The 72089-nt window shown below is 37.9% G+C and overlaps 1 protein-coding gene across 1 annotated transcript; it reads right to left on the reverse strand.

The window, feature by feature from the left end:
- Positions 1-9293: 9293 nt before the first annotated feature.
- On the reverse strand, positions 9294-47900 carry ATIC (5-aminoimidazole-4-carboxamide ribonucleotide formyltransferase/IMP cyclohydrolase). The gene is made up of 16 exons (XM_036755114.1): positions 47607-47900; positions 46600-46726; positions 40015-40091; positions 38803-38869; positions 33228-33316; positions 32284-32435; positions 32048-32204; positions 28391-28516; positions 27461-27568; positions 25990-26075; positions 21490-21579; positions 19240-19368; positions 16627-16719; positions 14853-15035; positions 13084-13239; positions 9294-11154 (listed from the first exon to the last, which is right to left on the reverse strand). The coding sequence occupies exons 1-16, from the start codon at positions 47623-47625 to the stop codon at positions 11035-11037; spliced, it is 1779 nt and encodes a 592-aa protein (XP_036611009.1). The 5' UTR covers positions 47626-47900; the 3' UTR covers positions 9294-11034.
- Between the last annotated feature and the right edge of the window lie 24189 nt (positions 47901-72089).

Genomic DNA, 72089 nt, shown 5'->3' on the forward strand with positions numbered 1-72089 from the left:
GGTGCTTCTTCCAATATGCCCACTCTTCAAATGAGCATTTTAAGTTGAGTTAGAGAAATATGAAGGGAAATTAATGTTTTCTCTAAAGATGAGCAAGTGATACCTCAAATGTCCTCTGCAGGCATCCAACTCCCAGCTAGAGTATGGAAGTATGCCCAGTGGTGGCTATAGGGCCTACTCTAAACCTAGACTACCAGACCTATAATTACTAAACTTTAACCTAGAGAGTCACTCAAAAGATGATGAAATCTCTTAATCATTTTGTTAAAAATTGGAACAGAGGGCAGAGTGTAAAAGGTACTTCAGCTGCTGACATTCTATCAAGTGTAATGACCAATTACGGTCTGGGACAACACACAATAAAAAAATGCCTCCATCTTACCAGTTGAGAGGCAATGGACGATGAGTTTCAGATGCATTCACTGGGTCTATTGGTTTTACTTAACTGTTCTTTATTACGATGGTGGGCTTAGCGGGGGGAGGGCAGGGAATATCAGGAAATTACTGTGGTTTAAAAACAAAAGGCATCAATATTTTTTTTTAATGAGGCTAGGGAGAGAACAGTGCCAAGAGGAGAAGAGATCCTTGCCCTCATGAGGTTTACTGCTCAAGAAAGGTGATAAAAACATTCATAAGCAATTAACTAAAATAGAAAATGATAAGTAGACGAAAGAGATGCAAAGAAAACATTATATGAGGTCTGAGGGGAGAAGGCTTATTAGTGCCTGGGAGGCAGTTTGGCATAAAGGAAAATCCCCAGGTTCTGGAATCAGAGGACCTGAGTTCAAATTTCACCTCTGACATTTACAACCTATATGACCATGGGCAACTCACTTAATTTTACTGGGTCTCAGTTTTCTGAATTACAAAATAAGGAGGATTGGAAAGATGGCCTCAGAAACTCCCTCCCAGTTCTATGATTCTAACATGAGAGGATCAAGGAGAGTTTCATCAGATCGTGACCTGTCAGTCTTTTATACTTACAAAGAAAGTTTTTTTCTAAAAAGTTGGGTTAGCCTTTGGCATTCAGAAATAGTGAGCAGAAGCAAAGAAGGAAGTTAACAAATTTATAAATTTATATTCTCAGACTGGTGAGACACATTGGTCGGTACACTTCTTTGTATATACTGCTGTGTAACAATGCCTGCCCCCAACCAATACATAGTGATGAAATCTTTGAAGAAGAATAATCAAAGGACAGATAGAGTAACAATTCACATACCGCATGATGGTTACCAGAAGTAGAAATATTCCTTGGGTGGGAAGGGAAGAGTATCTGGCCCTGTGATTTCATCAGTTTAGGAACCTGGTGAGGCCCCTTCCTCCCCCAACGATGCAGACATGTAGTTGTATGGCTCATCTACAACTCTTCATATAGAGAATTACCAAGTAGGTGCCTAGTAGACTTTCTAGGTTCCTAGTGACTTAGTCATAGTCACACAGCAAACATAGCTCAGAGGATGAACCGGAACCAAAGTCTTCATTGACTCCATGACATCACAATACTCTGCTGCCTCTCTGTACTTAACTCTTCCTAACGGTTCACAAATGTTATAATGATTCATAAAAATTACAGAGAACTAATTGGTGTGACCTAAAGCCTTGACTAAAGCTTTAAAACTTGAGGAACACGGCTCAGCTATCTGAAGGAACCCAGGCTCCAATGTTCAATCCTTGTGTGTGTGAGCCAATTAGATTTCTTCTCCTAAACATCCTACTTAAACTCAATCAACAGATTTACAAGCATCTCATTGGTCACAAGGGAGACCAGACTGGCTTCATGCAAACACTTTTTCTTACAACTAGTAAAAACAGTTCAAAGAATGTGCTCTATGATATGGGTGGTGAAGGGTAAGCTGTGTTAACTCCATCTACGAAGAGCAGCCCATTTCCCTTACTGTTGAAGATACACCTCTACTCCACCCAATTTTTTTTTTATTTTTTTTGGACAGACTTAATGAAAGAGCAGCTTTGGATTGAGGCTGTGTTCCTCTCAAACAGCCTTACCACACAGCTAAAAATATCCCTAAAGACTACTTTGGGTAAACCTGGTGGGATTGTAATGAATTAAACAGGATGAGAGACGTCTGCCTCTCTGCAACCCAAACCACAAACTTGTTCCCCATTTCAGAAAACGACACAGGCTGTCTTTCCACAGTGCCAATCTGTTTTCTTTATTTCTTTCCTTCTTTTTTAATGAGTGGAGTACAATTTCAAAATGAATGCTTTTCAATAATAGGTCGGCGACCCCATTTAAATAATTAAAGCTGCAGACCAAATTAAAATGGCCTTTTAGAGGCCCCCACCATAGTAAAATCTGTTTTTACGGACTGGTTCTTAGAGCAATCATTTGGTCAGAAGAACTCTGAACGAATTTCTAAACACCATTTCACATTTCTCCCAGCATGTCTAACTAATGCTTTTTCTGGAAGAGGTTTTCATCAGCAAATCAGCCTAAAAGCAACAGCCCCTCAGTGGCACACAAGACTTTGCCATTGGAATGCTGCTTTAATGTCAGATAAAGAATTATAGAATGTAAAGAAATTTCCAATGCAAAGCAATACTTTCCTGGGCTGGCTACGGTTCTGGGTAAAAAAACAAAAACAAAAAAAAAAACAACCTCATAATTCTAAGGACATTTTTTGCCATAGCACAGGTTTGATTCATGCTGAGGTTTCTCATTTAGGAGGCAGGTACCCATGAGTCTCTCTGCTGCAATGACCCCAGTGAACTGTGTAAATTAATTTCAATAATAATAATATCACTAGAAGCCCATGGTGTACACTTTCAGAGGAAAGTTTAAAAAAAAAAAAGAAAGAAAGAAATGATCAGGTGAAAATTACAAGTATAGGAGATTACTTTTCCATTTAATTATGTTTCCATTGAAAATTCCATTCCACTTCTATTTGTATGAAACTCATTAAAGTGATTAAGAAACATCCCATCAGCACATTTAAGTGCTAAAATTGCTTCTCATTCAGTAAGTTCCCATTACTACGTTGAGGGAAAAAGCAAGCAACAATTATAAAATCCCATTTTCAGGGGATACAAGTGAACCATTAAACACACACACACACACACACACACACACACACACGTACACGCCCACGCACACACTCACTCTTGGGACTTCTCATGTTTGGGAACATTTATAGATTGAGTATAAACATAAAGATGACCTTGACATACTCCAGATTTTTCTCATAAACTCAGAATTCATATATTCTTTGAAAAGTATAAAGAACTCCCCAAATGCAAGAAAGGATTTTCATGTCCATATCCTCTCCCCGTCCTAATTTAAATAAAGTGACTCATTTTGGATTGCCAACAAAAACTATATTCAATACAAACTAATTAGGAGAAGGAAATACTAGAAGGAAGAGGGGTGAAAGAGTATGGGTTTGGGTCCAAAAGGTACAATCAGGAAATGCCTTTGTCAGAGTGTGCTTAGGAAGTAAATATCTGCAGGCATGTTTTTATGCTTGACTAAACTAATTTTTTTCTTTTCTTATTTGTCAAAGGAATGTAACGTTTCCATGTAATGCTTGGACATCATTACTAGACCCCTTGTTTCACTTTCAAAAGACTTATTATGATCCTTTTGGAGTTGTAAGAATTCTCAAAATATTTCAGCGTAGTAACATAGAAAACATTCTATCTGGTGTCTCAGAGGCGGATAGGTAGCACCATGGATAAAGCACTGGACCTGGAATTAGGAAGACCTGAGTTCAAATCTGGCCTCAGACACTTACTAGTTGAATGACCCTGGGCAAGTCACTTAACCCTGTTGGCCTCAGTTTCCTCATCTATAAAATGAGTGGGGAGAAGGAAATGGCAAACCACTCCAATATCTCTGCTAAGTAAATCCTAAATGGGGTCACAAAGAGTAGGACATGACTGAACAACAACAATCTGGTGTCTCATCATGGATGAAAGAAGAAATTTCCTGACTGTTAAAGCTATATCCTTTAGGTACTATCTCTATAATGTCCCCTTTCCATCACACTGTTACTTGGAAGCTCTCCTTTTGGGCCAAAATGAAGCAACGTCTATAACAAAAGCAGGATTAAAACAAAACCTGATTTATATAATTCAACATTTGTAGAAGGAGGGAGGCCAAATCCTTTAGCTGTTCCAAAATATGTCACCTACAGCTCTAAAATCATAGGATCGTAGATGTAGATCTGGATAGGACCTTAGAGATCCCTCTGAGGGAGGCCTCCCTCTAAATGAAATCTCTCATTTGATAGACGAGGAAACTGAGTCTAAGAAAGGTGGTGACTCGGGTCACATAGCTAGTAAGTATGCGATAAAGGATTCAAGCACTGATCTTCCCGACTCTACACCCAGCCCTTAGCCTTTGGGCCGCTTAGCTGCCTTTTGCCCACTAGAGTAAAGTTCTGGGGTAGAAAAAGGGAGAAGAGTTGGGGCAGAAGGAGTTGAAAAAATTTAGTTATTTATAAATCTACCAATTCTAATGAGCATTTTATGCTTAGCACATTCAATTTAACAAATATTTATTACGCAGGTCATTGTGCTACGTGCTGAAAACACAAAGATCAAAAGAGGAAATTGTCCAAGCTTGATTAATCAGACTCTTACAAAAATCCTTTGGCATAAAAAGTGCGAGCATTATTATCCTGGGTTTATAGCTAGGAAAACAGACACGAAGGGTGTTCGGACTATGACTAGCCAGACTCACAGCTAGTTAGTGGCAGACCCCAGACAGGAATCCAGATTGCACTGTATTAACTCTAAGGTCCCTTCCACACCAAAATTCTATGATCCTATGATTTCTAGACTTAAAACAGTGTTCTTTCCATCATATAATAAAATCTAGTCATTTAATTTCTATTTTTTATATGGCTTCTGCAACAACTTTTGATATTCCCTTTCGGGGTTTTAAATGAAATCAACTATATAACATGAGTCTCAATTCTACCACAAAATAATGATTATCATCACAAAACGATATTTTAAAAATCATCATCTACAGCAGGGCTGTCCAACTTTAGGTTTTTATTGAAACAATAGACAATATATTTTGATTTGCCATTTTAGTGAGAGCTCCTCTCGGCTTCGTTTACTAAAGCATTTATGTACATTTCTATGCTTGTAGGCAGGCCGCATACATCACACTGTGGCTGCATTTTGGACAGCCCTGATCTACAGGCTGACCACCTATTTGATGAGAAGTCATTCAATTCAATTTAACAAGCATTTCTTCTACTAATATCGAGCATTGTGCTGGTAGTTGGGATACAAAAGCAAAAAGAATGGCTAGTCTGTACTATTAAGAAGTTTACATTCTATTGGATTGATTAAGAATTAACCACTAGCTTTACTGTCATTGGAAGACGGGGCAAAGACAACCAGTATCTGTGGGATTAAACTCCATTCCCTCAAAAGACTCTATCTTAGCTCCTTGGTGAACCAACTCAACTTTACACTGACCACCCTTAATTCCTTTGCACCCTACCCCTTGTCCCATTACTACTTGGTAAACCCCAACCCTGTATTGCTCCCATCTCCCACTTTTGCTCCTATAGATATATTGCTGAAAAGAGCTAGAGAAAAATATGGAATGTGCCGACAGCCCACTATCACAAATTTATGTTTTGTTGTCTCAACTGGGTCCTTGCTGTTTCAAGGCAGCATTCTATTGCTACCTAAGTGATTTGCCAGCCAACACCCCACAATAGCTGTTCCAAACCTTGTTTTTTCCTCAAGCCTCTCTCCCTCTCAAGGACTCCCTCCCTTCCCCTCACTTCATACTTCACTATAAAACGCAGAGCCTTTGCCAACAACTCCCTCTTCTTCCCTCCTCCTCAGATAACATCACTAAGATGCCTTCCCCCTCTATTTCCTCCTTCTCCCCTGTCTCACATAAATAAGTGGCCCTTCTCCCTGACAAGGCAAAACCTCTTTACATACACGCTTCAGCCCATCCCATCTCATCTTTTCCAGAAGATCACATATCCCCTTCAATCTCTTCCTGTCTACTATTTCCTTCCCTGTTAGTTATGACACATTCATCTCTCCCCAATACTCAAGAAGATTCTCACTCGATCCATCTCTACTCTTGTCCTATATAGCCTCCCTTTCCTGGCTACTCCTTGAGAAAGCAGTCTACAGCTGGTACCTCAACCTTCTCTCCTCTCATTCTCTTCCAAACCCTCCTCAGTCTGGCTTATGACCTCATCATTCAACTGTAACTGCTCTCTCCAAGAAACCCGTGATCTAGTTTGCCAAACTGATGGGAGTTTTCTCAGTCCTTGTCTCCCTTGCTGTCTCTGCAACACATGACACTTTTGATCACCATTTCCTTCTGGATACTCTTCTTGTGGCTTGTGACTCTGATCTCTCTTGTTTCTTCTTTCTCCTATTTTTCCAGCTACACATTCTCAATCTCCTTGTCCCATTAACCATGGATGTCCTCTAAGGCTGTGCTTTGGGGCTCTTCTTTCATTCTATACCATCTCACTTAGTGATTTCACCAGGTCCTCTGGGTTCATTTATCGTTTCCAGTCCTGGTTTCTTTCCTGAGTTCCAATCTCACATCACCAACTACCTTTTAGACATCTCAAATCATATGGCAGTAGGCATATTGAACTCAGTGAGTTCAAAACAGAACTCATTATCTTTCTCCACAGACTCTCACATCTTCTAAATTTCAACATTATTATTGAAGGCGCCTCCATCTTCACAGTAGTTACTCAGGCTTGGAAACTCCCTATATCCAATCCATTGCCAATTCTTGTCATTTCTACCTTCATAGTGCCTCTGGCATACACGCCCCTTTCTTCACTCACATAGCTACCATCCTACTTCAGGCCCTATTCCCTCTCCCCTGTACCAGTCTCTCTTCATTCTGATCTGTCCTCCATTCAGCTGTCAAAGGTGATTTTCTTTCTTCCAATGAGACTGAGTTGTTCTCTCTTAGTTCCACAATCATATGTATATAAAATCCTCTGGTATTTAAAACTCTTAGCCCCTTCCTACCTTTCCAGACTTCTTACACTTTATGCCCACCCCTACATTTAATCTACATACACTGGCCTTTCAGTCACCAACATTCCAATTCCATCTCCATAACTTTCCACCAGGAGTCCCCCTTGTCTGGAATGCTGTCCCTCCCCATATCTGCTTCAGTTTTCTTAACTTCCTTCAGAACCCACAGGAGTGACTGTTGGTTTTCCCAGTCCTCTAGCTGCTGATGCTTTCAGATTACCTTTATCTACTCGTATCTTCTCCTCCTCTTCCTCCTTTTCCACATGGAGAGTCATACCCCTTCATGTGGGTGCTCTGTATAAAGGAATACAAATTCTGATTGCTTATACTTTATAAGATATCTTGGGGCTGGGGGGCTAGATTTTTTTTACTTCCAGATTTAAGTATCCTATCATTGCTTTTTTCCTCCCCAAAACTGGGACAATTAACTCTTTTGTCTCATGTAGTTTTCAATAGAAATACATCTCTGGTAAACCAGGTTTTGATAAAGCCCGCTGATATTCAAATAGAGCTACGTGACAGTGCCTCTAAATCCAAATCACTCTGGCTCTCACAGAGCAGCCAATAATAGGTCCCAACTTGCTCATTGTTTGGGTTTTGATGGCTCAGAGCGAGTGTTTCTATAGTTGTTATCCAAGTTTGCACAGCTAGTATAGTAAGAAGGGGAGTGATGCAAAGTCTGTCCATGTAGAATTATTAAGATGTGGCAACTGATTGGATACTCAGGGTAAGAAAGCCAAGAATGACTTACTATACTAGCTGTGTGATCCTGAGCAGGCCATTTATCCTATTTGCTTATTTTCCTCATCTGTAAAATGGGGATAACAGTACCTGATTCCCAGGGTTGTTTTAAGGACTAAATGAGAGATTTGTAAGGTGCTTTACAAACCCTGAAGAGCTATATAAATTTTTAGTTTATTAATAGAGCCACCTCCCATCACTTCTCTCCTTGCAAATGGCTCCTAATTGCTCTCCAATACACCCTTCATACGGCATCCAGAATAACATCAAATAACAGGTCTAACCGTGTCATTCCTCTAATCAAAAATCTTCAGTAGCCCATACTACGAAACAAACTCAGTCTGGCATTTATAAATTTCCCACAACATGGCTCCCCCTTACCTTTCCAGGTGTTTCATTATTCCTGGTGTTACGCTTTATGTGCCAGCTGATAGGACTACTCACTGTTTCCCAAACTTGATATCCTATTCCTTCTCTCAGTGAATTTGGCACAGGTTGTCCCCAGGCCATGTCTGGAATGCATTCCCTTCATACTTTGGCCTCCTTCAAAAATCAGTGCAGGTGTGACAACCTTCAGGACACCTCTCCTGAGCTCCACTGCTATTAGTGCTCTTTTCATAATTAAGTTACCTTACATTTAATTCATGCTGTATCAACTAAATCTCCTTTCAGCCCTTTGTAACCTGGCTCTCTCTCTCCAACATCACCAGCGATTTATCCATTGCTATATTCAGCGGTCTCTTCCATGTCTTCATCCTTTATAATCTCTGGGTTTTGACAATGTTGACCACTTTCTAGATGTTCTTCTCCCCAGTTCTTACTATATTCTTTCCTGGATTTTTCCTATCTAGGCACTCATTCTGCCTCTTTTCAAGGATCATTCATGCTCCAGCCCCAGCATGCCTATACCCCAGGGCTGCTATCTTGGGCCTGCTCCTCTTGTCCCTAACATCCTTGGTGATCTCACCAAATTTCCATGGATTCAACTACAATTTCTATGACTCCAAAATCTATATATTCAGTCATCTCTTTCCCAATCTCCGTCACTTTAATGTCTACTGAGCTTCACAAAATTAAGTCATTTTCTTACTTCTTAAATTTACCTTCTCTTAACTGCCCTCTGTGAAAGCACCACCTTTCTTTAACCAAGGTTTGCAACTTGGGAATCACTCTCAAGCCTTCCCTCACTCATCCCCTTGCTAAGCTAAGCCCTATCAGATGCTGAGTCTTACTAATTCTACTTCCATAAAATCACTTGCATCAATCTATCCCCTACTCTCCATTCACACGGATACCCCTTGTCACCGTAGTGAAGGCCTTTATGACCCCTTGCCTCAACTATAACAACAGCTATTTCTTTGCATTATCTTTCCCCTCTTCAGCTCATTCTTCACAAAGCTGCCAAACTGATATTCCTAAAAGAGTGGCCTGACTCCCCTGCACAAGCTCTAACACCTCATTATCGTCCCCGGGATAAAACAGAGACTTCTGTTTGCAGTTGGACAGAAATGAGGTATGGACCAACACATCACACCATACACTCAAGGAGCATTTCATTTAATTCAAAATTCACAAATCATACATAAAATGTTGAAAGGAACCACAGAGATAAAGGAATTAAAAGAAGCAAGATTTTAAAATGTGAAAAATATGCTAAAAATTCACACATTCCCTTCACAGAAATAAAAATAGAACTGATCAGAGACCACCAAAGTCTAATTTCATCTCTATTAGGTTAAGTCCAAATTCTTGCTGCAAGGTTCAGTCCAAAGAACAGTATTCACAAATCTCAATGTTAATGTTTGAAAACTGGGAATACAAATAGACCAAGTGAAGGTGGATGATATATATACTTAAACTGTTGAGTATGTTTAAAGGGTACTAAGATAGTTCAACCTCAAGTACATTTGGGCTGAATCAATTTGAAAAAGATACCCACTTCGGTGTAAGTAGAGTTCTTAAAGATAACCATGAGGCAGCATTTATTAAATGCATGCTAGCCCTGCAGGTGGTGAGAGGGCCTCCAAGTTACAGATAGTGATTCAAGTCCCACTTCTAACACACTGGGTACATGATCCTGATAAAGTCACTTGTCTTTTCAGTACTTCAGAAATGTTCTAACACCAAGTTGCAGGACAGTTGCCATTCTGCATTGGCAGAATGTTCTCACCAGTCTTCAACCCGAGTTTTCTACACCAATGAAATCAAAGGTCTACATTTAAAAAGAAACGCACAAAACTAAAATATTGCTAATTCCTTTACTCTCAGGTGGTCATCTTTTTGCCTGTACTCCTAAGATTCACTTTAAGCAAAATATTTGTGTAAATACAAGCCACTGAAAAAATACAGAACCAGAAACATCGGTTATCACCGATTTATAGGTATATCTCAGCACAAAGTCTAGGCAGAGGGCCCAAAAGGGTTAACCTGGGAGATCCAGGTGAAGAGAAAACTATTACAAGGAAAGGCCAGCCTGAGCCCAAGCCTGAAACAGCACTGGGACTACTGAGACCCACTTTTCCTTTAAACACACAACTATCATATCACTCTTTAGCTACTACTGCTTCCACTTTATTTGGGAGCGAATATACAATCACTCTCCAGGGAAAATTCAATTTCATACTGGTGGTTGTTCCGTCAAATGGTAAGCTTAGGCAATATTTTTCTGACTTAAAAAAAGGGGGTCAGAGGGTACAAAGATAGTAATTGTATTCCAATAAACAGGAACTGACTGCCAAAATGGTAATTTTTCTTTCAGTGGGAAGCTGACCTACCTCTCTATAGTTGATTGTAATTTGCTTTTTCAAATTTCCTGGGAGCCTGAAATGGAAATGACTAAATCCGTTAGATTTTAGAACTGTTAGTATCTGTACATGAAAGCACATAATCTGTTTGGATATAAAGAATAAGTTCTGAGTAAGTGCCTGAAGGAAAAACAGTTTTCTGACCTATCTTTTTGCTGCTCAGTCCTTGGCCGTGTTCAGGTAAGTATACTTAGCTTTCCAAATAGCTGGGATGTACTGTATTCTTACATAAAGATGTATAGTAGAGATCATATAGAGCAGCTGCTCAGTCCTCAAAGATGAAATCATATGACTCACTCCCATCATTTAATTTCTTTGATAAACTTTTCTTAATATAATCTTCAGTTTCAAAAACCAAAAAATGATATAGGATTAAAATGTCTTTTCAAAAGACAGCCATTAAAATTTCACACATTATCATTGTTCACAATTATTCATGATATATTTTTGCAAATAATCCATAAAGTACGTAACAGAATCAATGATGAAACAGTCGAAGGTTTGTATGAACGAGTATTATTCCAAGCTCATCACAGGCCTCAATCACATTCTGGTCAGCAGCTGAACCTGAGGGGGCCACGATGAACTCTACACCACTCTAAAAGATAAAAAAAAAAAATTGTTACAAGATATCTACTGAATTGTCAAATAATTCAGATTAGTCATTGACCCTACAACAAAATCCTATAAATATATATTTTCTTACCAATTCAATCAAAAAAAGTCACCTATACATACAACTTAAGAAAACCATAGTAATTTTGGAAAACACCCACATTCTTTTTTTTTCTCATATAAATTAGTTTTCAATACTCACTTCCTTAAGTTTTAAATTTTCTCCACCTCTCTTCCCCCTCCTCCACCCAAGAAGGCGTGCAATTCAGTATCAGCTCTACAAATATATTCTTATTAAACACATTTTCACATTAGTCATGTTGTATAGAATAATTAGATGAATGGGAGGAACCAGGAGAAAGAAAAAACAAAGCAAGAGCAAATAGTATGCTTCAATCTGCATTCAGACTCCCTATTGCTTTCTATGGATGTGAATGGCATTTTCCATCATGAGTCTTTTGGAATTGTTTTAGGTCTTTACATTGCTTAGAAGAGCTAAGTCCTAATAAACTCAATCATTGCCCAATGTGGCTGTTACTGTGTACAATGTTCTCCTGCTTCTGCTCACTTCACTCAGCATCAGTTCATAGAATTCTTTCCAGGTTTTTCTGAAGTCTGCCTGCTCATCATTTCTTACAGCATAATAGTATTCCATTACATTCATATCCTACAACTTGTTCAGCCGTTCCCCAATTGATGGGCTTACCCTCAATTTCCAATTCTTTGCCACCACAAAAACAGCTGCTATAAATGTTTTTGTACATGTGGGTCCTTTTCCCATTTTTAGGATCTCTTTGAGAGAGAACTCTAGAAGTGGTATTGCTGGATCAAAGGGTATGTACAGATTGGTTGCCCTTCAGGCACAGTTCTAAATTGCTCTCCAGAACGGTTGGCTCAGTTCACAATTCCAACAATGTATCAGTGTTCTAATTTTCCTACATCTTCTCCAACATTTATCATTTTCCTGTTATGTTGGCCAATCTGATAGATCTGAGGTGGTACCCTCAGAGTTGTTTTGATTTGCATTTCTCTAATCAATAGTGATTTAGAGCATTTTTTCATATGACTGTAGATGGCTTTATTTCTTCATCTGAAAACTGCCTGTTCATATCCTTTGACCATTTTTCAACTGGAGAATGACTTGTAGTCTTATAAGTTTGACTCAATATATTTGTGTAATTTGACAAAATTTGACTCTATTATTTTAAAAATGAGGCCTTTATCAGAGACCTTGGCTATAAAAATTGTTTCCCAGCTTTCTGCTTCCCTTCTAATCTTGGTTACATTGGCTTCGTTTGTGCAAAAACTTTTCAATTACCTTGTTTGGTCATAAATTCCTCCATTCTCCATAAATCTGACAGGCAAACTATTCCTTCCTCTCCTAATTTGCTTATAGTATCACCCTTTATAATCTAAATCGTGTGCCCATTTGGACTTTATTCTGGTATACGGTATAAGATGTTGATCTATGCCCAGTTTCCGCCATACTATTTTCCAGTTTTCCCAGCAGTTTTTTGTCAAATAGTGAGTTCTTATCCCAGAAGCTAAGGTTTTTGTGTTTATCCCAACAGTAGATTACTACAGTCATTAATGACTATGTCTTGCGTATCTAATCTATGCCACTGACACACAGTTCTATTTCTTAGCTAGTACCAAGTAGTTTTGATGACTGCTGCTTTATAACACATTTTAATATCTGGTATGGCTAGGCCACCTTCCCTAGCATTTCTTTTTATTAATCTCCTTGATATTCTGGACCTTTTGTTCTTCCAGATGAATTTTATTATTTTTTCTAGCTCTATGAAATAATTTTTTGGTAGTTTGATTGGCATGGCACTGAATAAACAAATTAATTTAGGTAGAATAAAAATACCTACATTCTCAAAATGTTCCCTCATTCACCAAAACTTACCCTCTTAGCCCTGTCTATATTATCCCTAAAAGGGAAAAAGGCATCGGAGCTGAGAGATACTTGTTTGAATGAATCAATCCATTCCTTCTTTTCTACCTCAGTTAAAAGTTTAGGAACTTCCTCAAACATTGCTTCCCATTTGGCCAAATCATCATCCTATAAAAAGAAAAAAGAAAAGTTTATCTACCAATTTACACTCTCATTCTAAATTGAAGAGGTGAGAATTTGAGACTCGCCCAGGATCACACCACCAGTATGACACAGGCAGGATGTGGATGTAGGCAGGTCTTCCTAACACCAGAGTGTCAGCCCTCTATCCATAATCCCATCCTGCTTCATTCCTAATAGGAACAAGAACATTTTTTCACAACCCAATTTCTACATTCTATAGTCCTTTCTTATCTGATATCAAGTTTTTATGTGGAAAAATTATTCATTTAAAAATGGAATTCCAGGTCATTATCAAATATAGTCATAACATCATTTCTAATCCACATATTACTCACAAATTTTTTTCCTTTAATCCCTGCTTGTTTAGGTGATTTAGACATACTGTAGGTACATAAGCCAGAATTTAAAACTATACAGAATTTTCAAGGGTTATCAGAATTGATAAGCAGGAATTCTAACTACAATTCATTTTCATGAACTATAATTATATACCCATTTCTTAAGTAAACAGCTTCAAGATGTGAATCATATGGTGATTCACAGTATTTACAGTATTTTTACTTAATAAAAGTCCATGTTTTGGACAATGGTTTTTAACTTTAAAAGACATGATTAATTAAGCTAGAGTTTCTGACACAGAAGAAAGGTCAGTAAGCCGCCAGCAATCTGATCAATTGGGTTTGCTATGGGTGAAATCAAGGAACAAGCAAAATGCCTAGAGTTTAAAAAAACAAATTCAACTTCGAAGATTTTCATTGGCAGTTGTAGTGAACTATGTAATATATGACAAGAGGGCATCGTCATTCTCTAACCTCATGTAATGACAGTTATGCAGATTGTCCTTATTAAACAGGAATAGAGGAGAAATGCTGAGCTCAAGAGTGTAACTCTGAATGAGTTACTCAGGAGGTCACCGAGTGCCTGTAACAGACATTTGCTTCCTTTCTTTTTTTCTTTGTTCATTTGGCATTTCAATGACTACTAATACTTCAGAAGGACAGAAGGCATTCAAGTAGTAGAAATGTAAATCACAGGATCTCATGACTACTTTAGTAGCAGATTTTGTCAGGAGACAGGCTGAAACTAAAGACTATAATGAAATTTATATTACTTCATCTAATTTAACACAATATCCCGATAACACAATCAATTCCTGGTTAAGACCAAGAAGGAAAGAAAAAAAGTCTCATAATTATTACCAATTATTAGGTGCACTTCCTTATGAGTGATCCATGGAAGTTCAACAAAAGAATGAAAAAACGACAACATATTGATAGTGTTCCATTTAAGAAAAACTTTGCTGGCAAAATGCTTATTTCCTTTTCACTTTTCTACCCATCTGTTTTCACAGTTGTTCAGTCATTTCAGTCATGTCGAACTTTCTTGGCAGAGATATTGAAGTGGTTTGTCATTTCCTTTTCCAGTTCATTTTACAGATGAGGAAACTGAGGCAAACAGGGTTAAGTGACTCACCAGATGAGGCCAGATTTGAACTCAGGTCTTTCTGACCTCTATCCACTGCCCCACCCCACTGTTTATACCAAAGCAGTATCTAGAAACATAGCAAAGAATCCCATGGAGAGATGCCCTATACATACCTCACCAATGGTGCCAGTCACATATTGATCAATAGCATTAGAGATTTCTGCTCTCTTTATTCCAGCTTTAAATTTCATTGAAAGCACCCTGGGGTGATGTCTAAGCCACCAATTATTTGCCTTCTCTCCTGCAAGGCGTGTACAGTGTATTCTGGATTGCTGACCTGCTCCAATACCAATTACCTGAAATATGTAAGTTGGTTAAAATCATCAACACTTTTTCACAAAACAGTGATTTTCTTTCATAACCTTAAATCCAAATAATTTTCAAAGTAATTTTAATACTATACAAATTAGAAATACATCAAATACAAACATAAAAATAAATTATAAAGATTGGGTTTAAAGTGATGAAAGTCTAAAGAATAGTAAGTTCTATAACTACAAAAATAAATCTTTCTTCATTATTTACTACTTACAACTTTTTAAAAAAAGTATTTATTACTCAGATTTATTAACTTCAGCACTGAGCACAGCAAAATGTCAGATTTTTCAAGTAAGCTATTGAGCAACAGATGTTAAAAACACCAACTGGGAAAATAACAACATAGAATCACTTGGCATCTCATTTATTAAGTTTCACCTTATAGCACAATCAAACGAAATGCAGCATGTCCCTTAATTAAATGAAAGACTATTATTATGTCCACAACTATGTTCAATTTAGAATTAGGAAAAAATTAATTTTCCTCTTGTTTTATGAAGACAAAGACCAGCGAATTCCATTTTAAAAACCGACTAAGTTTATTTACACACACATATATGTGCATGAACACTGACACATAAGCCAGGAGAATTCTGACAATACATTTTTTCATTCTCTGAACAGTGAGGAAACTGCCATTTTTTTGGTCGGGTTTTTTTTTTTTTGGAAGGGAAAGGCAGGGCAAATGGTTAAGTGACTTGCCCAAAGTCACATAGCTAGTAGTTGTGTTTGGGGCTGGATTTGAATTCAGGTCCTCCTGACTTCAGGGCTGGTGCTCTAATCATTGGGCCACCTAGCTGCCCCTACTGCCATGTTTCCAAACAATCCCAGTATTAGTATCAACTAGAGGTTTCAAGTCTTCACTGTAACAGTTACAGGAACTGTTTTGTCACAAAACAAATGATTACATGCCAGGAACAGTAGAATATTCTGTTTTAAAAAACATGTGCATTAAAAATAATATTTAAAAGTCTCTGATTATAAACTAAGCAGCCCTCTATCTACCATCTGTCTCAGCTCTTTGAATCATTGTGATATCTGACATACTTTATAGGCAAATTAAGAATTACAAAATATTGAAGGCTAGTTATAATGCTGTGAAAGGAAGATATAAGTATGTAAATGTGCCACTATTTCATGGATTTGGGCATTAAAATACTAAGGAAGCAAAGAGCTTCTAGGACTCAATAGCTTTTCACACATTTGTAGTACACAAAAAAGTTCCACTTTTGAAAATTTAAGAAGGGTGTGCCATATCTACTTCAGAATGAAGTCTATGTGAGATCAGAAAGCAATCCCAAATACACTGAGCCTGAGGTTTCACAGAGGTCACTGAATCATTTAAGGTAATGGGATGTTAAACCCCTGCTGTAAGGACAAGGAAAGCTGGCACAGTGCTACTTATTTAAAAGATTCATTATTTCATAAACAAACACTGATAGCTAGGTAAAACAAGGTACAAAATAAATCTTGTCTAGTTAGGAAGAAAACTGATTTTTACACACTGTCCCCCCAAAAGAGCTGTGACACAATAGCAAACATATGTATGCCATTCTTTAAGCAATTTACCTGACCATTCTTAGCATAACACACTGAATTGGACTGAGTATACTTGACAGCAATCGTAGCTACGATGAGGTCCCTGACAGCAAACTCAGGCAACTGAAAAAAAAATTGTAATTTTACACTTCACAAATGCATTAAAGCTCTTCATTGTATCTTATTCCTTTCATGCAACAAATAAAAGTAAATGAAATCAATGGTACACATTAATAGTTTTGTTGTTTTTGCTGTTGAAGCAGTAGAATGCTATTAGATTACTTGCAGCAAGCCCTTATCTATTCAGGTATCAGTGAATTACTTTAATTGATCTGAAAAAATATACACCGTGGCTTAAGAAAATACATTGTTTTAGGAATTAAATAAATGTGCCTTAATATAGAGAACCTGTTTGCAAACCTTAAAGCACTCACAATCTATGTCATACTGTGATGTCCTTATACAACATCATATTGTGCACATTTATTTTATAATTCACACCAAAAAACAAACTCTTCTTGGCATTTTGCCACATCCCAACTTCAGAGAGATCATTTTCTATATATTTTGCACACCAAGTCACATCTTTTCTCAAGCTGGGCCAAAGTAACAGGGGTGCTGGAGAGCAAAAAGTCAGACAGACCACCAATCTATCTCTAATTTTAAAAAATGATCACCAGTGTAATGAATACCTTTATCATGGACTCACAGAAGCAGTTAAGAGAACCTTTAACTTATTATCATGGCAAGCAGTAGTTCAGCTCATTTTGTTTTACAAAACATGAAGCATAAACAATTTCAGGGAGTTGTCAAGTCACCTAAAAAGTCAAAGAAGCAAAAACTTGCCTTTTCCTTATCCCATAGTCACTGGAAATAGTAAGACCATCTATAACTGAAAATGTACACTATGAAAACCCTGTACATGGCAGAACTTTTTATTCGACTGTGCCTGAAAATGTTATGGCATTATCATCAAGACTATAGACTAGAATCATGTTGGCTTTGCTGTTAAGGTGTTTTTTATACTACAAAGGGAATTAAAAAAAAGTAGAAAGTTCTTGATTTTTTGGTGGTGAAAGAATAAACATAAATTTAACTTCTGACACTCTAAACGTGCAACTTTTGACCAATGATAAGCAAATTCATTCACTGCATTTGTATTCTCAGACTTATCATAATAAGTACTTGGCACATATTAGATGCTTGATAAATGAAGGTTACGTGATTGAAATTACATACTTTTGAAGAAACTAAAAATATCAATAGTGACATTCTAGCAATAAGTGAAATTAGAAGACATAAAGAAACTGCAAGTAAGTGGCTAACAAGCTGACAGAACTGGTTTAATCATGCACCCAAAGGAAATAAGAAACACGTGAGGTACATTTGGTCACTGGGCCTTTTAGTGTTCATAATGACAATAATATTAATAAAAGTTTAAAATATCCCTTGCGTAGTGATTTAAAGGTTTACAAAGCACAGATGTCATCTCATTTAACCTTCACAGCTCTACAAGGCAGACACCATCATGATTCCCATTTCACAGATGAGCCAACAGAGCTAGGCCAGTGTCTAAAGGATCTGACCTTAGATCTTCCTGACTTCAAGTCAGGCACTTTGTATACTGCACCACCTAGCTTCCCCTTAATGAGGAAAAACAGATAAAAACACTACAAAACAAGTATTTCAAAGGATGAGAATGAGAAATCCTACTAAGTCCATAAAAAATAACCCCAAACAAGTCAACACATATATAAAGAGTTAATGACTTCATATCTGATGGAAGGCATAGGGTTAGGACTGCAAAAAATATCATTCAGGATAAAGAAATTAAAGAAGCTTCTCAGATGATTCTCAGGTTATTCCTGCATCCTTTCACGAATATTTACACTTGTAAAGCAATGGATACAGCAAACACTGAATAATATCACAAAAAATACAGGACCCACTTCTGAACGAAACGTTTTTGTGAAGACAGAGGATCAAGTTAAAGCAAAGTTCAAAATAATTTCCCCTCTACACTTTAAATGAAAAGAGAAAAAGGGGAAAACCTTCATGTTGGTGTTCCCCTTTGTTACTAAAGCACTCTAAGCCTATGACAAAACGCTATAGCGGAGACTATATTTGTTGGTGGGCCAATCAATGCCTGGGACCTATAGAAGAAAATAAATGAGGCAATAGGAAGTTGGCCAGCCTGAAATCTGTCCCTGAAGAGTTTTATTACAGAAGGTGCCTTACATTTAATACGTGTCTCCATTTGATTGCTGTGTCTTACCACCTCTACCTATGCCTCAAAGCCACAAGAAGCTACTTTCAATGGCTTGGAACTGAAGAAGCTCCTGATGTCATGATGTAGGTAGCTAGTGAGAGGGGAGATTTGCTCCTGCATTCTTAAAGTTTCAACACTAAGGACTTTTTTCTAATGAAAGCACTGCTACAGACATTAGATTCTGTAGTACTCTTCATGCTTCTGGAGTGTGGCCTGAGAACCTAAACATCACATATGGAACACAAAAACCAAGAACATGCTCTTTTTCACAGAAACAAGTAACTGACCATTTGGAACACATTTTTTTTTCATAGACTAGAAGCTGGTTTTTGTGTAAAAAATGTTAATACAACAAAAATAAATTATAAACTTACATCTTTATGCTTTGTAACAACATTGCTAAACAATGACTTGTCCACAACACCATTATTCCTCTTCTGACTTAGATGTAATCCAAAAAGAGTTCGAATCTCATCCTCATCCGGTTTATAACATGGGTCCATCTAAAAACAATAAAAATTTACAATTTTCTTCTTGTATGATTTTATGTGATTGTTTATGTAGTATGAAATATGTAGTTCTCAAAGCAATTCTTTCTTAGAAGGATAAATTCAATAATGTAAAATTTCTGGCATACCTATCACAACGGGGGGACTTGTCAAGTCATTTTAGCCGGAGTATAATGCAAAATGGATGGGTCCTATTACTTAAGATAATGTTAATGCATTTTATATTTCTTCAAATTTTATGTCTTTTAAGACATAAAGGAAAAGATAAACACAACAGCCAACAGATATCTCTGCTTGCCAAGCATTAGGAGAAAACTGAAAATATGTAATTGTAAGAGAAAGTGAACAGGGAAGACTTGTCGGCAGCCAAAATTAGATGACATAAAAAGTAACCAAATTTCTTCCCTTCTAATCACACAAAATGTCTATGAAACATTTGATGACGACTTAGTTATCTGTGCCTTAACAATCTGGGATGCAAAATTTAATTCTTTTAGGATGTGCTCTCATTTTACTCACTGTTAATATCAGATAAAGCTGAAATGGACAGACTCAAAACACACATACTGTGTGTGTATTAAATACATCAAATTCAACAGGGAAATAATTGAGGAATAAGATGAGATGGGTAAGAGGGAATAGAATACCAGGGAGGAAATAGTCATAAACAAAATGTATTTCCTGATTCTGAAAGAGGGACTGAAAAGGGAAAAGTGGGGGTGGGAGGGAGATAGAAGCCAAAAAATGAGAATCTAAGGGCATATCTCTTTAGATTACTGGCAAATGGTTAAACAAATTGTGGAATGTGAATGTGGTGGAATGTTGCTTGAAGATAAAAAATGACAGAAGATTTTCCGAGAATCCTGGGTAGTATGAACTGACAAAAAGTGAAATGAGTATAATCACAAAAACCATTTATTGAAAGACTTTAATATTATAAAGAAAAATTAACTCTCCAAGACTTAAGAATTCTAATTGATGCCAATAACCAACCATGTCTCCAGGGGACCTATGAAGTATGTTGCTTCCTCCCTAAGAGATGACAGCAATAAGGAGTCAAAAGAGATACTCATTTTGTGATGTGGCCACTCTGGATTCCTTCTGCTTGACAATGCTCACTTGTTACAAGGTTTTTCCTCACTTTATTCTTAATTTTCAATTGGGGTAGGGGAAGAGAGGTTAGCACCAATGATATCCAAAAAAAGGCCATTGTAACATTTTAAAAGAAGCATGGAATAGTTTCATGCAGAATCCTTTGTTTTCTGCTGTTTATGGAAAGTCTCTTTTTTGGGACATTTAAGAATTTTTAAAATATTTTTAAACAGAATAAAAACAACCAGATGGATTAAAACTAAGAGGAAGAGGCAATAGGGTTGTCTTTTATTTTTTAAAAGAAAGCAGAGTAATACCCCAAGGGACATAGATACAAAGGGAAAATTCATTCATAAAGGAGTGTGGAAGTATGGGGAGTAGGTTGGAGTTTAGTGAGAGAGGGGAAGGGAATATGCTAGGAAAAAAAAATACGTCTGATGGAGTGGTGGGACCTAGACCCCAAAAGGCAGAGAACATGCCTCTGGAAGCATCCTAGCCCCCTCTTCAAGAAAATTCCCTCCTTGTTACAGGCACAGAGGTGATCCTGTAATTCATTTGGTAAAAGGCTACGAGACAGGAATACTGACCCCAAGGACTCTCTCTTTGGCACCAGATCCCCAAGGACTAGCCTCTGGCAGCTAAATTAGAAGCCTGTCTTTTCTCCCTCAATGTCTCATAAAAAAGATATCTCTGGGGACTCCCTTTATTTTCCCCTCCATAGACCACAGAAGCCTTCTTTCAAAGCACCTGGACTACTTGCATATGCTGACCACTCCACCCTTCCTACCTAATTAGCATACTCAGGCATCCTCTCACTGTCCCTTTTCCATATTAGCTTTAAAATCACTCCTATAAGGTTGCAACCACTTCTACTGGTATCACAATAAGCTTTGCCACTTGACTGGAGGATGGTTTGAGTATGTGAATCCATTCTAGGCAACTCTGCCTTGAACCCTGACACTTTGGGGTCCTAGCACCCCTAAACCACGTCAGCACCCCCCAAACCTCATCATCTGCACTAACCTGAAGTACACAGTAATTCCCATTTTTCTTTTTGGAGAGGATCTTCAAGGCTTCCTCTTCATATCCAGGTGCAATAATACCATCAGATACCTGTAAAGATAAAAAAAAAAAGGAATTGCTTTGCCTAGAAAAATAAGTTAGTTACCACATGGCTTAATTACTTTGTGTATATAGATAAATTGTAAATCTTAAAATAAGGAAAACAAGTCTATCCTGCATCTGTCTCCTGCCATGGATCTATTCTTTTCCATCTTGGTACCAGAGTCAAGAATCTCTCTCATTTGAACATCTCCTCCTCCTCTTTTTTTCTAGTTTAAATGCTCATTCTTATTCAGAGAACTACTGAATTGATAAACCTAATTCCAACCACTCATCTAAACTCCTATGCTATGTTTCCAACTGCTAATTAGACATTTATCTTTAGAAATGGCTACCATTTCTTTTCAACACCACTCTCCTTTAAAAACCCCTGCCTTGCCTCATAATACTTCTGTATCTCTACTGATGCTCCAAGTCAGAGTGCAATAAATTTAGAGGTAGAAGAGACTGGACCTTAAGGTCATCTAGACCAGTTCCCTTATTTTGGAGCTGAGAAATTGAGGCCTAGAGAGATTAAGTGACTTGCCGACAGTTTTAATGCCTGTAAATCCTGGCAGAACCAGGATTCAAACTGAAGTCCTCTGCCTCTAAATCATTTGCTTTCCGCTAGACAACATTATCTCTTGAAGCGTGTCTTTCCTCTCCACCCCCCTTCTGTTGCCAAATCTGACTGATCCTAACACCAGAATGTATTTTGATCTGTGTTCTCCTTTCAACACACACTGACACCACCCTACTTCCATCCATATTGCTTCTTGGCTTAACTTCTACAAAAACCCTTCTCCACTCTCAAATCCATCCTTCACAGAGTTAATAAATCTTCTGACCTGTGGACTCCTTCAGTTGCTCTCCTCTCTACAGGATAAAATAAAGACACTAATTTAGCACTCAGGCCCTTCTATCATGTTTCTGAACTATCCTTCCAGCCCTATTTCACAATTCTCCCCTCATCATAAATTCTATTCCAAACAAAGTAGGCTACAAATCATTCTTCAAAGTCTTACACTTCCTTGTCCCAGTAAATTCTAACAAGAATTAATGTGTGGAAAAAAAAATTCACTAAGCACGTATGTGCAAAGTGCTGTACTAAGAACTAGAACCTCTCCTCTCCACAGTGAAACCTGTTGAAATCCTCCTCTTCTGTCCCAGTCCAACTCAGTTAAATCCATGAAGTCCACAGAGTCTCCAAAGAAAGTGTCTTTACATTTGCGTTTCCCATTTATACTCTTAATGCTGTTCATGGAATCCTATACATACATGGAACTTAATCAAGTTTTAAAATTAAATTAAGTATATAAATGAAACCCTACTCTCTCCACTCTATTTCCAGTTAATACAGATAAGAAGTTAAAGAACTATTTGATATTCCTTCTAAAAAGACATTCACATCACCCGCCCCCCCCAAACACAAAGCCTGATAATGCTACAATTTTATACTTAAATGAGCCCTATAATATTTAAATTAGCATCAAAATAATGTTAATTACAAAAGTTGACCAATAACTTGAAGCCTAATATTTTGATTATCTCATGTCAAAAATATTCTTGATGTGCATTTAGAATCTGTTGTATATTCAAACCGGCTGCTAGATAAATAAATGGCACCTTTGCTTAAAGGGCAAAGATTAAATTCTAGTCAAATCTCAATTTGCGTACTATCTACATAAAATCAATTGATTCTAAATTAGGTATAATACCCCTCAAAGCAATAAAAGCCAAAGCCTATGTTCCACTTCTTAAATAGCTAATTTCTGTTTAGTTCCTATGAAAGCCCAAATGTGACCCTGCAAGAAAGATGTAGAGTATTCTTAATACTTATTAAAAAACTAGTGTGTCTGAACTGATTAAAACTTAAATTTGGCATGGATGATATTTTCTAGTAAGTATCTTAGGAATTCAAAATAGTTTTCCTACTCTTCTTTCTGAAATCCTATTGAATTTTAAATGGATTTGAAAATGTCCAATAAAATTAAATAAAAGTCCATGCTGGAGGTGACAATTTTAAAGGTACACAAGAATCAATTTAACATCTCAAAAAAGATTCTGAAAAGAATGAAAATGATCAGTCAGTATTACCACCGAAAAAAGAAAAAATATTGACCAAGATAGGAACTACCAACCCACTGTATTGTCGGTTGATACAAAAGAAAAAGCCCAATCAAAAATACAAAAATGTGAAATGATTTACAATCCTCTGAATAGGAAGATCAAGCAAGGGACAAAACATTTTGACACAGGTTAACCAAAAGGTAGCTCATGAGTTGCATGAGGAATGTCCTGTGAAATATCCAAATAGTACGCTTATAGACATTCGTTATTCAAATGTTTGTGAATGACATTTTACTAGTTGAATTTATCTCAAGAAAACTAAAGGGCCATCTTAATAAGGTATGTCTACAAAAGTCTTTAGGTATCCACACAGGGAAACCCAAGTGGATGAAGAATACTTATTACCTACATTACAATATGAAATTGAATGGATATCCCAAGGAACTAATGCATCTTCTATGTAGTGACCTTGGACAGTTCCTGCAGATGGACAGGAACTTGGGCTCAGAACTGAATAGGAGGAGAAGATTAGGCATTACTACTTTAGGGACAAAACACTGCACTCTTAGTGACTGCAAGCTGCTCCCTACTACCAAAGACAACCAATCAACACCAGGGGGCAATCAATGGAAAGAATTATGTAGGTTTAAATATATATTATGTTATCAATGATGAATTGCACAGAAAAAGACAGCATTAAAGACATTTAAGATCAGCAAAAGGAGGGGGAAATATGTATTAAAGAGAAAAGGGAAAACAGACATTCAGAATGATGCGCTAGGTTGCATAAAAGCCCAATGTGTGCAGCATAGACATTTTATGGAACATTTATTGATGGGGATATAAAACAGTCATTCAGAATAAGATGGCATAGATTAATTTCTATCTTCACCAGTGGAAGAAGTATTAATGGAAATATGATCACAGTTTCACTGAAGCATTGAGTATATTGCTAAAAATCATTCTAAGCCTGCAGGATCTGGGTCTCTTCACAAACTATACCCCAAAGTACTGAGTGCTCTATGCCAAGCCTAATGAAAAAAGCCTTTAGAGCTGAAACTTTTTTAGGAGCGTGAGGGTGAAAGTACAAGAACCACTCGTGGGTATTATCCCACTACTGATTGGCACTAAGGCTATTTCCAACCTGAGTTGTTCCTCCCCTCCTTAGGCAGCCCGGTGGCCTAGCCTTCCCCATCCATATTGATATTGGATGCAGATGCTTGAACCACTTAGCCCACTATGAATTAGAACACCCAAGCAATCCACCAGCCTTGGCCTCCCCAGCAGCAGCAATTACAGGAGAGCACTAACATACCCAGCTAACTACCCCTTTCCAATAAAGCATCAAGAACAGGATAATTAAATTTTTTGATATATTGGGGCTATTATTACAAACATCAATTATTTTAATGGTAGCTGCTGGATCATTAATGTACTAGGCTGTAACTCAGTAAAGTACCCAAGGACTTTTGAGATATCTAAATCTGTTTGTTGCCTCAGCTATGTTCTAGCCCTCACTTTTTAGTTTCTAGTAGCCCCACCCCTTTATAGCTGATAACTGGCAGATACAACTTTGGTTTTTCTATAAAACATTAAAGCCCCTGGCCCAAAAATTGTTCTAGGTCTCCTGTGAGGGAGAATGTAAGAGGCCTATAACAGCTCTTTTGTGCAGTAGAAGAATTAGTAGAAACTATAGGAATTAGTCTGTGATACTGAACTACTCTCAGTCACCCAGGCTTAAATTTCAATGTTATCTCTGACTCCTCACTTTCATTCACCCCATCTATCCCATCCAATGACAAATTTTGTTTTACCTCCACAACATCTCTAACATATGCACCCATGTCTCCATTCATAGTCACCACTGAATTTAGGTCCTAATCACATCTGGTAAGGATTATTAAATTTAATAAAACATATATTAAGTGCCTACTATGTTCCAGGCACTGTACAGCAACAGCTTTCTAACTGATCATCTTTCTCAAGTCTATCCCCATTCCAATTCATCCTCTACTCAGCTGCTGCAATGATTTTTTTCCTATATTGTAGATCTGATCACGTCCCTCTCCTACTCTATAAATTCCGATCACCTCCTACCACCTCCAAAATAAAATAAACTCCTCTGTTTGGAATTTGAAGCTCTTAATAATCTGAATAACAAATTCCATAATCTAGTTTTGGTAACTGTGAAAAATATTAAATGACAAAACATATCATTGATTTGCAAATGGTAGAAGAGTTAGTGTGTCTATTTGTTCTCTGAGTTAAATTTCTAGGAGACAGTTTTGAATATTTTATTTTTAAAAAGATTTGCCAATATTATTGAAGAACTAGCTGAAATCTTTTACTAACCTCTCTGGAGATGATTTTAGCAGTAGTGACATCACAAGCATCAGATATAGCAATAAAGTCACCAAATGATGACATTCTATCAGCTCCTGGAAATAAAATACAAAATTATGTAATTTCAAAATACTAAAAGCTATGCTAAAAAAGCTATGCTAAAAGCTATCCTATGCTGTTTTGGTGCAAAGTCTGTAGGTAACATGAAAACCACAAGTTCTTGGAATCAAAATAAGAATTATATAAAATATCATTTGGGGAAGAAAAACTTTCCTTAACTGTAATGAACAAATTCAAAGTTCATATTCATAATATAAATCCCTAAACCTGACCCTCTTCTTACTAACCGATGGCAACACCACAATCTTAGTCACCACGATTTCAAACTGCAGTCATCTATAATTTCTAGATCTGGATCCAGATTCTGCCACTTACATGTCTTTGTGACCTTGACGAAGTCAAGTAATCTTGCTAGGCCTGTTTCCCCAAGTATAAAGTGTGTGCTCCTGTGATCTACTAGTGGCTATGTCTGTGATTCTACCTCCACAATACTGCTTACACCCATTCTTCCCTTTCTACCCTTTCTTCCCTTTCTACCAGAGCTTTCCACTGGTCTCCCTTGAAGCTCTTCTCTACTCTATCCTTCTAGCCTACAGTACAAAATACAAACTTTCTGCTCCAGGGCCCTTTACAACATGGCTACCTTTCCATTCTTTTATGTTCTTTGAGTTCTTCTTAGTATTCCCTTGGCTAATCTTATTCCTTTCAACCTCTATTCATTTGTTCCCACCATCTTATTTCCTTCTAGTCGTTTAAAGCAGACTTCATGTAACACAAATCATTGCTGAAGCAACAAATTCGCCTACCCAACCCCCATAAAAGATTGTTTTTCAAATTACTCAAAACCCTCAAAAGTACTCCACAAAAAGTACTTCTAAGTTACTAAAATGGAATATCAAGGCATTCCCCACCTAACATCAATTTATTCTATAAAGAGAACATTAAATTAACCACTACAAGGGACCATAAGCTTCCTTAAGATTGAGATTATAAATGGGTGATCAACCAAATGATAAGCTAGTTTCAATACCACTTAAGAACAGTTATTTAGATTTATAAACAGATATTTAGATCCAGACTAGAAAACATCTAGTCCAACTCCTCTCCTTTTTAACAGCTGAAGAAAGTAAAGCCCAGAAAGGTCAGTACCTTGCCCAATGTCACACGGACAGTAAAGTCCTCTGACTCCGCAGTCCATAGACAACAATTTTTCTGTTGTACCATGCTGCTTCATCAAGATCTTAACATTAGGCTTGGAAATAAATTTACAAATGACATTCAACTAAACAATATATTTAGATATGCCTGAAAAACTTAAAACATGCTGAAATAACATTTTCTAAGGAAGCGCCATTAATTTCTTATCACACTACTATTCAAGATAAATAGTACTTGTCCTTTCCATTTACTATCCTCCTACCTCTTGCTCTTGCATATGCAGTTGACAATGGAGTAAGGCTCTTGTAGAGATCATGAACCATGCAAACTTTAGCCTCTTCCTCACTAAGTGGTATTCCAACAGCAGCACCTGGTGGACAAAACCATAAAACCATTCCAAATTTCACCTTAAGAGTTACAACATTCGTATGCAGGCCTACAGCTGACCAATATGTGAATAGGAAGGGAGAATGGCAGTTTTGATGGGTTTAGGCTGGGCGCTGAAGAAATGATTAGCTGTAGTCCCTGGGTTATAGGGACTGCCAAATATTCTCAGTTAGTAGTATATAATCATCTCTCATTTAGGCACCTCCCCTTCCTAATCTCTAAGGAACACAGTACTCCCATTAGACTCTAGCTATGTTGTGCCTAATAAGGTGAGGTCACCTCCTTCCACCATGTCTTTATTTTTGACAAGCTGGCTCTGAGCAGTGAGAAGGAAACCTGTGTGAAATACAGGCCATGGGTTCCTTTTTAGTCCATCTTGGTTCCACATTTATCCTACTGTAGGTCAGGTTTTCCTTCTCTATCATATTCTTAATCATTTGTTTTATGACATGTTAATTTTCAGTCGTTCTAAAAATACAAAAATTTGGCTTCCAAAAAACTGCTATGACCTCAGTTTCTCAATTTCCTATCTTGGATTCTGATCTGTAAGATAGTTATGTCACCTGCCCCTTCTATGTCATACAGGCACTTTAGCAGTAAATCTGATAAAATGTGAAATGTTTTTTACAGCTCAGGACAAAATCATCACACAAACTGATAACTAGTAACAACATGGCAAAGATGGCTTCAGGCATCAGAGATTTTAATAGCAGCTCGAGATGTTAAAGATGGAAACTAAAGTAAGAATGAGACATTTTGAGCATCTCCGGGGTAAAATATTTTGGCTAAAAATAAGATGTATTACCTGCTGGACTGACATGCTTGAAGGAGGTAGCTGCTGGAATGCCTAGAGCTTCTCTGAGTTCTCTCACTAGCTGCCAGGCATTCAAGGCATCACATAGGTTTATAAACCCAGGGGATCCATTCAGAACTGCATATGAGACATATAGATACATTTTAAACATCAAACCACAAATTTCGAATGAAGAGCATATTTCATTTAATGTCCTCCTCCTTGCTGCGTGTAGACACACGTGCACACACACACACACACACACACACAAACACAATTTTGTTGTAGAAGTTAAAGCTATACTAAAAGATCACCTAGTTGTTACTTTAACAAGAAAACATATTACTGATCTTACAAATAAACTGCAGGTCATTTTGCCTAATTAAAAATAACAAAGGATAAATGGGGAGAAAATTTGTAATTCAAACTATTGTGAAAATCAATGCTGAAAACTAAATATGTCAAATAAATAAATTTAAATTAAAAAAAAAACAAAAAAAAAAACAACAAAGGATGCCTAATATGCAAAACCAACAAGGGACAAGATACTCACTCACATAATAATACTCTTTCTTTTCAAAACTATTTTACTACTAAATGGAGAGGTTGGGAAGAAATGTGTAATACTGCCCAAAAAGATTGCAGAGTTAATATTCCTAGACTATCCCTTAGCTAATGAGAATTTAAATTGTCACAGACCACCATTTAAAGGGTAGTAAGAATAATGAGGTATTCAAGGTTGTTTAATTCTCAAATCACTGCCAAACTAGAAAAGATTTTTATTCTTACTGAGACAAAAACAAGACCTAATTCTCTACCCCCGCCCCCGAAAAATCTCTTTAAGTACATAATATAAATAAAAGGCTGGATATTACTGAAGAACTAAATGACACTTTCTGTTGATTTTTCTAAATACAGAGAGATAAGCAAATTTATAATAAAGACCAATAGAACTATGATAAATGCTTTCCTTTTTCACTTTAAAAAAAAAGCAACAACTGCAAAATACAAACATGTTCCCCAGATAACACTGGTGGAAGCAAAAGAATAAAAAATTTTCAACTAAAATCACTACTTATAGAAACGTTTGGACAAATTAAACACAAAACAGAACTTGTAGGTTACGTAAGAGGTTATGAGTTTGTATTTGGTTTCTTCTAAATTACTACGTTCAAATACTGAAGGACTTGAGATACATTTTTCTTCCAACTAATGACATAACATCTGCCAAGGCAAATTTCCAAGTCTTGTAGAAATACCCTTAACTCCAACACCCAAGAGTTAGTGAGGAAAAAATATTGAAAATATAAAACATGGACAGAAAAACTGATTTCCTCAATTTACCTTTCCAATCTTCCACTCAAATCCTACTCCAGGGATTCATCATCCATGGAAGCATTCTGCATTCTCAGTCTGTATCAGTACAATATAACCCAAGTGATGGCACAACCTACCAAGCAGCTGGAAAGCCTCTGACTATGTCAGTGACATATCATGTATATGTATAAAAGTTTCTGCTATCTGAGGACCGGCCTACCTAAAATTGGAGAAATTCATCATCATTAGTGTGATGAACTATTTTGTCCATGGCAGCTATGGGCCATCTACTGAAGTACACCTGAATTCCAATCCACATGAAGTGGAGGGAGTGACTAAAACGAAATCCCAGATTTTTGAAAGATATAGTGATTATAAGCATAATAAATCTGACAATCTGAATTAGACCAAATACAACTACAAATAATTTGGGGGTGGGGTGAGAGGAAGAGATCTACAGTATGTTAGAATTTAATTTGGGGAAGCAGGGGAAGAGAGTATCACCTACTAGTAAATTTAGTTTTTCATTAAATGCACTCTGGATTATATGTAGTACACTAGGAGCAACACTACCAGGTCACAGAAATATTAAATGAGGATGACAATCTGTTGTACAGTTGTAGATAATTGGAAATAAACTGTTTTCTACTCAATTTTTCATTGATTTAACACAAACCCATGAATTCCAAATTTACAATTTATTAAGAAAGTTGTATTTCCAAATCCTATCATCATGAACTGAAAACAGACATTTTTCTTTTCAAGAATACCCTGCCTTCTTTTTTGTTGGTGAAGTACACCCCAAGTGGACTGATTTCTAGTCACGGCACAATTAGCTTGCTTTTCCTTGGAATGGAATTCTGTATTTGATATTTTAAATTATTTTTTGGTTATGTACTCATATACTAAGTACTTTTTAGTAAGGAAAATGGGGGGTATATTTATATATGGAGACAGGGAAGGAAGAGGGGGGCTCTAAATGAGTCAACATACTAAACAAAAAAACTGAAGAATCTTACTTTAACTAAATTCTACACTTGTCTCTGACTGAATCATGAAAACAGCAAAGTCAGAAGGAAACAAAATAATGCTATCGTAACTAGGAAAATACCCCAAATAGGTAAGAAAGAGAAAAAAGATCTCATATACACGAAAAAACTTAGAAAGGTATCTTCTCAAATAGCAAAGAACTGGAAAAGCTGAGTATCCACTGACTAGGAATGGCTGAAAAAATTGTGGTATATCAATGTAATGGAATATTACTGCATTATAAGAAATTACAACTACTGAGAATTCAGAGAAACTAGGAAAGATTCAAAGGAACTGACACAAAATGAAATAAAAATTTATGCATGACTACAATGGTGTAAAAGAAAATAGTTAAACGTTTAGATCTCTGATCAAGATAGCAGCCAGCTGGGACATCAGAGAACTAAAAGTGAATGATGCCTCTGAGCGGTACACTACAAATGTGGAACCAAGCACAAGCTTTCAAACACAGCCAATCTATTTTGTTTGGATTGACTTTTTTAATACTGGATGGCTCTGCTAAGGAAAAATGGAAAAGACAGTGATATGAGAAATAATTTTAAATATTTAAAAAGAAAAAATAAAACTACAAATTCACTATTTTTGAAAGCTTTTTATTCATCAAAGGGGAAAACGGAGCCACAAAAACAGAGACTAGGAGAAAAACAGTCATTTGGCCCATTTAAGTGTAATGTTGATATTTCTAATTCTTTGGAAACAAGTAGATGGCCCATGTATTTGGGGAATGGCTAAATAAATTGTAGTACATGAATTTAATGGAATATTACTATGCCATGAGAAATCACACATGCGATGAATACAGAGAAGCATGGAAAGATCTACATGAACTGATACAGAGTGAAGTAAGTAAAGTCAAGAAAACAAGAGACCTAATACCACCAAAAAAATCCAAAAGTGAATGTTGCGAAATTACAAAGAACAACCATGTAGCTTGAAAGAAGGGATCTGAAGATACTTCCACTCTTCCCCTTTGTTGACGGGAAGAGGGTCGCAAATATTGTACGTTGTACAAATTTTTAGTTTTTCAATATATTAATAAATTTCAGTTTTTGGACTTTATAAAATACTATTTGTTCCCTCTGGAAGGGAAAGTGATGCTGGGAGACATAGTGACTTAAAAAAACAAAGACATTAACAAAATCTTACTTTAAAAAAAACTCATCATGAATGAAAAATCCTTGGGCTTCTCATAAAAGACTATAAAACCAAAACATTATCTTACTTAAAAAAGTAAAATGACTTCAAGTATTTCTGTATACATGGAAACAACTACACTGGACAAACACAAAATTAGAACTTTACCTGTAAGAGGAAGTCTGGGCTTCACTGTATATAACTGTGCAGGGGTCTGGTGAGGGTTCATTCCGTATCTTAAAGGAATCTGAGATATTCCTTTACTATATTCCTTCCTGAAATAATCTGATATTGCTTGATCATACTCAGCAGTATGAGTAAAGGCCTACAAACAAGACAACAGACATTTATATAATAATACAACCACATTATTTTTCAAAAAGCTTTTTCAAGTGCTTTCATACCTTTAATGCTAGCTGCCGTCTAGTCTCCATAGTAGTATCTTTAGCTTCAGAGTTTAGCATCTCAGTTGATACCACTTCATAATCTCCTGGTTCACATACTACTGTCACTCGAGCATGGTTTTTTGCAGCAGCTCTAAGTAAGGTTACTCCACCTGCAACAGAGCATCAAATCAATTTCACTTATCTATAAAATTATCTTCTTTTCAAAACAAATAAAATCTCAAATAAAATCTTCAATTTCATCTCTTGGGATGAAGACTAGACACTATTAAAAAAAATTCACTAAAAAATAAAGAATTAGGACACTCTTTACAAGAATAGACTAAGATGGGTAGAAAACAGTTAACTCTATTCAATAATAACGAAAGCCAAAATCAAATCTCAAAACTGTCCTCATTAGCGGAGCAGAGCCAGGAGAACATTATACACAACCACAGATATATGGATTCCGTGAGGACCAACCCTGACAGACTTCGCTCTTCTCAGCAACACAAAGTACAAAGACAACTCCAAAGGACTCACTATGGAGAATGTTATCTACATCCAGAGAAAGAACTACGAAGTATGAATGCAGATTGAGGCACATTTCATGCTCGCCTTCCCCTCCCCTTTTTTTTCTTTTTCTCTCTTTTGTTCTTGTTTGTGGGTTGGTTTTTTTTTTGGTCCTGTTTCTTCTTTCGCATGATTCATTTCATTGATCACAGCTCTTCTCCATAACTTGACTAGTGTGTAAATTAATTCAATGAGAAGTTATACGTGGAAGCTATATGGGATTCCATGCTGTCTTAGGGAGGGAGGGGGGGGGAGGGAAGGAAGAAAATCTGGAACTCAGAATTATGTAGAACTGACTGTTGTAAACTAAAAATAAAAAAAAATGCTATAATAAAAAAAACAATAAAAACTGTCCTCATTATATGCTCTACCAAAAATCCTCCCCAACTTACCAATATCAATTTGTTCAACAGCTTCATCAACAGTTACATTTGGAGAAGCCACAGTCTTCACAAAGGGATATAGATTACAAACAACAACTCTGAAGATGGAAAAAAATTAGAATTCACTGAAATGTAAATTATCAAATTTCGTAACCTAAAAAAAGCAATACAATCTAAAAAATGAAAATAATCAACATAAATAGATTGAATAGACTAAAATCAGCATTAAAATCAGAAATACTAAAGTATTTAGTGCATTTTGCCATGAGTTCTACCTTTTTCAGACTCTAAATTCAGTGTGCATAAATCACCGTTATTAATACATGCCTTCTTAGGCCTGATGAAGTTCTATATGGTACAATAAAATAACGTTGGATTTGAAATCAAGAGGACTGGGGTTCAATTACTATGTGACTTTGAACAAATCCTTCACATCTCTAGGCCTATCTCCCAAACTGTGAAAGTGTCTAATCTATAAGCTGAAGAGTTTAAATACACCAAAGCGAACAAGGGGCTAATATCCTAATAGCTGCTCTTGTCCACAGACAAACCCGAGGTTTTCTGGAGGAAAAATTGGCATAATTATTTAATGCTATTGCCTCTTATGGAGCCAAATTTGGTGCCTCATATCCCAACTTCTCACTTCCCTTCCCAAAAAATTCCTACCCATGACTGCCTTGAGGAGCGTCTGAACATGTAGAACCAAAAAGGCTGGATTTGGACTCAAGTTCTGCCTCAGACACTAACTAGATGTGTGACTCTTAGCAGATCATTTAACACTTTCTAGCCTCAGTTTCATCATCAGAAAAATAGGGATAATAATAAGCACCTATCCCACAGAGTTGCTATGAGGATAAAATGAGGTAACATGGCAAGTTCTCTGCAAACATTAAAAAGCTACACAAATACTATAATTGTTTTAAATGCTACAGTGTCCCGTCCCAAAGTATAAAAGCCTGAGGATATAAGGACAAATAAGAAAAGGGAGAAAATAAGAAAAAAAGCATCAAAAAACTTCTTATTTCAGCAGCGTGGGTTTAGCCAGTGTGATCCATGATAAAGAATACTGGACTTAGTCAACGCACCTGGAGCTGGACACTATGTCTGCAGCTTCCGTACTACCCACATGACCTTGGCCAGGTCCTTCAGCTTCTCCTTTACTCCCCACTCCCCTTGCCATGAAACCAGAAGGGGGAGAGACTAGATTACTCATAAGTTCCCTCTGGGTTCCATTTATAATATTCTAGTTTATACTGCAATAAATTCCAAGTGTGCAAACGACCTAAATATAAAAAGTAATAGTCTAATAAAACTAGGAGAAAAGAAGGTAATGATTTTCACAATTATGGAAAGGACAATTCATAATTAGATGTGGGATAGAAGAAATCATAAAAGACAAAGTAGTGATCTTGGTTATGCAAAATCAAAAATCTTTTGCACAAAACAAGAATCGATCCCGCTAAAACAAAAAGATATGCGTTGGGGAGAAAATCTTTGCATATGCCTAGGAAAAACCTGGTATTCAAAATGCATGGGGTCATAAAAAATATGAGATTAAAAGTTCTCTCTCAAAATACAAATGGTCAAATGATATGAAGTTGTCAATAGCTACTAAAAAATGTTCAAAATTATTAAAGCACTCCTGAGTTTTCACCTCATACCTATCAAACTAGGAAAAGCGCTAAAGATGACAAAATTTATTGTTGGAGGAGCTATAGAAAAACAAGGGTTAAATGGCTACTAATGGAGCTGTCAACTGGTTCAACCTTTTCAAAAAACAATTTGGAATTATGCAACACATAAGAAAGCTAGAGTTGGTTGACTATGCACCACTTCCCCTCACAGATGGCTACACCTGAACAAAGCCCTGAAATAAGCTAAGGCAAAGACCTGTATTCCAAGGTTGCACAGATCACAGGAGGCCAGAAAAAAAGGAAAAGGAAGTACATTAATTTGGCTGAGGGCAAATATGGATGGAAAGGCAGGCAAGGACTCAAAGGATAAAGGGCTCTGAATTGAGAGGAGCAAGGCTTGGATTTCAGAGACAAGATGGAGTCAGTGGGGCTTCCTGAGAAGCTGACAGGGCCTGTGCTTTAGTCACATGAATCCAGTAACTTTGTGCAGGATACTGACAGCAAGAAAAGATGTACACACACAAAAATGTCTAAAGCAACACTACCTGGGATAATAAAAACCTGTAAAGAAAACATGTCCAACTGGCACAGGGCTGAATAAGCTGTAGCATATATTATTGTGCCATAAGAAATGCCAACTATGAATTAACAGAAGTACAGGAAAACTTTCACTGAAGAAAGCAGGGTAAAGAGTAATAGGCACAATTACTTCAACAACATGAAGTTAAACATGGAGAGGCAACAAAATTGAGGCCAAAGAGTCATCATTCCTTCTATGCTGACGAAAATCAAGGACATAGATCTTCCTTTAGTCAAAAATACTGTTATTCAGGTAACGTAAGGATGTTTATTCAAAGAATATTTTGTCAAAATAAATGTATCAATAAATTGTTTTAAAAGTAAATGTCAGGAAGTTCCTGGGGGTGGAGCCAAGAGGACAGCTGAAAAGCAGGGACTTAGTTAAGCTCTCCCCCAAATCCCTCCAAACACCTGTAAAAAATGGCTCTGAACAAATTCTAGAGCTGCGGAACCCACGAAATAGCATTGGGAAGCAGGGCTCCAGACCAGGAGAGCCTGGATGGTCTCTGAGAAGGGTCTATCGCACGGTGCTGGGAGCGAAGCTCAGCCAAGCGTGGGCCGTGCCAGGACAGACCAGACCTGGAGTTATCCAGCTGGAACAGGCCTTGGAGCCATGAATCAGTGAGCTGTGGCAGTTACCAGACATCTCAACCCACAAATGCCAAAGATCAGGTTGGAGGGAAACTGTGGGATCAAGTTGAGACCTGTCCAGCCACCAACCCTTTGGGTGGTGGCGGCGGCAGCAGCAGGAAGCTCCCGAGGCTGCTTCCAGAGCTACAGCATCAGCTGCTTCCCGAGTCTGGGCTCACACAATGGGAGGAATCTAGCAGTGGATCACAGCGGGAGTGCAAGGAGCACTTTGTGGGCACAAAGGCAGGTTCTCTTGCTGTGCCCTGCTTCGATCTGGACTGCGGTCCTGGTTGGCAGTTCTTGGAGGAGGAGGAGCGCTGCTACGACAGAGTCAGGGGTGATGGTGAAGCAGAAATAGCTCTGAAAAAAGCAGTGCTTGGACCCTAAAGCTTGGGACAAAGTACTCTCTACTCTACAAACAGTCATATCCTGACAAAAAGCTCAAGGGTCAAATAGTTGGGTGGGAAGATGAACAGGCAGCGAAAACGAAACTCAGACTCAAACTTAAACTCTAGATTCCTTTTTTGGTGACTAAGAAGACCAAAACATACAACCAGAAGTCAACAAAGTCAAAGAACCTACATCAAAAGCCTCCAAGAAAAATATGAATTGGGCTCAGGCCATGGAAGAGCTCAAAAAGGATTTGGAAAAGCACATTAGAGAAGTAGAGGAAAGACTGGGAAGAGAAATGAGAATGATGCAAGAAAACCATGAAAAACAATTCAACCACTTGCTAAAGGAGACCCAAAAAAACACACTGAAGAAAATAACACCTTATAGAACAGACTAACCCAAATGGCAAAAGAGCTCCAAAAAGCCAATGGGGAAAACAATGCCTTGAAAGGCAGAATTAGACAAACGGAAAAGGAGGTCCAAAAGACCACTCAAGAAAATACTACCTTAAAAATTAGGAAGTGGAAGCTAGTGACTTGATGAGAAATCAAGATATTATAAAACAGAACCAAAGGAATGAAAAAATGGAAGACAATGTGAAATATCTCATTGGAAAAACCACTAACCTGGAAAATAGATTCAGAAGAGATAATTTAAAAATTATTAGACTACCTGATCAAAAAAAGAGCCTATACATCATCTTTCAAGAAATTATCAAGGAAAACTGCCCTAATATTCTAGAACCAGAGGATAAAATAGAAATTGAAAGAATCTACCAAACCCCTCTTGAAAAAGATCCCAAAAAGAAAACTCCTAGGAATATTGTCGCCAAATTCCAGAGCTCCCAGATCAAGGAGAAAATACTGCAAGCAGCCAGAAAGAAACAATTTGAGTATTGTGGAAACACAATCAGAATAACACAAGATCTAGTAACTTCTACATTAAGGGATCAAAGGGCTTGGAATATGATATTCTGGAGGTCAAAGGAGCTAGGATTAAAAGCAAGAATCACCTACCCAGCAAAACTGAGTATAATGCTCCAAGGTAAAATATGGATTTTCAATAAAATAGAGGACTTTCAAGCCTTCTCAGTGAAAACACCAGAGTTGAATAGAAAATCTGACTTTCAAGAATCAAGAGAAGCATGAAAAGGTAAAAAAGAAAGAGAAATCATAAGGGACTTACTAAAGTTGAATTGTTATGTTTATATTCCTAAATGGAAAGATGATGTGTGTAATTCAGAAGACCTTTCTCACTATTCCAGGAGTTGAAGGGAATATAGACAGAGGGCACAGGATGAGTTGAATATGAAGAGATGATATCTAAACATATGGAATAAATTTAAGGGGTGAGAGAGGAATATATTGCAAGAAGGAGAAAGGGAGTGATAGAATGGGGTAAATTATCTCACATAAAAGTGGCAAGAAAAAGCAGTTCTGTTCGAAGGGAAGAGGGGGCAGATGAGGGGGAATAAGTGAATCTTACTCTCATCAGATTCAACTGGGTATCTTACTTCACAGGAAAGTAAGGGGAAAGGGATAAAAAAAGTGGGGATGATAGAACAGAGGGCAGAGAGGAGGAGGAGGTAATCAAAAGCAAACACATTTGAAAAGGGACAGGGTCAAGGGAGAAAACTGAATAAAGGGGGACAGGACAGGATGGAAGGAAATATAGTTAGCCTTTCACAACATGAGCATTGTGGAAGTGTTTTACATAATGATACATGTGTGACCTATGTTGAATTGCTTGCATTCCTAGGGAGGGTGGGAGGGAAGGGAAGAGGGGAGAGAATTTGGAACTTGAAGTTTTATAAGCAGATGGTTAAAAAAAAAAAAAGGTTTTTTGCATACAGCTGGGAAACAAGATATATAGGGAATGGGGCATAGAAATCTATCCTGCCCTACAAGAAAGTAAGGGGAGAGGTGATGGGAAAGGGGGGAATGGGGTAAAAGAAGGGAGGGCTGACTGGGGAACGAGGCAATCAGAATATATGCCGTCTTGGAATAGGGGGAGGGTAGAAATGGGGAGAAAATTTGTAACTCAAAATCTTGTGGAAGTTAATGTTGAAAATTAAAATATTAAATAAAAATGAAAAAAAAGTAAATGTCAGTTCAGATAGTAATAACATGACAAAATTATCTCTTGGACAAGTTAAAGTTCTGTGATTTCTAGTTTCTAATCTAGATTACCCACGTATGTATGGACACACACATAAACATATGTTTAAGTGATCACTAAACAAAGAAGCAATAGCAATTGAGTTCTAGAATTTTATGAGAAAGGGGTTTGGTCATATTCATCACTCTTCTAGCTGATCTTGTGAAATTAATAAAGACTTAAAAAGTTACCTTATAAGACTGAAGTCAAGTGTGGCCATGTCAGCTTGATCTTCCAGAGAATTACGAGCCAAGATACCTGGTTTATCAAAGTTAGAGAGAAGTTAAAAAGTAAAATGAACAAAAAATTACTTGTTTCAGGAGTCCTCAACAAATCATTTTTATCACTTCCTCTACTCACCATTTAGTCACAATCAAAGCAAGGGGGGGATAGATGGAGGGAAATGTAATCTTATTGCCTCAAGTCACAAACCTACAAGTGAATCCTGACAGGACTACATGTCCAAATGAAATCACAGTGGAGCCCTAAACATAAGGCGGTGCACAGAGGACAGAAAGATTAGTAGCACTTGTCTACTACAGCAACTGGCCTTCATCGGGGGTGGGAAGCAGGATGGAAATACGGAATAAGGTTATAGAAAGCAGGCAAGGAGACAAGGACAAACACAAGAAAAGTGAGAAAATAAGAAAAAAGAAGCAACAAAAAATTTCTGTCTTGTTATTTCAGCAGCTTGAGGTTAGCCAGTGTGATCCATGATAAACACTGAACTTAGTCAATGCACTTGGAGTATACTCTGGTAGCTTCCAGGGTCCTTTGTCATCCTTCCTCAATGTTGGTTCACTGTGTACCCCAAAGGCTTCCCATAGGAAGAGGTGGCACCAGACTTGAGCTTAGAAATTAAGGTGAAGTATATTCTAGGATTATGCAAAATATGGGAGGCAAGAAATGAAAGAACAGGAAGTAGCCCAGTTAAGCAGAGGATGCATAGAGAAATAAGACTAGAAAGAAAGGCAAGGAACCATTCTATGAAGAGCTTTAAATGGCAAGCTTAGTAGCTTGTATTTTATCCCAAAGTCATCGAGAAGCCAATGAAGCTTCTTGAACAACAGAATGACACAGTCAGACCTGTGTTTTAGGAATATCAATTTTGCAATAATATAAAAGGAGAGAGACTGGGTGACAGGAGACCAATTAGGATGCTACTGCAGTGATAAGGGCTTCAAGTAGGAGAGTGGCCATAAGAAGAGTGAAGGGAAGGGAATCAAGAAATGTTCTGAGAACTGACAAAACTTGGTAACTGATGATGGGTAAAGAGAGAAGTAGGACTTGAGGATGACTCCATTCCTTCTACTCACTAATGCTTTTAAGTAAGCCATTCAAGAGTTTTCTAGGAAACCATTCCTATACATTTCAAGTTATAAGTACACCAAGCAAGTGCTTACCAGCATGAACTGCAGGATGCAGTGTTTTCACACGTCCTCCTAACATTTCTGGGAATCCTGTCAGTTCAGAAACATCCCTAGAAAAAAGTAAAAAGAACACAATGGTTTGTATTCAATGAATCATACAATTGATAGGTTCAAAAATATTTAAATTTCAACATGGGCAATTATACAAATGGGACACCTTTGTTTTTATTGATAGTTATTGTTTTTACATTCCCAGACTTCCCAAATCTCCTTCCATTCTGTCCTTATACAGCCACCTCTTACAGCAAGGAATTTTTTTTAAGAAAAAATATTTCAGCAAAACTTATCAATACATTGAAAAAAACCCAATGTTACATATACTGTTCCATACCCATGGATCCCTTCCCCACCCTTGCAGGATGGAGTATGTCTTCTCAAATTTCTTCTTCAGAGCCAACCTTGTTCTTTACAGTTCCACAATATTTACTTTCAACTGTTTTGTGGTTGTTTCCATTCATACTGTTGTAGTCCCTTTGTATATTTTTTCCTGGCTTTGCTTACTTTACTTTGTATCAGGTCACCTAAGTCTCTCCATGTTTCTCTGTATTCACCATATTCATTTCTTATAGCATAGTAATATCCAATTACATTCATATACCACAAAATTGAAGTGTATGTACTTTGCTTCAAGTTCTTTTGTTGGCACTAAGTGATATTTTAATGTATAGGGAGCCTTTGATTGGCCACTGACCTTCACTTGAAACTTTGGACCAAAGATTATGGACCTTTGAATCACCTAATTTAACTAATTCCAAATTGTTTTCCAAAGATGGCTGGAACCAGTAACAATGCAATAGAGTATGTCTATCTTCCCATAAACACTTATTATTCCCATCTTTGCTAATTTGTTGGATATGAGAAACCTAATTATTATTAATGATTTGGGGCATTCTTTCATGGGGTTTTCAATAGTTTGCACTTCTTTTTGAGAACAGTTTGTACATATCCTTTGTTCTTCTCTTTATCATGGATAACAAACCCTTTTCAGAAATATCTTTTCCCAGTCAGGCACTAGATGCATTCATTTTTTTTTCTGTGCAGAAGCTTTTTAAAATTTCATGTAATCAAAATTATATTCTTATCTTTTGTAACTATTTCTATCACTTCTTGGAATTGGGATTTCATATTCTACTCATAGCTGCATAGGTGTTAAGATCTGTTCTCACTTTTTTATGGTATACAGTAATACTTTAACATTCAGATCACATCCATTTCAATTTTTCTGTGGACCAGGAGTTAAGATTGGTCTAAATTTAATTTCTACCAGAACATTACATAGTTTTCTAGTTTTTTTTAATCAAAAAGGGAGTTGATCTCTAGGTAAATTTTTAGATTTATCAAACACTGGATTATTGAGTTCCACTGATCTACTTTCTATTTTTTACCACAGTACCAAACGTTTTTGATGCCTGCTGCTTTTTAATTCATTCTTAAATCTAAAAGTGCTATCCTCTATTCATTCCAACCCTTTTTTCATTACATCCTTTGATATTCTAGATCATTTGTTCCTTCAAATGAATTTTGCTTTAATTTATCGCCATAAAATATTCATTTGACAATTTGATTGGAACAGCATTAAAAAGGGAAATTAACTTTGGTAGTATTGTCATTGTAATTATGCTGACACAGCCCGACCACGAGCACTGAATATTCCTCCAGCTATTTAAGCTGTTCTTTATTTAAGAAGTATTTTTCACTGAATCTATATAAGCATAGAATGTGTAGCCTCAGATATCCATTTTGTACCTAGTTCGAATGAGGTTTACTTCTCTATTATTGTTTGAAATGGTTCTGATTTTCATGAGCCTATTTTATAGCCAGCAATTTTGCTGAAGCTAGCCTCAATCTTTTTTTGCTTAATGCTTAGGATTGAAGTAAAGTATCACATCACCATCAAATAAGGAGTTTTGTCTCCTCTGTCTGTCTTTAACTTTTTTCTTTTCTTATTGCTATTATTAGCATTTCTAAAACTATACCAAATAAGGAGAGGAAACATTCTTTACTCCTATATTTATTGGGAAATGTAGTATGTATACACCCATTTCATAGGATAATTGCTTTTCGTTTTAGGAGATACTTTTCCTCATATTAAAAAAATACCTCTCTATTCTTAATAGTTTATAGGGTTTTTAGCATAAGAAAGTATTGTACTTTGTTCACAGGCTTTTTCTACGCCTACTGAGAAAATTATGCAATGCCAACTTTTGTTTTTATTGTGACTATATTGTTTTCCTAATGTTTAACCATAGTTGGTATAAATCCAATTTGGCTGTAATAAATGATTTCTTAAATTGCTATAGTCTGAAAGGATTTTATTTTTAAATAAATACATGTTCATTAATGATATTGGTCTATATTTCTTTGCTTTATCTTTAGGTATTAGGATATTTGTCTCAAAAAGGTTAGTAGAATGCTTTCTCAATTTTTGACAATCTGTAGTATTAATTGTTCTTTAAAAGTTTAGTAGAACTTTCTTGTTTACTTGACTATTGTGTAAATAAGTTTGATGTGAAGTTTTCTATAGAATCTATATCAGACTACATGCCGTGTGGGGGCGGAGTGGGGAGAGGCAAGGGAAGAAAATCTGAAACTCAAGAACACGTAGAACTAAGTGTTGTAAACTAAAAATAAAAAAATCTAACTAAAAAAAAAAAGTTCTTGTTAATCCATCAGGCCCAGAAGTATTTTTCCCTTTTAGAATTTTTATGACTAGTTTCATCAGCTTTTTAGTGACAAGATTACTTAAAATCTCTGTTTGACATTCTCTAGGTTTGGGTATTGAATGTACATTTGCTAGACATTCTAAAGCCAAAGGGAGAGAGGAAGGAACCAGAAATATATAAATAAGCAACATTTTATTTTGTGTACTTCAAAGACCTCAAAAGATACTGTTAAATTTAGAAGGTATAATACATAATAATTGGATTCTCATTGAATCATTTTTATTTTCAGTAGTATCAATAGACTGTCAATAGTTGAAACTATTCTTAAGAAATTTGTTATTGCTCTTTTGTTTTCACATCATTTACATTTCCCAATACAGGGTATCCCAAAAGTTATAGTATAGTTTTAAGCTTTAACCTTTAAGGCCCCTGCCCTATCCCATGTAACAAAGAATAACAAAAAGAAAAATACCAGCCTAGTAAAAATACGCAATACATCAATCAAGTAGGACATTATATGTAGTGTTCTATATGCATAGTCCCTACCAGTACAATGAAGGCAGCAGAGAAAGGCATGTTCTCATCTCTTTGGAACAAACCTTGCTCATTAAAATTAGCAATTTTGACTATTACTGTTCTTTCCATTTACGTGACTGACAATCCTTGTGTACAGTGTTTTCCTGATTTTGCCTCCTTCATTTGAATCTTGAAAATCTCCCTATTCTTTATTTTTCAATCATCATTTTTATAGTATATTCTCTTACATTTTATGTACCATAATATTCACCCACTCCCCAATTAATGGCTATCTACTTTTTTCCAAAATTTTCTACTACAGAAAGTACTGCTAAAATTTTGTTGAATGTTGGTCACCTTCTCCCCCCTCCCCATTTTTAACCTTTATGAGATATATGTCTAGTATTGGGATCCCTCAAAGGGTTGTGGTGTTAAGGTGATTAAAGATCTTCTCCACCCATTCATCCCCTTAATAGGCCTCGGGTGGAGCTAGTTAAGGGAAGCTTGATTAGGGGAGACTTTTTTGTGAGAAGGCCCACATCCTTATGCTAATTAGGTCAGGAGTGAAGGGGGGGCCTAAAAAGGCGTGGGGTGTGTGTGTGTGTGTGTGTGTGTGTGTGTGTATATAAAAATAAATGAGCTCGTGGATGCGCATCCACCTTTCAGAATTGCAAGGGGTCTCAGAACAGGGGGAAGAGAAGACACAGGAAAACAGACAACTAGGATTTGTGAGTGACACAATTGCTGCTATGCAGAATTGGAATTACTGGTTTTGGGATTTGATCCTCTGGTCTCTGAGTAAATGTTTTACTTCTTCTATATGGAGAGTCTCTTATGTTCTGGGATACAGAATTATATAGGCATATTTATGGTCACAATCAATATTGTGACACTTGCCTTACAGATACAAGGTATAGACACTGTAGTCACTTTCTTAGCATAATTCCAAACTGCTCTCCACAAGGGGTGATCACAGACTTCTGAACACTGAATGTCTATATGGATTGAAATAAATTTATCTGTCCCATTCAATAGTCTGTTCTTAGAACGGACTGTATTTCCAAATAGAAGAATATGGAGACATACATCTAAAGCAATGAAGTAGCAAGAGGAATTAGAGCTGAGTTTTACCATGCCACTACCTACGCATGGATCCAAAAGCCAGTTTCCATTCTCAGTCCAAACACCTGAAGATGTTCTATTTTCAGCAATATATTAGAAAGTTCCTTTAAAATTTTAAGTTCTAAGCAAGCATACTGTTTTATAGAACACAAAGCATTAACAATCTTCATCGCTAATATTTCTGCATGTGTAACTTATATCTGAGGCATAGGAACATAAATTAGCATTTCTTTCAAAGCAAAATATTTTATTTTACTTTCTTCTATACTTTTAATCGGATTTGATCTAAATCATTTGATCAGGAAATTTAATAAGGGCCCTGATGCATATGTAACTCTTGCTTAAGAAATTGGCTTTAGAATCTTCAGGGATTTTCTGTATCTAAAAGCAAAAAAAAAAATCTTCATCAAGTATATTCTTTATAATCTTGATCTTAATTCAATGGCTTTTCTGTCTGGTTACTTATTTTTTGTGTGTAATTTACACAAAGTCTAAATTTCTACCCAACTCCATAAAGTTTTGCTACAGAGCTTTACTACAGTTGTGGTTTTTTTTTTTTACTCTTTTATAAAACTTCTAGAAAACATCCAATATCATGACATTATTAAGAAGGTCATTTAAGCCTCTGGTCAGATACTCTACCACTGATATTCTTAAAACACAGGTGACCATGTCACCCTTTACTTAAGAAGCTCCAGTGGCTCCCAAGTATCTCTAGGATAAACACCACATGGCAGCAACCATTCTTTCCAGACTCATCACTCCACTTTCATGTATTTTTCCAGCCAAACTGGCCTACTGTTTTTCCCTTACACATCATTCCATCTCCCATTTTCTCTCTCTCTGTTGGCACAGCTTTTTCAGTAAAATTGTCCCTATGAAGCATCTACCAAATGCTAGGCAATGAGGGTAAAAAGGCAGAAATGAAAGAGTTCCTGCCATCAAGTAGCTCACATTCTGTGCAGAGACAACACACATGGAGCAGTTAATTTTTTGAGGAAGGCCATAAGAAGCTGGGGGAATGAGGAAAAGCTTTGTGTAGAAGGTACTGCTTGAGCTAAGTCCTGAAGAAAAAGGGATTCCAAAGAGTAGAAGTGAGGAAGGACACTATCTCAGTTACGGGAGACTGGAAGTACAAAGGCATGCAGAGAGAAGATGAAGCATCACGTGGGAACAACAGAAAAAGAGCAGGGGGATTTGGGAAGGGGAGTAATGCATAAGGTTGCAAAGGCAGGAGGCTGTAAAAAAAATGCTTTAAACAGAGTTTATATTTGATCCTAGAGGTAACTGAGTAACAGAATTACATGACTTGGTGAGACCTACACTTTAGGCACTTGGGCAACTGTGTGCAGGCCAGATCTGAAATGGAGAGAGACCTAAGGAAGGAAGATCAATTAGGTTATTGCCTTAATTTAGGAGAAGTGCAATGAGGGCCTGAAGTATATAATGGCAAACACATGAGTAAAGGGGTACCAGAAACAGGTAGAAACAGCAAGATTTCCCAACCAACTGGATATGTAAGGTTAAAGAATGAAGAATGCAAGATGACATTGAGGCTGTGAACCTAGGTGATGGTGCTCTAAACAGAAATTTCAGGAAAACGGTGGGTTTAGGGGAAAAGTTAATGAGTAATTTAGCAAATGTTCGGCTTTTTTCCTGATTGCCCCATCGTCAGTATATCCCTATTCCAACTCCCCCCAAAATTATTTTATCAGCATTTATTAAAACTTTTATTAAAACAAGGCACTGTGCTAATCACTTGTATTCACTGTGCATATATTCTATATTTGTGTTCTATATTCTATATTCTATATCTGTGTTCTTGGCTTTCTCCCACTGTAACTCGAGCTCTTTTTGAGGGTAAAATATGTTTTGTTTTTGTCATTTTTGCAGCTGGGAACTCAAGAGTACTTGGCACACATATGCCACTTAAATACACGGTGAATTGAGAAGTGACCACTCCTGTTATGAATCACCTATTTCATGAACAGTATAGCCTTGTAGACTCTACTAACAAAGAATCTGGAAAACTTTAGGTCCATATGTGGCTCGAGGGTTTGTCAAACCTTCCTCGTCCAATTCCCTAGGATTTAATCTGCCTGCATTTACTCCAAAGTTTCCCAAACCAAAAGTTACAAAGTATCCTAAGACAAACTGCAGGTGAAGACCGGTGAGACAGTCTCTGTCCTGCCTCTCTTGCAACCTTTATCACTTTCTGACCCAACTTTATGTTTAAACAGAGAAAGCGCTATCTCACCTGACATCCAGACCAGCATCTCTCAGAGCTTTTGCTGTCCCTCCAGAAGCAACCAGCATCAAACCAACCGATTTCAGATTTCTGGCAAAGTCCAACAGTCCTGTCTTGTCAGAGACACTCAACAAGGCTGTTAGAACAAGAACACAGTTTGCAGTCTTGCTGTTCTGTTTATTTTAATATATCCCTCCTCCCCACCACCACCACTTGACTTCTCTCGGAACACAAAATGTGCTGTCCATCAAAGCACCTAAGTCACAGGGGTGGGGCACCTGCGGTCTTAAGGCCACAAGTGGTCTTCTAGGTCCTCCGATGGGGCCTTTTCACTGAGTCCAAGTTTTACAGTACAAATCCTTTCATTAAGGGGATTTGTTCTGTTAAGTTTGGATTCAGGAAAAGGGCCGCACTCGAGGACCTAGAGGGCCACACGTGGCCTTGAGGCCGCAGGCTCCCCACCCCTGGGAGGATGGGAAACGACCTCAACCTAGGAAACCTTATCTTAAGACTAAAGAGGAGTGTCTTCAGCAAGCCCCGGATGTGGAGTCAAATTCAGACTCTGCCAAGTTAATGAGCACTTATTTTGCGCCCGCTGTGTGCAGCAGACACATAAAAGAGAAATGGTCCCGCCGCTGCCAGTGTAAGGGGGGGGGGGGGCCGCAACCTAAGGAAAGAAGGGGCGGACATCAAGGTCTGTGGCGAACTCCAAGGTTTCACAGATTTGGGCCCAGGCATGGGACCGAGCTCGAGCGGCGTTTGCCCCCCCTGGCCCCCTGCAGACCGGGGTTGGGGGGGTCCCCACGCCCGGTCCAGGTACGTAGCGCACCCTTCCCTCCCAGGCTAGGTGGGCCCAGGTTCCGGCCCCGCTCCCAGGCTCCCCCGCCCCTCCCCCTTCCGGGGTCCGCACCGCCAGGCCAGCGGAGCGGGAGAGGGCGGCCGCCACCCTGCCCAGGGGAAGCTCCCACGGGCTGGAATCAGGACCCGGGGCTGGGGGCCGGAGGGAAGGTTATTACCGAGCTGGCGGGAGGCCATGTTGTCTGCAGCTATCGGAGAACCCCTCGGGCGGGAGGGCGCGGGCACTTTCCCTGGGACTGGTGGAGTGTGGGCCAGGCGATAGCAGTAGGGTGCGCGTGCACTCCCTCAGGGCTTCCCCCAGCGAAGAGAGGCGCGTGCGCACTCCACGTGGGTAGTCAGCTCAAATCCGCGCCTCCCGGCAGCTTCCGAAGCAGCCGGAAAGACCAGGCTACAGCAAAGTAGGCGCGCAGGTGGGCGGGACTAGCGGGACGGAGGAGTGGCCGCGTGCCTGTGACACGTGATCGGGGACGCACCACTCCTAGGCGCGCACGCGTGCGGCGGGGACAGTGACCCCGCCCTCTGCCTTTTCCAGCCTGCTACCCTCCCGTTCAGTTCCGGCCAAAGGATGTTTTCTTTTCCTCAGCCCGATAACCTGAAGAATGATTAGGTCTTTCCTGGTATAGTTTACAAAGGGCAAGCGAGGGTGAATAAATGACACTAATAATGATAATAATATTTACGTAGCGCTTCTAGATTTGCAAAACAGTTTATAATGATCTCGATTGAGCCTCTCCATTTAGTTAGGTGGGGACTATTACTACAGATCAGAAAACTGAGGCTGAAAGCATAGTCACATGGCCAGTGTCTGAAACAGGATTTGAACTCAGGACTTCCTGACTGCAAGTCCAGCGCTGTATCCACTGAACCACTCATTCATTCAATAAATATTTATTAAATGCCAACTACGTGCCAGGCACTGGGCTAAAGAGTTCTGGGGATACGAAAAGAGGCAAATGATAATCTCTGCCTGCCCTCAAGAAGTTTACAAGCCAAGAAGGGGTCCAGGGGTATCATCACACTGTGAAAGGGCCCCATGAAACAAAAACATGCAGAGGGGAAAATCGAGTCAGGTAAAGTGACCTGTTGAGGGTCGCACAGTGGTGTTTCTGAGGCTGGATTTGAACTTGGGTTCTTCTTCCTGAGTTCAGACACTTCCTGCCCGTTTGACCCTGGGCAAGTCACTTAACCGGTGAGAATGAAGACGAAGAAACAGATTTCAAGGAGTCAGAAGGGAGAGCCGGTTTGAGGAGAATGGAACAAAAAGAGAGAATTTTAGTAGGAGAATTTTAGCACAGCCACCATTTTGCCTGAAGCTTTTTGAATTTAGCTGAGACCTCCAAAAACTTAACCCCTCCCCCGCAATTAACTGGTTAATGATAAAGGAGTGTCTGGGTAGGCTTTATTTTTTCATGATGAGCACTGGCCAGTTGCAAATTCCAGAAAGGTCCCCTGGTATTTTCTGAGCAGTTTACAGTTTCACAAAGTAGGTCTTCTCATTCTACATTTGAATATGTAAACCTTTCCATTCCCTTTGTGCATTGTAGGCCTGTAATTCTCACCATATCCTTCCCCCTGATGCAACTAATAGAAGGGTTTTGGAAATTCTACTCATGGCTCACTGGTTATTTGGACACTATGAACCTTTGCTGAGCATGTACTAAACCATAATTAAAATGTCTCTTAGGGTCGATAAGTCTGTTAGAAGCAATACCTTATCAATAAATCCCTGTATATTTTCATATCACACCTTAGATAAAAGCATAAAACATAGAATTGTAAAATTGTAGCAAACCTAAGAGATTATCTAATTTTACCTTCTCATTTTTTTCAGGTGAGGAAACTGAGGCCCAAAGAACTTAGTTACTTGGCCAAAAAAAAATCACACCAGCGGTTAAAGAGGCAAATGTAGACCCCTAACACCGGAAGCCACTTCTCTTGATTCTCTTATCTAATGTGATTTTCCTGTACCAATCTGCCAAAATTGATGAAGTTAAGTCTAAATTCTCAGTTTTAGATTCCGAATCAAGTTGCCTGAATTGTAGCAACTTTTTTTTTATGGTGATTTTGTCAGTGTGGGCAATTCACTTTACCAGAAGCAATTGCTGAAATTTGTAAGTTTAGACTTCAATGAGGTGCTAATTGCTCTGTTACTTCAACAAAGAGAAATAATAATTGAGTTTAGCACCTAATTAGAGGTTTTGCTAGAAAGTCACACTTGCTTCAACCTCTTGAATGATCCCAGTTCTGTGAGTTTTTACACGTTTGTAACCTGGGCAAGGGAGCCTGGGGAATGGTTTAGAGGGTGTTATCAAGGACGCAGTTATCGCTAAACTTGACAGATTTTTAGCTTACTTTTAGATGTTCTTTAATTTGTGCTGAAGACCTCTATTAATTTGCATTATATTTCCCATCATGTACTTTTCAGACCACCCTCTTTTTCAGTTTTCTTGTGTGTGCGCGCGCGCGCACTTGTGTGTGTGTGTGTGTGTGTGTGTGTGTGTGTGTGGTATCTTCTTCCACTAGACTATAAGCTCCTTGAAGGTAAAGACTCTTTTGGTATTTGCATCTCCAGCACTTAATAGAGCACCTAATACATAGTAAGCACTTAATAAATGTTTATTAAATCTTGACATACTCAATGCAAGAGACAGAAACAGATGCACACAAGACAAGTCACCTAGAAATGCCAAATCCCTATTCTCATAGTACTCTGTCATGAGAAAGAAGGTTGGTGTGGGTCATTTCCCTTCCTCCTCCAAGAATAATTAGCTGTGCAACATTAATATAACGGGCCTACTTCTAAACATTCTTCTTCTAGGTCATACCTATTGGCTGTAGGCAGCACTGTTGCAATAATTCTGCTAGCAGCTGCTGTGGGGGTGAAAGACCAACACGAGCCCAACAACAAGGATGCTGCCAGCACAGATTCTTCTGATCTGCTTTATTTACCAAGGAAGGCAACGTTAAGGGGTTAACAATCTTACTTTAATCAAACATACAAATATCATTCACTGAGTTCAGGGGGAAAAGCCAGCACCCTGAACTTCAGGGCAAATACAAATTACAAACATCATCAGACAGACCTTGTCTGATTCAAATCTCAATGCAGAGTTACCAGGGTTTAACAGAGTCCCAACATCTGGGTTTACAAGCTGTTGGGCTCTTAACTACAGCTGCCCAGAGTCTTCACATCAACACACCTCCAAGAGTGAGAGTCCCAAGGGAGAACACCAACCTCTGGATTTATATATCTTGCTCAGGGTCAAAGGTGAGTCACACATGCGACTCACCCACGTGACCTAAAAGCATCACAAAAATTTGACTTAAACCCAAGTGATCTAAAAGCCTCTGATGTCACAAACATGTCACTCAAACCCATGTAAAGTAGGCTTTCCCTTGAGGCAAAAAAGGCATCAAGGACTCCTAATTTAATAAAGGAAACAGGCCAAACTCTTCAAGAGCACTTGCTTGAATAAGTGCTAAAAGCCCATCTTAATTACCAATAAAAGCCCCAAGATGGGAGAGAGGATAGGGCTATTGCTAGAATATGCTACCTTCATGTCCTCATAGCTCACCTTCCCTTCCTTCCAGAATGTACTAATACTATCCCCCCTTCTAAGTTCCTTATTCCCCTCTCCCTCAGTAGGTCAGAGTAACCCAGTCTTTCTAAATTAAATATGGAGATTTGATTTATTAAGTGTAAAATAGTGGAAAGTGCATTGAATTAGAATCTAGAAGATGTGAGCTCAAATCCTAGCTCTGATCTTGAGGAGGCACTGTGGGAAGGTAGAAAGATTGCTGGACTTATAGTTTAAGACACAATTGAAGGAACAGAGACCTTTCAAATAAACAAGCTCCAGCAGACATGAATGCGGAGCCACAGTCACTTGAGGCCAGAAGCGTCTTCCAGCAGTAGTATCTCTGGCAGCAGAGAAGAGAGCTGGCTTTGGACTTAAGAAAGAACTAGCCCTGGCATTCAAGAGCTGAGCTACAGAGAATATTTCAAGAAAAAAGAAAAGCCTAGAAGTAAAAGAGGAGTAAGTAGACTTGGCCACACCATTTTCTGACATGCCTGCAACCTCTGATGGGGTTTAGACTGTGGGAGCCCCTCAAACTCACTTTGAATCTTCCAAGTAGATGAGGCCATAAGCCTTTCATTATTGCCAGGCCCAAATCTCTAGGCTAGGTTACTCTTAACCACCCTCGATCCTATCAAAGTGCTATACCTAAATCTGTTACCCTTAAACTAGCCTAGCCCTCCATTGTCTGTCATCTCCAGGTAGCCTTCAGCTACTTTCCCACCCTTAATCCCATTCTCTTGTTTCCTGGAGTCTGATCTCACCTCAGTCCCATCAAGCTCCTCCTTAGACTCCTGGCCTGCTTGTGAAAACAAGCATCACAAATGGTGAGATTTCTTAAGACAACCCATTATGGTGAATGTGTAATAAACTTTGTTTTCCTCTTTGGCTGTGAGAAGGCTTGAGTCGAATTCATTTGAGCAGGACCTGGCTTGTTGGTATTTTGGGGTTTTGAGCACCCCTAAAGACATATGGTTCCTTGACCTCATCACCTCTTGAGTTTGTGCCCATTCTTAACACCTACAGCCTTATGTATTAATGGGAGAGTGCATCCTAAGTATAGAGGAAGGAATATTTTGGAACTACAGCTTTGACTACATTAAATTTTAAATCCAGGAAGTACTTAAGGCTTCAGCTTTGACTCCCCTCTTAAGAGGAGGAAGAAAGTCAGTCAGTCAGTATTTATCAGAAACAAACTCCGTTTGAATATCAGTCCCTGTTAGAAGTTTTTAGCAGTGTACATTCTTACCATTTGCCTTTGAATTACGATTATATTCATATTCCAGATGTGAAATACATCTGGAAATTTAGGTTGGAGCCAGAATGTGAAGAACTCTAGGTCCTAATTCCTCTTGTTTGAATTTCTTTTTAAAAATTTATGTGTGTATATGTATACATATATGTATGCACATATGTACACGTTATTTTCATAGAAACAAAACAATATTTGTGTGTATGTATGCATAATATGTATGTAAATATATATACATATACATATTCTAAGTTTATATGGAATATTTGGTAATTGTGGAATATCTTCAAATATAAATTCTTAGAATTTATTCCAAGCAGCCTAAAAATAAAACCCTAACAATACATCATGTCTTGAGAAGTTGAAAGCAATTTCATAAGTGTGTGAAAAGAAAAGGTCAGCTGGCAAGGTTAAAGTAAAATCTTCAATCTCACATCTGGAAGAGTTCCATGTAAAAATCAATAGCAGAAGAAAAATATTTTGTATCACTTGAAACAATAAGGGAATAATAAAAAAAAAAAAACCTTGAATGTTTTCCTTGGCGCAAAAAATGAATAACCTTTGAAAAACAGAAAAAGAAAAATCTTGAGGCAAGGGAGCTTGATATGCTCAATTGCAAGATGGAATACAATTGCCACTTGTCACATGTCTCCATTTTCACAAAGAAACTAGTTTAACTAGTTTAATTTAAGATTAAATACCAGATTCTAGATGCTACAAAATGTATCTTGTCTTTACTCTTTATTATTGAAACTGGATGTTAAAACACCTTTACAACATAAGACTCATTTGGGAACAAAATCTATGTAATTTATAATGAAATTGCTGTCACAAAAACTCATGGTATGTCAACTGAAAGTGGATATAGTTTTAAAAATACATATTTTATGGGATTTACAGACTTAATAGACTTAGGTTCCTTTATGTTGGCTTTTCAATAAACATTTAAGAAAACTACACACCTTCTTATTTGTAGGACCTGATTTCATTGATTATCCTGGGTGCGCACCAGGGATTCAACATGTTTGTTCTTCAGGAACTTCATGATGAAATGGTGTCCAAATCTAAAGGAAAGGATGATGAGTCAAGTTGTGATAGAATTTGAGAATTGGAAAGGACCACCAGGACCATCCAGTCTATTCTGTAAAGGAACAGGAATCCCACATGCAACATCCCCAATCAGACCACAGGATAAATGGGGTTGTGTCCCAGCGTGCTGATATGCTGAAGTTACTCCTTCCTTGGGAAAATGTAATTCCTCTTCATGGTGACCATTGTCCCTATGCTTTACTTCATAGTCCTGTCAGCTCTCAGAAACCACTTATGGGATCCCTCTACCATAGCGTCCTTCTTTTGAGGTCTTCATTCACTTCTGACCATTTTAGGGGCATCCTTTCTTCACATGCAATTGGAGTTATTGTTGGACTGTCTTCTGTGCCACCCAATCAATATTTTTTGCTGCTGGTGAAAAATTTCACTCATGGCTCTTTCCCAGCAAGCAAGTCATCCAGCCTTCACCTGAATACCTGTAGTGATGGGAAACCCATTGTCTCTCAAGGTAGCCCATTCTATTTTTTAACTGCCTTAGTAGGAAATTTTTCCATATGTAGAGAACCAAATTCAGCCCTTCTTTATCTTCTGCCCATTTATTCTAGGTGTTTTGTCTGGATCTCAGCAAAACAAATTCAATTTTTTTTCCATATAACAGCTCTTCAAATATCTGAAGATGGTTATCATATCCCAACAACTGTCTTCTCTTCTCCGGGCTACTTATCTCCACTTCTTCAATGAATCCTTGGACGGCATGGTTTTCAGATCTCACACCATCTTTGTCTTTCTTTGGATGTGTCAATGCCCTTAATGAAATGTGGTTCCGAGAACTGAATATAATACTCTAAATGTGTTCTGACCAGAACAAAATACAGCAGAACTATGACATTTCTTATTTTGAGCAGCATTTCTATTAAATCAACCATTCTTTTATTTAAGAGATGGTACTGAATGGTTTGCTTAGAAAAATATTTTTAACATTGTATTTGTGTAATAAGTTGAAAGAATAAAAAGAAGGAGGAGGTGGAGGAGAAGGAAGAAGAGGAGGAAAAGGAGAAGGAAAAAAGAGGAAGAGAAGGAAGAGGACAAAGAGGAAGAGGAGAAGGAGGAAGAGGAGGAGGAGAAGAAGAAAAGATAGAGTGTTTAAAAAAAAAAAAAGGCCGGCAACAGATTAAGTAAAATTTATTTATTTGCAGGGAATGAACTACCAATAGCACAAGTCACTGCTAGGGAGCAACAGAAATTGTTCTTTGGTCCTTAACCATAAATTCAGGATAATGTCAAGAAATGCAAAAATAAAAAAGTATGCTAATACATTGCTAGTGGTGTTATAAATTGCTTCAACCCTTTACAAATGTAATGTAAAATTATATAATAAAAGTTACAAAAATGTTTGTAGCCTTTGCCCCAGTGGTCCTAATACTGGACTTACAGCCAAAAGAAGCTATTGGGTGGGTCAGGGGCAGAGGCAGGGGAGAGGAGAGTAGATCAAGCTAAAAAATTTTCCTAGCAACATTATTTGTAAAATCAAAACAAACTAGGTGGCTAACAATTGAGTAATGGCTGAACAAATTGTGGTTCATGAATACAATAGCATATTATTGTGCCATAAGAAATGAGAAATATGAATACTGAAAAGAAATACGGGATGTCAGATGAAGTGTTAAGAGATAAGAAAGTAGAATCAAATGAATTCTAGACATACTGACTACAGCTATATAATTACATACAACAATAAGAGTATAAACTCATATTTTATGCAGAGAAAAGAAGTTTTAAAATGTTCATGAATGATTTGGTTACTGCCATATTAAAGTCAAAATGTCCATATTTATTTTTGAGTTTGTGTTTCCATAGAGCCACCTTTTAACTTTTTTGTTTTATTTTTATTTTTTCTTCTCTTTTCTTATGTTCTTATTTACATACTGACATATTCAATGGAAAGTAATAGGGATTCTCTTTTGAGGATAGCTACTTAAACAATGAGAGAATGGCAGGAGAAATTGTCAGGTTTCAGCCAAAATGGAGACTGTGTCTAAACTTTTGTTGCCTTTTCTGGGAATATAGTCTGGTCACTTTGCCCATGGCCTAGAATCATTTTTCGCACTACCAGACTCCCAGGGTTTGTTCCGAATATCAGTTGAAATTTAATTATCTTGTATGGCATCTGGCTCTGGCCATCTCTTCAGTCCAAGTTGCCGGTTTTAGGTACCTAATCTGATAAACGGATGAACCAAGGCTATAGGGAACTCTCTTTCTAGGAAAAAGTTTTATTTAAACAAGGACTGTCTTAATAACTCACCTTATTGGCTGCTTGTCAACAATTTCTATTTTCTCTTTCCCTTATATAATGTAACATTTTAGAGCAACAGCCCCCATCTTTACTCTCTGACCCATAGAAGTGACTATAATGATGGAAATTTTAGACCCTATATGAGGAGATTCTGGTACTCTTGTATAGATCATGAGAGAATTATTTAAGGGCAAGAGGGTCTTATGATACTCCACAAATAAAATTATGTAATTGGCTGTGTAAAAGGCTGCCATCTCCATCCATGATGAGGGCTACCCCTAGGGAGACCACCATTCCTCAATGTTTGTGGAAATAGATCCTTAGTTGCCTCACTTATTCAGCTTGGGTAACAGTAGTTGGGGAGGTCCAAGGAAAAGCCATGGAATGTAATCATCAATGATGCTCTATGGAGCCTACTAGAGGAATGTCAGAAAGGCTGAACATACACACACATATATGTATATATACACACATGTATATATGCATATGTATGTGTATACACATATATATAGTGTATATATGTATATATATGCATACATATATACATATATTCACGCACTTAAGAAGAAAGCCTCCCAGTTGCAAACCCTCAATTTACAAATGACCCATTCATGCTTGTTGCCACCTCTGTTCTTTCCTGTACAGATGAAGTCTGTGTTACCACATCTGTTGTCTTAGGAGCTATTTTGGGGGGTGGGGAGAAAGGCAGGTATTTTCATTCAGTTTGGGTTCAGAAATGGGGAAAGGAAGGAAACTTTGAAAAGGAGAAATAGCTTAGTCAGGATAAAGGCATTACGAAAAGTGTCGTCAGATTCCCTGGCAGGGTTGTCCTTAGTGGTGGACTACCTGCCCAAAAATGTCTGCCCCCCACAGGACCTGAAATTTTTCTCTTTGTTTTACTGCATGGGATTGCCACAAACTAGATATCAACTTGGTTTAATAAGCAACAGAGTAATGGATAGAGGGCCCACTTTGGAGTTGGGACAACCTGGGTTTGAATCCCACTTCTAATATACACCACCTGGGCAAACCTGGGCAAGTCGCTAGGTTATCCTCTCTATGCCCCAGGCCAAAGACTGCCAATTACAGAAAATTTGCCAAGCTGCATAGATAGAGTTTCTTCTCCCTACACAGATAAAATCTTACACACAAGTAAACAAACTTTTAAAAAATGTGAATACTCCTGCAAGGGAAAAGGGCTGTCTCTCATTTTATACATAATTATGAACTAATTCATTCTGATTGTTTTTCTCCTAATTCCTAGATGAGATGAAATGGGTTGACAAATGAAAGGTTTGAATTAGGGCTTGAAGTAGGGAAAATAGGTAATTTAGAAGCATGGAGCTTTTTGTGGGCAGGGCAAACCTGGGGTGACATGCTGGGGAGGGGGTAATGAAGTAGAAGGCTGACAGTTTCATGGAGTGCCTAGAGAGAGAGGCACTAAGAGTTAGGAGAGGGCTGTAGAAAGGGAAATGGGAGGCTAGAGGAATTACTAATTTCAAAATTTTGCCTAGGGCTGGCTCAGTATTGGGAAGGAAGAAGGAAACTCTCTCATATACCACAAGATTTTCCATTTCCAGGACTCAGAACACAGGATTATACCTAGTACTTTACAGATCTGCTAGATTATGAAAAAGATGGGCTTTGTGGGATTGCTTGGGGATCTCATCTCTACATATCACATTTCTAGAAAAAAAATGGAGAAAAACAAACTTGCAGAGCATAACTTGTTCATAAGATGAGGACAGACCACAGATCATAGCTGTGAACCACCTGTAATATGGGTAGGGGCAGTTATGATTACTGCCATTATAAAGTACTCCACCAATAGTGGGTGAATACGTTTAGGGGATGAAGATCTAGTTCCAAGGCTTGTTTATCAAGACTATAGAAACCACCACATGACCTGAAAATCTTTTTGTGTTTTGTATAAATACGGTTTAAAAGTCTATATAGAAAAGATTATTTCAAGAGCAAGAACTCTCTAGAAGAGGCCAGGCTTGGGAGAGAGAAGGGGGGAAAACCAACTCTTTCAGGGGACCTGAAGCTTTTAGAAAGGAGATGAGTTGTACTTAGATATAGGAAATCAAGCTGTAAACACCTAGTGGCCAAATACCTGAGGAGAGGGGGGAAGACTCTACCCATTTCAGCTGGAAAAGCACTGTCACTCTGCTTCATGGTTGGGATAGAAAAGGCAGTTTTTTCCTCATGAGAAGAGAAACTAAGAAAAAAAAATAATAGGAACGAGGTGCTAAGAGTAAAAATTCTGCAATAACTAAAAGACTGTTAAAATATGTAGCAGAAGAAAGACTTCTTGTTGTTATGGTGGTGGTAGTGTTTAGTTATTTCAGTCATACTTGAGTCTTCATCACCCCATTTGGGGTTTTCTTAGCAAAGACACTGGATTGGTTTGCCATTTCCTTCTCCAGATCATTTTACAGATAAAGAAACTGAGGCAAACAGGGTTCAGTGACTTGCCCAGGGTCATAGAGCTAGTAAATATCTGAGGCTGAATTTGAACTCAGATCTTCCTGATTCCAGGCCCAGCACTCTATCCATTGCTTCATCTGGATGCTACTTCAATTTCTTATAACAAATATGTTTTTTAAATTTTAAATGAAAAAGAGGAAAAAGTAAAGTCAAGAAACATCATGAGGTACCTTCTGTGTGACAGGCACTGTGCTAAGTGCTTAGGATACAAAGAAAGGCATACACTGTCTAATGGGAAAGGGCAGGGAGGAAGCATGCAAATAACTATATACAAACAATTCTAAAATATACTTTTTTTTAAAAAAAAGCAAAACCACAAATCTTTATTATACATATTCAACCTACTTTAATATATGTATATATGCACATGTGTATACACATATATATGCATATATGTATATGCTTTAATAGCTTTGAAATGCACTAACACTTTTGGATTAACCTGCATAGTAAATTCAAATTTCAAGGCCATCCAGCTTGTCTGCTTTTCCTTCAAACCATACTTTTGCTCTCTTATATGAATTTTTAAAAAAATACTTCAATAACCCCTGCCCCCTCTTTCTTTTTTTATTCTTTGTTACAAAGGATGGCTTGTTGGGTATGGGAGGGGAAGAGAAGTTAAAAAATAAATGTAATAGAAATAAAAATATGACATTTAAAGTGTTACATACATTTTAATGTTCTTCCTCCTGCTTTTATGGGACACAAAGTAGAAAGCACATAATTTATATATAGAAGATGTCATATAAGTAAGAATTCTATTTTTTTTTGTTTTGAGATGGTAAAAAGTCTTACCAAGTATTGCTTTTCTCTTACCTATGTTGCTCCCACAACAACAGTTTGAATTGATTGAACTTTGTTGTCTATAAATTTAACCACTTATGCATAGGATCACACACTGAACTGTAGAAATCAATGAACAACCTTAAAAGAAAAACATATTACAAGTGCTTGTCTCTCTGTGTTTAGCAAGACAGGAATATAAATTAACATTTCCAATCTGTCATCCTTATTTTAAAAATCAGTAGATCTCTTTTTAATGTTGACAATTAGTAAGCCATTATAAGTAAATTTAGGATATTGTCTAAGGCAAATATGAGGAAAGGAGGAGATGATGATTCCCCTCTTCCCAATTCAGTTGATTTTGTCAAAGAAGGCCAAGAATATAATCACAGTATATGGAATTACTGAGGTGTTAAACTAACTATGAAGGAAGTAGCTTTTCCCCAGTCCTTTTAGGAGGTGTGAACTCCTCTCAGATTGAGTAGAAAATGAAACTCTAGTTGGATGAGAAAACAACTTAGCCACATCTCTAAATAGCTAAATAGCTAAGTCCTAAAGAGCTAGCAGTCAGGTATATCATAAGTTAGAGCAGTTATACAGAAAGCCCGCCCTGTGCAGGAGGAGGAGGAGGAGGAGGAGGAGGAGGAGGAGGAGGAGGAGGAGGAGGAGGAGATGCCTCTCTTTTCCTCCCCTTATCGGTCATGCAGCAGTTCAAGAGTTGAAGGTAGTGCTAAATGTAGCTTTTGGAAAAGATCCTCATGATGAACCCTCCACACTGGCCTCATGCTGTTGATGGGGGACTTCTGAACCACTGAGGAGAAGAGCCACAAACTCTTGTCCAACACTGAGCAAGAGAGGAAATGTCTTAAAGGACTTTGGTCATTGACAATGGATAAGTGGGCTGTAAGAAAGAGCTGACTTTGGGGATCAATTGAGAAGACTCTGTCAGGAGAGAGGGCACTTCTAGGCTTTGCAGCACCACAAAGTATGAGTTGCCTTTGCCACACAAATATCCTACGTGTTTCCCTCATTAACCATTGGACTGTCAGTTTGAGCTATTCTTTCCATGGACATGGTGTGTATTTATGGGAGAGTGAGCTCCAAGTTTCTGGAGACAGTTTTTTTTAACATTAAACTTTATTATTTTTTTTCAATTTCTCTTCCATATTTTGCTGCCATATAATGCTTTTGGTAAAATATTTGTGTTGCAAAGATGGACCTTTGCTTTTGTGAAAGAAGTGGGCAAAATTATCCTCCCTAAATGGCCCCTAGAGACTGACTTCAGCAAGTGTCATGAGGTTGGTAGCTTCCAGTGAGCCACCTCAGTGCCTTCACTTTAAAATCTCTCATTAACCCTCTTCCCCCTTTATTGCACCATGAACTTCCTTGACATGTTTACATAACACATAGACTCTCCCTTCTTAGAAATAGCCCTACTTCAGGCATGCTGACTCCATCTCGTTCTGAATCAGCCATTTGCAGGACCAGATGCTGCAGCTAGCATCCTTTAGTATTGCCTTTTCACCTCTTATGAGTATGATGTGGTTTGGGGGGTTGGGGGAATTCAGGGACCCCCTAAAGACTGGAATACTGAACAGGGTTGTCTGGAATGAATTCATGGACTCAAGCATTCTTTAAGTCAAGGTGGCAAAGATTTATTGTTATGCCTTTCAGTGAGGAAGAGTTCTTAGGGAACCTGTGACCTTAGAGGGGTACAGTTAAAATTTATATAGGATAAACTATAGTAAAACACAAGCCAAATATGCTAACTAGGTGATTCAGGGTGGGATTAGGGAGTGGGTAAGGAGTGGTCACTTCTTCAAGGAACGTGAACTTTTTGAATCTATTGAGCAGGCCTTTTCCCTAGAGTTCATAGGAAAAAGCCCAATGTGGAGGGCTACAAAGAGGTTTGGTTTTAGGCCTGCAAGGTCACTAAGTCAACTAGTGCCCAGTCTGCCACCCGTCAATGTCTTTTTTGACAACATAGATGTAGAGAGTATACATATATCTAAAGCCCTAAGTATACATAACGAGGAGTGCAGGATGTATGTAATGAGGTAGGGAGTTGGTATAGATAATCCAGTGGAATTCTCACTGGTGTAGTTTGTTACTGTACCAAGGAGAAAGATAAATATTTGGCTAGGGCCCACTCATGAGTAATTGCTAAGCACAGTGTCTTTGGGCTGGGGAGAAACTGCCAGGGTCAGTGTTTTGAGGCTAGGGAGCAATATGATCTTGGAATTGGGGTCCAAGCACAGGTACCCAAACTCCCTATCAGGTAAAAAAGCTTGTTAAAATAAAGGATTAAAGAGTCCTGGGAAAGGTCTTCTTTTTGTCTGGCCTGACAGGAAGTTTTCTTCGATTTAGTGAAACTAGCTATACCAAGATTATAACTCTCCTATCTCTCTCCTGTAACCATTAACATATATTTTTCAATAAGTATACCATTTTTTGTATAACCACCTATGTTTTTTGAATAGCCATCTTTCTTTTCTTTGTTTCACACAATGATATGCTGAATAATGTCTGACTTATGAACACTGCCCTAAAATTTTGTGTACAGGAACCTCTTATGCTGGGCTCATTGTAGATGCCCTCCATCTTGGTGTCTACTCTGGCTGGTTGGAATAAAAGGCTTTTTGCTTCACTCTTAAATATTCTTTACTGCTGTTATCTGATTCTGACCTCAAGAACCCAGAGTGATAAATACCAACCCTCTTGAATCCCCCCAGATTTCACTACATTTTAACGAGAAGCTGGGGGTGGGGTTGATTGATAAACAGAACTTTGCAATTTCCCAAAAGCAATCCAGTCATTTTCTTCCTCGTCAACTTTGGACCTATCTCATTGACAATCTTTGTTGTTTGTTCTACATATACACACAGTTGGACAAACTCATTATTGGAAAAACCTCACCATCTTGCAAGATCCCATCAACCTGGATATTCTACCTCATCACTACGCTCTTTCCCTCTGATTGGGGGGTGGAGACACGAGCTCCAAAGCTTCCATTTAAGTAGGTGGCTCATCTGGAAACATCTCATTGCTCACCTGGCTGCATAACTCTGGGACTTCTTTCGCTTTACCTCCTTTTTCCCTCTGGGTACCTTCCCTGGATGATTCATCCTGGGCCATCTTCAGTCCTCCTGGTGAATATTAGGCCACTGAACCCAGGTGCTCTGGAGGAGAAAGTGAGGCTGGTGCCCTTGCCCAGACCTCCTTCACTCAAATCAAAGTCAACTGCAAGTCATGTCACCATTTCCATGATGTCATGGTCCTCTTCAAGAATGAAAGACAAACACAACAACAACCAACCACAACCCTGAATGACACCTGCCTTACCCTCACCCCCTCAATGATGCTTCAGTTGTCAGGTTTCCCTGAAAAGATTCTATTGCACTTGACCAACACAGAGATGCCAGAGGCCCATCCTATTCTGAGCCCTGTATATTACAGTTGGTGACTTCAACTATAGTGGCAGGATCCAAACTTGTTCCGGTCCTAGGATTCTTAGTAAAGACCAATTTCTGTGGCTAAAATGATAAAGAGTAGGTGTAGATAAAACAGCAATATGTTCTGGCTTGCCTTGTAAATCCTCAGATACTTAGATAGAGGCAGAAATCTTAGTAAGTTGCCTCATTAACAATACAATGGGGGGCAGCTAGGTGGCGCAGTGAATAGAGCACCTGCCCTGGAGTCAGGAGAACCTGAGTTCAAATGTGGCCTCAGACACTTGACACACTAGCTGTGTGACCTTGGGCAAGTCACTTAATCCCAATTGCCCTGCCTTCCCCCCTCCAAAAAAAAAAAAAAAAGAAGAAAGAAAAAAAAATACAATGGGATGGATATGGAATAATAATAGCTAGCCTTGATATAGACTCTTAAGGTTTACAAGACACTTTATATATGTTATCTCATTTGATCTTCACATTAACCCTATTATTGTCCCCATATTACATCCGAGGAAACTAAGGTTCAAAGAAGTTAGTTGACTTGTCCAGGGTTACATAGCTAGTATTGATGAACAGGGAACCATGTTTTTAGGGGTGCTCAAGACCCCAAACTACCAACATGGCCAACATGCCAGGTCCTGCTTGAATGAATTTGACTCAAGCCTTCTCACAGCCAAAGAAAAACAAAGTTTTTTAAAGGTTCACCATATTGGGTTGAGTCTTAAGAAATCTCACCATTTGTGATGCTCATTTTCACAATTGAGCCAGTTCAATCTGAAGTAGATTGAATCTGAGCACCTTCATGGAAGCAAGATGGATCTTATATACAGAAAGATTATGGGAGGGATCTAGGGTGGACCTGGGGTGATTGGAGGAGGGATTTAGGAAGGGTCTGGAGGAGGAGTCCAAGGAGGAGCTTGATGGGACTGGGGTGAGGTCAGACTCCAGGAACCAAGAAAAGAAGTAGCTGAAGGTTACCTGGAGATAACAGACAATGTAGGGCTAGGCTAGTTTAAGGGTAACAGATTTGGGCATAGGCATGTTGATGGGATCAAGGGTGGGAAGTAGCTGGACAATGGAGGGCTAGGCTAGGTTTAAGGTAACCTAGAGATTTGGACCTAGAGATAATGAAGGCTTGTGGCCACAGGCAAATGCCTCATCTAGTGGGAAGATTCAAGGAGAGTTCAAAGGGGCTCCCACAGAATAAACCCCATCAATATCAGAGGCAAGATTCAAACTCAGGTCTTCCTGATTCCAACCCAGTGTTTTATTTGTTGTTGTTGTTCAGTCATTTCAGTTGTGTCTGACTCTTTGTCACACCATTTGGATCTTGGCAAAGATATGGAGTGGGTTTGCCATTTCTTTCTCCAGCTCATTTTACAGATGAGGAAACAGGCCAACAGGATTAAGTGACTTGCTCAGGGTCACACAGCTAGTAAATATTTGAGGCTAGATTTGAACTCAGGTCTTTTTGACTCCAGGCCCAGATCTCTATATATACTTTGCCACCTAGCTGGGCCACCTTTGAGTTTGAACAAAGTTCCTATTTAGAAATTCTTTCAACTCACCTGAGACAAATGTGGCTCCCGCATTAGAAATGGCAATATTATATAATCTGTGCCTTACCAAATAACAGGTACAGATTTGTAATTGTGGTAGAGATCTGAGATAGATCTAGGAGTAATTTGAGCCATTTTAAGGATGTTAGAAACATACTTACATTGTCTGAGAATACTTGTTGGGAAGCCAAGAACATTTTAATTATATTTTACATTTATTTGATCTGAATAAATGGATACATCCCCTGAACAGAGTACAGGAGAGTACAAGGACTCAGATGGACACTACTCCTTTTATTGACCCTCACTTTGAATCTCCCACCAGGCTCTTCATTGGCCAGATGCAACCCTCTGACTGCCTACGTCATGCCCTCCTCAAATGGCTCATTTAAGCATGTGTACAAGCCTCTAACCTTTCATTGGACCAGAAGCCTGGTCTCTGCTAGATCACAGCTTTGATTAGAACTAGTTCTAATCAGTCACCTGACTTACATTCTGCTAAAGCTGGGGGGAAGGGGAGGAGGAGGGATACTTTCAACTCTGTGGAAACAAAACTGCTCCTCCCATTTCTTACAATTTCCCCCTCTTCTTTTATTCAAATTTTTGTTTCCACATCTTTAATACTCCTTTACTCTCTTTCTCATCTGAATTTTTCCCCTTAACCATCACTCCTTTAAGTAAATATGGGAAGGGATAAAAGTCAATCAACGCATTGACAAATCAAAGGGGGCAGTCCCCTTTATAAATACAGATACAGAGACCTAAAAGAAAATAATAATGCAACTGTACCTTTAAGATTCAAAAGTCTCTTCCCATATGGCTGTCTGGCAGGGAACATCACCAATGAAATCCTCTGGTGTTTGTTATTTGTTCCAGCCATCTCCAGCACAGCATCTCAGCATCTTTTTCTTGTTGTAGGAACAAGCTTTCTTTACATTCTCCTACAAAAGTTACCTTAACACAATTTTAAGTTTTCATTTCTAATCCTTATAACCTGATCATTTTTACAAATTCAAAACTGGAACATTGACCAATTGTCATGTTTAAGAAATTCACATCAGAACCCAGTTTCTTATATTTTGCATTAACCCATTATTAATTTCCTCACCAGCCGAGATTTCACTAAGGAATTAACAACAGGCTCCAGTTCATACAGAAATACATTAAATAATCAATTTGTAACACAGTACATATAAAATATAAACTTTTAGTCATGCCATGTTTCTTTTAAGGCATTTATAAAATAAATCACAAGCCATTCTTCTTTTAACATTACTAATTGTTACAAAACTTTAGACAAGCATGATATTAACCAAGTAACAAAATAATATTCTCACAAGTTCTTGACATAATTGTCTCCACACCATTACCAATAATGAAAAGACCCTAACTTATACAAGACCCTATACAAGACCCTTATAAAAGGCCCTAACTTATACAGTCTTATGGTAACCTAAGATGTTCCACAATCAATTATTTTAATAGATTTGTTATTGTACTTACAGAACCTTCTGATTATAGAAATTTGCCAACTAAGAGATTAGGGATTTATAGTAAAGGAACAATATTTCCCCAGCTTCCTGTCAACTCCAGGCAGAAGTTAAGTCAAACTGCAAGCTGCATTGAGTCAGGCTTAAAGTCTGCCAGGTTTCAGTTAAGGAATCAGATCAAGAGAATCCCACCTCAGCACATGCAAAACAGTTGCCCTCTCAACGTTCCCATGAAATCATACCTGCAGTTCATACTTGGCCCTCACCAGGCTGCTGGCATCATGGATCAGTGGCTCAGACAGCCTTTCTTGATTTTCACACCTGGAGTTAGACTCAGAGACAGTCAGTTAACAGTCCCATTAAATCTTTGAATAGCAAGTTCCAATAATCAGTTTAAGATATGACTTCAATCCCATATTGCTTAAGGAACAACTCCAAAGCGAGCTTTAAATAGCTTGCATACATTTCTTCCCTTGTTCATAAAATCTTCTCATTAAGATCATAAGTTATTGCTCTAACACATTTGCATCAGTTTCCCAGGCTTTTTTATTCTCCTCTAACTATGCCTGATCTGAAAGAATGAGATATACTTCAAGAATTGAACCATATAAATATGATAGGTTCAAATACTACCTTTATCTTTATGTTTTAGACCATGGAATGAACTCAAATCCAAACAACCACAGTTAACTTTTCCCATTAATGCAAAAGTATATTCTACAATTTATCTAAGAAACTTATACTGAAATCTTTTCCCCAAACTAAAATGTCTCCAATTTAATTAATTACACCATTTAAATTAATACACAGTTGCTTTTACATCTCTTTGAAACATTTAAGGACCTTATTTCACATAGATACAAAGTAACTTTAGATCCCAGCCTTAGTCTATGGGATAATGATTCAGCATTGCATTTGTATCTTTATTTCACAAACTTCTTTTTTTCCTTTGTCTAATTATTCCCATTAATATTTAGAAAGAATGTTATCTTTCACATGACTATACAAGAGTACCAATTTACCCAATCATTTCACTAAAAACAGCAAGATTTCACATATTTGCATTAATAAAATTTTCCATTTTTTCCCCATAAAACCTTCAAGGTCTTTAGGTACCACAACTTCACTTCACAACAGTAACAGATTCTGACAGATACCTTTCCTTTTATCACTAACTACTTACTTTTGATTACAGAGACCTGCCACAAAAAAGCGCCATATCTACCTGCTCCTCTCTAGTACTAATGGTGTCTCCCCAAAGGGTGGGTTTTTTTACATCAGATAGTAAGTTTCACTAAAAATGTTACCAGGACTCACATCTCAAATTCTAATCTTATCCTAAAAACCAATCACTAGAAATCAGTTCCGCTGACTTTAAAGAGCCAGGTTTGGAGATCAGCTGGTTTCTGACTCCTGCTGTTCTCTCTCTTTCAGTAGATCCCAGTAACTGCTTACCCTTCCCCCTTCCTTCCCTTCTACCAGGTGGGGGTAGATAGAGCTCTCTCTTCTTATCTAGACAAAAAGAGAAGACAGGGAGTGGTGGAAGGGATGAGACCCATAAGGGCCGTGTTTCTAACCAGTCCCAACTTTTTAACCTGAAGGCATCTCAAAATCTGCTTCCAAAAAAAAATTTCCTGTCTCTTCCCCCATTCCTCCCCAAATTTCCCTGCCAACCTTATCTTCTGTCCCTGGTCCCAACCAAAGACTCATAAAATTCAAGACTTTACACAGGGTTGATAGGAATTTATGACTAGATGATTCTAAAAAAATCTTTGTTTTAGTTAACAGCCTCAATTCTTGATTAGATACAATTCTGAATCTAACAACATCTAGATTATAAGAGGAATTGCTTTTCATAAATTCCCAAAGTATTATAACAACTAAATTCCTAGATATCACAAATTTCCCAATTGTCACAAAACTATTCTGTGCATGACTGACAAAAATTAATTCCAGCAATAATTCAACAACAGCTTTTTAACCCATTCATCATTTTTCTCTGATAGTACAATTCTTAACAACATTTAAACCACACAAATGTAACGATGCCTTAAACATTTTTATGTATTTAAAACTTGAAACTACCTATCAAGTTAGGTGAATGCATTTCTAAGCCTTCTTACACAGGAAGTCATTCATCTCATTACCAACACGTGGAGATTAACACCCTGAACCACTGTATACAGTTGTATAAACAGCCCAGATTTCAAAAGGAAAATCTACTGTAATATTACTTGTTAATAACCAAACGTAATAGTTTCAAACTATCACATTTTTATCACATCCTTTTTTAAAAGATTAATTCATATATAACAAAATTCAGACCTCACAAAGGTTTCTCAAATTTTACAACCTAAGAGAACTCTAAAAATACAATTTAAAAATAAGATGATCTCCATTACATTTCCAGACTCCTATTAATTTATCCATATTGAAAGGTGGTGCCCTGACCCTCACTGGTCAGCTTTCCCCAAACCTCATCTTAGGCATTCCAATTTCTTACTCATAATTCTTTGGCATTTTCAAAAAAAGTTTGAATTAACAAAAAGCCTAAGGAATTTGAAGGAGGTGTAGCCACTTCCCTTATGAGAAAAAAGCTTTGGACTCTTTAGAGCACATGGGTTTGCTGCTCCCCTACCCCTCTCATCTTGATACACACCATTTCTTTATTCCAAATTAAAATATTTTTAGTTTCCCTTCCATTCGTCTGCCTCAGATAACTTCAGAAAGGATCTCTCTCAATTGCTAAAGAGATTGACAAGGAGTCCAGGATTATCAATAAAGATCTCATCCCTAGTGTTTCAACAATCCAGCTAGCAGCTGCTGTGGGGGTGTAAAACCAACAACAACCAGCTCACAGTACGCTGCAAGCCCAAGTTCTTTTGATCTGCTTTATTAAGGAAAGCAACGTTAAGGGGTTGACAAGTTTACTTTAATCCAGCATACAAATACCATTCACTTAGTTCAGGGGGAAAAACCAGCACCCTGTACTTCAGAGCAAATACAAATTACAAACACCAACAGACAGACCAAATACAATTCATAGTTACCAACATCTGAGGTCAGCCAAGGTGCTCATAACAATGGCTGGCCCAGAGTCATGTGGCACTCCTGCTGTGGGTCAGAGCTCTGAAAAAGGAAAGCCAACCCCTGGTTTTATATCTTTTTCAGGGTCAAGGGTGAGTCACGCATGGGACTCACCCACATGAGCTAAAATCGTCACAGAGGTGACTTAAACCCACGTGGTCTAAAAGCCTCTGATGTCCCAAACATGTCACTCAAACCCACGTAGGCTAGGCTGTACCTTGAGGCAAGGAGGTTATCAAGGACTCCTAATTTAATCAAGGAAATAAAGGCCAAACTCTTCAAGGGCACTTGGTTGAATTAAGCGCTAAGAGCCCATTTTGATTGCCAATACACCTAGGTGAATTACTTTGGGCCTATCAGCCCTTGAGATACTAGAGGCCTTTCTAAGAACAAAGGAGCTAGCCCTTTTAGATATGCTAATTTTCAGGGGGCTAGCTTAATTTCCTATCCCTAGCCACTGTATATGGCTTCAAATCACAATTTTGTATAATCTCTGTGGAAACAGAATGAAATCATACCTTACATAGACAAAGCTTATTTTATAACTATACAAATCAATATCTTTATTATCATCAATACCCAGATTCAACAAGACCTTCCATTGCTAACTAATCAGCCTTATTTTCCAATCAGGCTACAAGTTTCTTTTAGCTTCAGTCCTTGATTGGCACACCCAGTCTTCCAATGTGGGGTGAGGGGTGGGACTGGCTAAGAGCACATGAACTCAGAGCTATATGGACTTAGCTGTAGTTTCACCCCCACCCAAATCCCTTATCTTTCTATTTTATCCTCTGTATTCTAGCTCCAACTTCTATCTCTCATTCTTTCCTAATCTTGACCCAAACTACCTCAAACATTTTAAATAAATGAAAATATATCTATATCTATATCTATATCTATATCTATATCTATCTATATCTATATCTATATCTATATCTATATCTATATCTATATCTATATCTATATCTATATCTATATATATATATATATATCATACTCACCAAGCTTCTTCTCCAGCTGCTTTTACCTTAAAACTTCACATTCTAAACAGACTGAACCCCTGAAATGATCATCACATTATCCTACAGAAGATCCCCTTTGTTTCTGCAGTTTTAAAACACTTTGCTTGATGTCAGATACATTGAGTTAATGTAAACATATAGATTTTTAACCTTTAGGACTTAATTAAACCTTAATTCAGAGCCCTCAGCTTTCTTTTCCCTGTCAGCCCTCTCTTCCTCTGGGCTGCTTTGGCTCTGATTCCTTATCAGTTCTAAAAACTACTGGCTTTTCACAATTCAATTTCTAGTCTGGTATTCCAACTTGGCCAGGGTTGGAACCAAAAAGAATCTTAATCTCCCACTAAAAACCTAAGAAAAATGGGAGTTCTTTCCCAATCTTAAAACCTGGAGTTAAGTTAAATGAGTAACAATTTGCACACTAAAGGAGATTATCTCCTTTCCCCAATCTCAGTTTTCTTTCTCCACAGCCTTCCAGCAATCTCTTTCTTTTGCTAATTAATTCCTTTTAACCTCTCAGTTCCTAGAGTTAAAAATTTCTACAGGAACATAAAATGTAAAACTTTTCTTAAACACACAGACAAGACCTTAGACAAGACATTGCACACAAACAATTTAGAATTTGATTTCAGACCCATCCCAAGCATTAAATTAAAAATAACACATTTCATGCTTCACACTCCACCTCACGGCTGTGTGTTACCTTCTCCTTTCCATGAAGCACTGAAAGGTTTTGAAGAGCAAATCAATCTACTTCTCCCTGAGACAGAAATTTTACCACCCACAAACTTCCAAATCTCTTTCCTGGGTCAACCCACCAGTTTTCTAGCATTTTTCTTCACAGGCTATGCGGAAAAATGCTAGGAGAAATCCATTCTCCCTGACTTCGGTCAAATATTTTGAGAGCTCTTCCCTGTTCCAAGCAAACTTTATTTCTCAAGTTGGAACCAATCCAGACATGACAAAGCAGTGCTTTAGTAGTGCAGAGCATGATGGCCCAGAAGAAAACATATTCTTGCAAAGGGAAGGTTGAGCCTGCCTCCAGGCCCTGCAGGTTTTAAATTCTTTAGCAGACGATATCTGAAACAAGCTAATTTAGGCCAGCTCACTAAGAATCATTCCTCCCTCACCCCCGCAAAAAACAAAAACCAGAAAAATCAACTTCCTAGCAAAACTAGGAGGCAAGCTGGCTCAATAATAATAATCAGTAGTAATAACAATAAAAGCCAGCATGGATACGCTTAAGATTTACAAAGCAATTTATATATCTTATCTCATATGATAACACATCAGATAATATATTTATTTGAATAGCCAGAATGGTTATTAGACCTTTGTACTGAATTTTATAGCTCCAACAGCAAGGTTAGCAGCTACCTGAAAGCTTTGTTGGGGTTTAGACTATGGGAGCCCCCTTGAATCTTCCCACTAGATGAGGTGTTTGCCTGAGGCCATAAGCCTTTCATTATAGCTAGGCCAAAATCTCTAGGTTACTCCTAACCTAGCTTAACCCTCCATTGTCTGGCTAGTTTTCACCCTTGATCCTATGAAAATGTCTATGCCCAAATCTGTTACCCTTAAACTAGCCTAGCGCTCCATTGTCTGTTATCTCCAGGTAGCCTTCAGCTACTTCCCACCCTTAATCCCATTCTCTTTGGTTCCTGGAGTCTGACCTCACCCCAGTCCCACCAAGCTCTTCCTTAGACTTCTCCCTGAGACCCTCCCTAAACCCCTCCTCCCATCACCCCAGGACCACCCTAGATCCCTCACACAAACTTTCTGTATATAAGATCCACCTTGCCTCCATGAAGGTGCTCAGATTCAATCTACTTCAGAATCTGGCCATCTTGTGAAAACGAGCATCACAAAGGGTGAGATTTCTTAAGACTCAACCCAATATGGCAAACCTTTTCTTTGGCTGTGAGAAAACTTGAGTTGAATTCATTCAAGCAGGACCCAGCACGTTGGTAGTTTGGGGTCTTGAGCACACCTAAAACCATATGGTTCCCTGACCTCAACAGCTTGGCCTCAATTAATAGTTTGGGTGTTCTGTGCAAAAGCTCTCTATAGTTTCTTCTTGTAAAAATAGTAATAGTAATAATCACCACCATCATCATAACTAGTATTTATATAGTTTTATATTTATTTATATATCATATTTATATTATACATAAACAAATATTATATCAATATATTCTAGATAAAATATAAATATTATATATTATATATGTATAATATACATATATAATATGAATATTATATATTTATAAATGTGTATATACGTGTTATCTTTTTTGATTCTTACAACAACCTTGTGAGGTAGGTGCTTTTATCACTCCAATTTTGTAGGTGAGGAAACTCAGGCTAATTAAGTGACTTGTTTGGGGTCACATAGCAAATTTCTGAGGTTGAATCTGAACTCAGGTCTTCCTGACTTTAGGTCCAGTATTATATCTGCTTTGCCACAGAACTACCTACATAAACGTGAGCCTTTTGTCTGGTAGGCTACCAGTAGGGAGTTGTGACTGTTCTCAGTTGTTATTAATGCTACCTTAATAGAAAAGCTGGTTTGATTTATTACTACTGCT

This window comes from Trichosurus vulpecula, chromosome 4, assembly GCF_011100635.1.
Source record: "Trichosurus vulpecula isolate mTriVul1 chromosome 4, mTriVul1.pri, whole genome shotgun sequence".
Taxonomy (NCBI): Eukaryota; Metazoa; Chordata; class Mammalia; order Diprotodontia; family Phalangeridae; genus Trichosurus; species Trichosurus vulpecula.

Bases quoted from the DNA above. Each gene is read 5' to 3' on its own strand.
- ATIC (XM_036755114.1), bottom strand. The intron at 40,092-46,599 runs GTGAGATAGCGC...ACTTTTTTCTAG, and splicing joins GATGCTGGTCTGGATGTCAG to GGATGTTTCTGAACTGACAG. The intron at 15,036-16,626 runs GTAAATTGCTTA...TACATATTTCAG, and splicing joins GTTATGCTAAGAATGGTCAG to GTAATTGGTATTGGAGCAGG.